Genomic DNA, 72089 nt, shown 5'->3' with positions numbered 1-72089 from the left:
TACCTTAACTATTCCCTCACTGATTAGCATATAGGGTGGAATGGGAAAAGCAGAGATATGCAAAGACAGTGAGAGAAACAATGAAAGGAGGATGAGGAAGGAATAAAAAAGTACGAGAAACAAAGATGAGAAGCAGTGGTAGAGATCTGTCTGAATGCAACAATAAAATACTGAACAAATAAGAGTTTAGTTACTTACATGAAGGTCATGTTCTCCCTTTGATCTGTATGCAACTTCTCCCTTCCCCCCACTGACATCTGAGGGAGAACTGCTGTGCATTTAGGAGAGTAATGAAGTCCTGAATTTATATCCCAGCCCACTGACCATAATTAAACATAGAATCCAGCCCTCATCTCCAAGTGCATTTGAAACCTCTGATCTAGCCACTAATCTCCCCAAAGTCAATCAAATGTGATGTAGTCATCACTTTATTTTGCATTCCAGGCAATGTGGGGAAATTGCTTTAGGTATCGACCATCTGTCTGATTTGAAATTACCGTATATGCTCATTCATAAGCTGTTTTTTTTTTTTTAGTAAAAGGAAGCACCAGAGAAGGAGGTCGGCTTATGAACGGGTATAGAGAGGGAGAGGTGGGACACAGTCCCTCTCCCCAACAGAGGGGGCAAGGAGAGGCAGCACAGCCAGCAGAGACAGAAGGGAAGAGGCGGGGCCAGAGTCTCATCTCTTCTGGCCACGCTGCTTTCCCCCCAGCCTCCAAAGCAGCTGCAGCTCCGGGGCTGGCAGGATGCAGCTGTGCCGCTTGGTCCTGCCCCCCCGAGCAGGTTGTGGCCATGCCACCGGAGCACACTGTGGCCATGCCGGCTGGCCCAGCCCACTGGAAAATGCTGGAAAATGCTGCGGCCACGCCATCCTGTCTGACATCCTCCCCTGGCCCTCCCCAAATAAGGTGGGAAGGGATGGGATGAGGAGAGTGTGGGGGCCCCGGGGTAGGGGTAGGGTCATGTGGAGGGTCATCACAGAGATTACTCCCCTGACTCCCAGCTTCTCCCCCCCTAAAAATTTCCTCACCAGTTGCTGTCCCGGCCTGTCAGGTTAAGCAGCTGGCGAGCCCAGACACTTTTGTTTACTTAGGTTTACCTCCGTGTCTGTGGATGATCGAGGTAAACAAACCATCTTGGCCCGCCAGCGGCTTATCTTGATGGCCCAGGAGCCAAAGTTTGCTGAATTATAAGGTCGACTAATGAGCGGGTTATAAAAATTTTCCATTTTTACCTATCCATCTTGGGGTGAGGGGTTAGCTTATAAACGAACCGGCTTATGATCGAGTATATATGGTACTTTTTACATACATACAGCATCATAACATTTCTTTAAGACTCATGCCAACTGTTGACTCCAATGCAAAGAATATTTCGATTAAGTTTAGCATTTTGGATAGGAAGTGATAATTATCTGGTGTTGACAGAGCATTCAATTTTCTAGGTCTGAAGTTTACAAACAAACCCCATATCATTGTGAGGCACATTAGCAATTGAAATACCCTCCTAAATCACTGTCTCTGTAATGGTATGTCTCTGCAATCAATCTTCCTTTTCTCTAAAAATAAATTTAGGGAGAATTTGCATAATTGGCCGTGTTTGATAAAAGTCTGATGTATAATGTTGTCTTTTAAACACACTGCTACCTGGAATCATGATGAAATGTCAACATGTGGAATGTAAATATAAAACAAACATTCATTAAAGGATGCAGCTGACAAGAGGTGAGAAATGGCATCTAGTTTTAAGGAGAGTTACAGTTTGATCTAAATTATCTTTGTCATGCCAACATAAAGCAAGGAAATTCTGAATATTATACAGTAGCTGGGTGTGTGTACCTGGTTCTACTGAACCGCATTGTACTGTTATGCCTGACAGGTGCCTGACAATAACTTGGTTTTATGTTTTGCAGTTGTTGGCAGATTAATGCTCCCTTGTTCTTTAAAATGAAAGGAAAATTTGCAGCCATTTCTTCCTTGTCTCATGAGACAATAGGCGTAATCTCAATGTGTTATGACATATGTGATCTTATCCTGTTAATAACTCACTTAATCTTGTACCTGTAGTCTTATTCTGACAGATCAACAGTGAACAGTTGAAGAGCTCTGCTGCTAATACATTATCCTTTTTCATGTATGTGACCTCAGTGGGAACTGGATCAGGTCCATACAGAGCACTTAGCAAGAGAGAAGATCCTCTGTCACTAACTTGATAGGTGGGAAAACAGCTAGTGGTGCACTGATTTAGCTCAGTGGGTCTAAAAGGGTAAAGAGCTATTTTATTCCACCCATCCCATTACTCCAGGAGCCAAAATACAATGGAAAACCAACCATGCTCTTTGTTTTTGCCCTTGAAGCATGGGTAATTTGCAGTTTTATTTTTTCAGTGTATGCAGGGTTCATAGCACGTGGTATAGCGGTTAAAGCAAGGGACTGGACATCAGGATTCCTGGGTTCTATTTCCAACACTTAATTGTGCACTTAAAATTGGAAGGTGATCACTTGGAAGGAGAGAGATCACTTGATCATTACCTGTTAGGTTCAATCCCTCTGGGGCACCTGGCATTGGCCACTGTTGGTAGACAGGATGCTGGGCTAGATGGACCTTTAGTCTGACTCAGTACAGCTGTTCTTACGTAAGGTGGGTCGCAGCCTTTTTAAATGTGCGCACCAATGTACTCTATTTTAATGAGAGAATGGTCTTCATATACTACATTATCTATACCCCTTTAAGCACAGTATTTCCCTACCGCTGTTACTGCTACTAAGAGCCTGCAACTGACCCCTTTGTTGAAAAACATCCTGCACTTGATTTCAGCAATCTACTTTGTAACCTTTGTTCGTAAAGGTAAATTGCCATATTGTCAACTGTTAACATGACACTCAGAGACGAAGAGCTCCAACTGAGTTGACAATTTGCTAAGCTGTGCACCACAGGCAATTACATTTTCCTCACACATCTCCAAAACCCCTGGTCTGAAATGCATTGCGTTATTATTACAGCAGTAGTTTAAGGTCTTTGGTCCATTTAATCTGATTAGGTAGCAGGAGTCAATCCAGAATGGGCGTGGCCAGTTGAACACGAGTCCCTTTCCCCTCTAAACCTCTTGGATCTTCTTTCCTAGAACTTCAAGATTTAAGATGGAGAAGGCCTGAGCATTTGCCACTTCCATTGATTTCACTTCTGAAAACTAGATTCATATAGTAGAGTCTTTTGTAAAATCTGGAGTCCACTCAGTCAGTGCTTAAAACATTTTTTAAAAGCAATAGAAAATGGGAATCTAATTTTAGGCTTTGGCGCATGAAACATCAGGGATGTAATATTTAGGGTGTTAAAAATTTCACTGTACCCCCATGCACTGTTGAATGGTTTTTACAGGCTGTGATACTGATATGCTAATTATACCTCCAGTCCACCACATTTATATAAAAGACGGGACAATATGTTTTGCTCTGTTTTTAAATGTAAACCTCATTGACCATTGCATTTTGCCAGCCTGAAAGTAGGACAAACTCCTCTGTGTTACCATCAGCGCCTAGTAATGTCTCAGCTGGAGTGAGGTAAATGAGAAAACAGGTCACTTTTTTACTCTTCTGTGATGATACAAACAGCTTAAATTTCGTAGTCTGCTGACAGCTGTGTCATAACAAAAAACTATGCACTGTCTCACCCTGGGGCGGTATGAAACACCGCGCCCTTACCCACGCACACAGAAAAGATGGGGCAGTTCTATCAGCTTATGATCTGGAAATGATCGGCTCTGACCCCCTAAAAGTGTCTTTCATAATCCTTAGAACATGCTACTTTGGTGCTTGCCGTTCCTATAACTGAATCTGAAAATAGGTATAGAGGAATCTTGTGCACTTAGTGGCCACTGACTTATGACCCTGATTTTCCAGGTGCTAAGAGAAAGTAAATGTGACGGGTTGGATCACAGAAACCCCCTTGGGGCTGCCCCCAACCAATGTGCCAGGACTACTGCCCCTGCTTTCCCTGCCAGCCTGGGACATCAGCACCCTGTTTTGTTGAGCCAGACATGCCAGTCTGCTCCAATACAGACCCAGGGTCTGAACCACATGCTCCAAAACTGCAGTCTTAACTGAGAGCAACTTACGTAAGTGTTCCTGTCTTTAACACTCAGATGCCCAGTTCCCAATGGGGTCTAAACCCCAAATAAATCCATTTTACCCTGTATAAAGCTTATACAGAGAGAGAGAGAGATGCAGAGCTGTTTATTATTATTAATTATGTCTGTTGTGCTATATGCTCTGTAGGTTCCTGAAGTCCCTTTGGGGAGAGGGATTGGGGGGTAGAGTAACTTCCAGTCCCATGATCCTCTCCTAACCCACAACTCATGGGCCCTAAGAGCATGACCAATGTAATTCAAGCAATGATATATAACATCCTTAGCTGTCAGTGATTTACAAGGGAAGTTCAAATACGGTTCCCAATGCCATGGCAATGTTAAAATTAAAACAAAAATAGAACTGCTACACATGATATCTTCAGTGTGATGATCTTACATTGCAGAAGAAACATAAGACACCTAATTTCCATTTCTCTATAGATATGTTAGGAAATCTGTGAATGCTTCTCAATGGCATTTACACTGAGGACAGGGAGTTAATGAGCAATAAAACAAGATTGTGTGGTGGAATGAAGAAATTATCATACAGTATTATACAGAGCCATACTTTGTTTCATTTTTTGTTTTTGAACCATGACAGCGTCATTAAAGAAAAACTTAATTCATCCTCTCTTTCTAGCTGAATGAAATAGTCATGCCTGTTTTGTATTCTAATTCCAATTCTTTATTTATTTTTAAATCATCGGATACTTTTTTCCAAGTGCTCAACGCATCTAAGAATCAAGGTTGATGGGATTCCCTTCCTAATGCAACACATTGTAAGAAGTAACTTAATCTGCTTCTGCATTGCATACAATATGTTGCAAAATGTTATAGTCATCCTATCATAGTAAATGATGACATTTCCCATCATTAGTATGTGTATTAACCTGACTGTACACATAAGGGGGCTAGGAAAGCTTATTTGGAATGAGAAGATAGACAAAACCTTCTAGCATGGGAAGAAGCTGCTATCCTACATTTGCACTATGGACCAGAAGGGTATCTTACACGATCTCACTGGAAATGCTTGTGGAGTAAATTACTAGTCAGTGGGAGTGAGGTTATCACAATCTGGCCCTATATATTCATAGGTCACTGAGGGGATTGGATTATTTTCTGATTCGTCTTCTTGGCTAAAGATCTTTTAACCTTCTGTGTGACCTGTACACCAGAACAAAAGTTCCAAGGACATGAGCTAACAGAGGCAGCCGGATATTAATTTTAGAACACTACATGTGAAATCCTGCCTCTCTTGAAGTCAATGGTAAAACTCCCACTCAATGGAGCTGGGGGTTTGCACTAGTTTCCCCCCTTTTTTCCCAGTTGCAACAGCAGAATAGACCAGTGACCTCATCTGGGCTAACAGGAGTGGTATGTGCAAATCCATCTTGTGGGAGACTGTGGGAATGAGTGTCTCATATTACTTAATATGTAATCCCTCTGACTGATTGGGCTCTGTTAGTGCCAATCTCTAATGTGAATCCAGCTAGTCCTCCTGGGCCAATAACCCAATGGGTTCATAGGAAGGGTGCATGGAAATATGTAAATAAGGAAAAAGTAGTGGTTTTGGCATGGATACAGATACAGACGTGTAGGACTTTTTAATTCAAAACCTCCCATCTGTTGTCTATGGATTCCTATTCTGGCTACCTCTTGATGAGTCCATTCTTTCCGTCCTGGCTACATTACTGTTTCATTTGATACACTGTGGGAAGCTGTCTTCTTCTGCAGTGTGTACTAAAGAAGCTACATGAATATTTGTGGGTCACAAACAGTGTTCTTCTAAACCCATGTTTAAAATGCGTGTGACGGATTACATGATTTTATCCCTGAAGTGTATTTTCTTCATCATCCTTGAGGATGTACGTGTGCAGACAAGGGAATCTACATCTTAGTGAAAACACCTGCTCATAAAGAAAACACTGATGGTGAAAGTCCTGTTTGGTTTTTTACTGGTCTCTTCTCTTCTTTGTTTGTAGCATAAAAGCACAAATCCAGTCACTGTTTGTGCCTGGGAAGCCGGAACTGCAAGTTAAGACACATCTGTTGTAAATAAGAAAGGAAAATGTTTAGAACATGGCTGTCTAATAACAGGAGAAGTGTCCCAGAGGAACCTAAGATTTTTGTTTTGTGCCCTTCGCATACTCTTGCTATTACAAAAAAGTTACTCATATAGGAGCAGATCCTCAGCTGCTGTAAATGGGCATAGCTCATTTGACTGCAATGGAGCTATGCTGATTTCCACCAGTTGAGGTTCTGGTCCTTATTTTCCTTTCTACAAGGAGTCTTGAGTACGTAAAGTGATCTGGTTCTGATAACAGTTGTCTCTGAATCTAGCAAGTAGCTAGAAGAAATATGTTACCATAAGCCTGGCTTATATCTCAAAAAATGACTTGTTGAACCATGTTATTGGTTGGAGGCCAAAGCTTCTGTCATTACCTCAGGGCAGGATTACAATTTGTTGAATGAAGTTTCTTGAAGCTTGTTTAGGCAGCTCCAAAAGCCTTTTTCTGTTATTTCCTGACTCACTCCATGGGTTACTGTGCTTATAATGGTATCTTTACACATTAAAAGTGGGAGTTTTTTGGTTATGTTTTGTCTCCCTCCCCCTTCTCTTCTGTGTGCCGCACTCTGGAGGTTCCATGATTTGATTTGCCACTTGTCGAATTTTCAGATACATCAGTGATCAGTGTGGCATAAAAGTGAGAAGGGAATTGTCATATCCTGCAAAAGCAGTGAACCCAATAAATGAAGGGAGGGAGTTCTCAGGGGCATGGCCCAACACAGTTGTATTCCTTACTCTTTGTGTGCACACGCATGCACGTAAGGGGTGTGTGTGTGTGTGTTTATTACACCATTAATACTAGTCCTGGTCCTACAGTTAGATGAGCCTGAACACCTACTTGCATATAGCCCCATTTGAGCAACTGATTTCAGAGTCTTTATTTTGAAGTGGAAGTCTGAAAAAAGATGTATTGTAAAATCTAAAGAAGGAAAGATCTGATCTGAGCACAAGAAACCTGAAGAAGAAAAACCTGGTTAGGTGGTTAAGATTTGTGAGCTATCAGGTCAAGTCCCTGTTCTGTCAGTGTGATGTAGAGCAAAGTTCTAGAGCAAAGGCCTGAGCCTTTGTCAATCTGGGACCCAGGGTTCAAGCCCTATTGCTTTGCAGTATAGACGCAGCCCCCCTGGACTCGTGTTCTGGGAGGCCACCAAAAGTATTTCACAATCCCACAGGCTAACTACTTTTGACCTCTGACCAGTCAAGTATGAGGGACAGTCAAATTTTCCCATAGTGCACCAAGTACAAAGAGCTAAAGTGGCTACATTTTGGGAGGGCGCTAGGAAGTCTGGGGTATGCGCAGTTGGACTCGGGCTCACATAATGCAGTGTCAATCTGGAGTCCCAAGTCAGGAACTAGAGATCAACAATTCCTAACCTGAGGTTATGCATGAGTGTAGATGCTCAAGTCATATGTTAACAAACCCAGGATCTGCTAACTTGAGTTCTACCAACTCTGGGCTTACATTGCAGTGTAGACATGCCCTTAGTTTCCCTATGCTTTAGTTCCCCATCTGTAAAATGGGGATAATGGAACCTGGTAAGACATGTAACATTTCTGTCTCATTTTTCCTGCTTGTAAATTTGGGGTTATAATGTTTAATTTCCTGCCTGAGAGTGATATTGTGAATATTATTATTTATGAGCTGCTCTGGAGATGAAAAGCACTAGACAAAGCCTCAGTCCTGCAAATAGGGGCAGTCTTTCACATCCACAGGAAGTGCCAATTCAGTGAGGGTATTATGTGAGTGAAGGGATCCATGTGGGTTGGTGAGTTTGCAGGATTGGGGCCCAAGTTCTTAGTAGAATATTGTTGAAGAACAAGATTTTATTTCCCGTTTGATACTCTGAGGAGATGGATAAAGAAAGAAAATACCATATGGACCAGATCCTCAGCCAGGGTTATGCCAGTTCATACCAGCTGAGGATATGGCCCTGTCTTTGAGGTATCCTCCATTTTTTAAAAATGAACTAGCTGTTTACATTTTTCTAATAGGTGAAAGAACAGCAAGTCAGAAAGGTATCTTAATGCCATTATGCATAATAGCTGAGGCTGAGTCCATAACAACAGCTTTGCTTCTGCTATTACAGAGCAGAGCCAAGAAGACCAATCTCAAGATAAAATTGTCCGACATTTATAATCAACTCTTAACATGTTTAGACATATTCCTTATTTCACAAGATAAATCAGTGCTTTGTGTAATGTAGGAATTTACTATTTTGAGATGATTAGTTTTAGGCAAATTGACTCTAGATTTATTTTTCTCCTGCTATTAAAAAAAAAAATCCTGTTGTAATGAATCTACCAGCTTCAATATTTTGCACAAGGCAATACCCTAAACATGTACACTGCTAATCAGGACAGCAAGAGATTGGGGACCTTTCAGTGTCTTCTCTATGTGGCTATAGGGATTAAAGAGAAGGGTCTTAGAAAGAGACTTATTCCCAATTGTTTTGCTTTGCCTGATGAACCTCAGTAGATAATATATTATACACTCTCTTGAGTAATTACAGATTGAAACCAAGATACCTCGACAGGCCTATAAATAAGAGACAGACAAGAAAGGAACAACCTTCTTAATGACCTCTATTCAGTGTAAAAGCACTATCAGATCAATGTATGTCTAAAGTTGGTATAGGAATACAGCTGCATTGATTCTGAATTATAACTAAACTCTAAATATTTAGCCTAATTTCGATGTTGACTATTTTTTGCCATTTCATTAGCAAATTGTTTTCTAAGGATATGTGTTTTCTGAACAGTTGATGGACCTTAAACACAGCACAATCTTTTTTTCTTCTCTCTTTTTACCTGTAAAAAACCCCCCATAAAGAGCTGAACACTGGGACTTAAAGGCAGGAATGATGACTTAAAGTTATATTAATTGTGGATGATCTGTGTGAATCACAAAATGCCTGACATCTTCCTGTTTAGAAACTGCTACACCCAAATATTTTTGTATGCTTCTCTCTGCTTTCAGTAGATTTTAGTAGATAACAGGTGTATCAGTCCTGGTCAGAGTTTAACGTTAAAAGGGTTAAAATTAGCTCCTTAAGCAGGGGTTGGGACCAGAGAACACAGTGGGACTCAATTACGGGGCAATCTAAGGGTTGACCAATACCTCTTAAAATGGGGGGGGGATAAAGAGGGATATGTGTTTTGGAAGCTGCTGTTTTCGTTAAGGAGTCATCCTGCTGCAAGCACTTGTTTGTCATCAAGACTAGGAAAGCCAAGCAGACTCTGAGCCAGATCCCATGTTACATCCCTGCCCTTTTGTGCCCCACTTTGGTTATGGCTTTCTAAAGGGGAATTCATAGCTAGCATAAAATTGGTGGAGCTGAATGCTGCACCACTGGGCTCTAGAGGGCATACTGAGGGCATGGCAGAGTTCTCCCCTGCTGAACCTCCACTGATGTAAAGGCCTTTAAACATCATATATCAGTGGCATAAATTAGATCAGCCCTTAGGCTGCTGTAGCTCACCTCAGGTTGGACCATTCTCTCCTATACCAAGCTGAGCTGTGATGCCAAAGCAAATTAAATCTTGTGGCTGTAAAGCCTTAACAAGAAATGTAAGTCTTACGTAGCCAGAGGCAAGGACTCTTCAATTCTTTTAAACACTGGCTGAAGAAAACCTTCTTCCTCTCCCCCCCACCTCACCCAGGTTGTGTTGGAATGCAGGCTGTGCAAAGCAATTTACTTTGTATTTGACCTTGGCCCTTGGCATCTGTGGGAACTGGTCCTGAATGTGTTGTGAAAAATCCAGTTAACCAGCATTGACGTCCTTTTAGTCAATGACCTACCAACCTGTTCTTCTAAAACAGCCTATCCAGGGAAGGGGTCACTTGGAAAATGCCCTTTCGTCACTAGCTTGTTAGCTGAATGGAGGTACCAGTTTGTTCTGGTGAGGCTGTGGTTGCTATGTTACTCACAGATCTGTGGGAAAAGGAGATCTTGTAAATATGGACACCTTCACCAACAACCAAAATGCCACTTTCCCTGATTAAGATTCATGTTATTTTGACACAAACCAAACTGGAATGGCAAATGCATTCCTGCTGTAGGTAGGTGCCAAGCTATGAAATGAGTGCCTTGGGGCCTGCTTGCACCCAGGCTGTTCATGACCTGAAGTTTCAAAGTGGATCATGGGAAATGATATAGAGTGCTGCTCAGCTCTTCTTTCCACAGAATGGTGCCCAGCTCCTGTCCTGCAGCATTGCATGTGTGGCAGCTACTCTTCATGAAATGAACTATTGTTTAGGCTTGAATTCGATCCTGGTCAGGATTTCACACAGCAGACTCTGTGACCAAAACATTTCAATGCATGAACATAGCATGGTTTCCTCATCTCCTCCCTCACCATTGAGGTATCAGTCTTACCCCCGTTTTCTCTGAAAGAGAATTGGACGTTGAAATGACTGGAACAAGCTGGAACCACAAAATATGGATCCAAATCTGAGCTTTAACAACATTTGGGCACATTCAGATTTGGTGTTTTGGTTTCATCCCATAGGCTCTATCTGCGAAGTTTTGATCCAGATCTGCTCTGGTGTTCCAGTTCAGGACACTCTCACTGGGAGACATGGAAAACAAGGTTTTGCTCATTGCCATGTGGCTTAGTAAGGCACAGTCTGGATTCTTCAGAAGTTCTCCAGGTGCTCAGGACAGAGCTGTGAACTAGCGGAGTGAGTAGTTAAGAGGCAGATACGCTGCGGGTAGTGATCGATCTGTCAGGGATTAATTTATTGCATCTTGTCTAGACACGATAAATCGATTCCCGCTGTGCTCCCCGTCGACTCCAGAACTCCACCAGGGTGAGTGGTGGTAGTGGAGTCGACGGTGGAGCCGCGGCCGTCGATCCCACGCTGTGAGGACAAGAGGCAAGTCGAAATAAGATATGTCAACTTCAGCTATGCTGTTCTCATAGCTATTCTCATAGCTGAAGTTGCGTATCTTATTTTGATCCCCCCCACAGTGTAGACCAGTCCTTAGGTTCACACAGAATTCAAAATGAATGATCGCTGAACTGCTGTGTGGATATTGTAGTGTGCTCTAATGGAGCATTACATCAGTAAGCTCAAAAGCAGTAGTACAAGGTGTTTAGCAGGAGTCTCAAACTTTAAGGCTAACTGAAGTCACAGAGAAAGATTTCTTGCCATTGTTAAACCCCTCACATTTTCACCCAAACAGATCAGGGTTGAGTTAGGGCAAATGAGTAGGGAATGCCTCTGTAGTCTGTGCAGTCTGGCTCCTACCACTCAAGCACCTACCCCTCAGGGAAGACCAGCCTTGGACTATACGGCATTGCCTTAGTCAATTCTGCATTGGCGTTGGCTCCTCTAGAGATGCAGTGATCAAGTGGGGCTACATCACTGGCCCCAATACCTGTGACTGCACTGGATGCCTCAACAGATGAGGCATCTCCTGTGACACCAGCTACTTGAGCACCAATGTTCTTCCTTTGGCCTGGCAGAGTGAAATGATCCGGCATACTGGCTGCACAGGGATGTGGCAGGAAGCAATAGGAAAACAGGACAACAGGAAGAAATGAGCTCACGATAGATTCCAAAGAGGCTGGAATGGGGGCCTCACAGTTATGTGATACACTCAGCAGTAGTGTCAAACCACCAGCAGCAGCAGAGATAAAAGTAGGAGACCATTCATTAAACTGATAATGCCGATTATCTGACAGCTGTAAAAGGGTAATTTTTCATGTGGGTGTAGTTTTGATTAAGTAAGAGGGTCTCCCAAGATTGGGACATTTTATTTTAACTAGAATAATGAGTTCCACTGTAGTTAAAATGAACATAATTGCAAGCAGTGACATTTAATGCCAACCAGCAGATCCCTCTTCAAGGGAATTCAGAAGCAGAGAGGAAAATGTCTCTTGATATTTTTCTAGGTGCAAAGGGCACACATTTAATTTTGCTCTTGATGGCCACACCTAGTGATTACCCTGCAGAGCCTTGTCTGACCAAAACATGCCACTCATCACTGCACTCATTTAGGCTTTATTAAAGCATCCGATCCAGAGTCTTTCAATTCAGCTATGCAGATGCAGTGCCCTATGTATTTAATTAGAGAGCTTAAAAGCCACCAATATATTTCCCCGGTTAATACTATAGCTATGTACATTATAGGGAAATCTGAGTGATAAGAAAGCAAAGGGGCCAGACTGCAGCTGTCCCTAAATGCATGCCCCAGTTGGGAGGTTAGGGAGCAAGGGTCCGGTAAATTATATATGACTGTCCCTTCACCTAGTAGTGCAGCCTCCTGCTGGAATGCAACGTGGCAGCTATTTAACAGTGCCCTGGAACAAGAATACTTTTAAATGTAAAAGAAAAGAGGATGAATTTAGGTAAGGTTCCTTGTTTGCTTGCACCCAGCCCTGGAGTCCCTTCTCAATCACTGCCCAAGAAACAGATGATTTAAAATAAAAGCTTAAATTGTGTAATCTTGCATGCACCAGGCACTTCTAGAGAGTTAAAGCCTGCTGCTTTGGCCAGTAGCTAGTAGTAGTTGTCATGGCATGACAAAAATGGAAATGAGTATTCTTTTTTTCCCAGTTGCCAACAGAAATAACCACTTTGTCACAGAGAAGTTCCTTGGGATTGAGGACCAGATTGTGCTTTTTGGGCTATAAATTCCTACCGGCCACTCAGTAACCACAGAATCGCAGATATTGAGTTGAAGAGAGACTTCTTTGATCACCCAATACATTCTTGGCCACTGAAAAATTGTTCCCTTCAGTGTATTTACTGAGGCTTTTCTCAGTCCAGTTTTAAATGATCCAGCCAATGAGTTTCCAGGGAATGCTGAATGCCTAAAGTATTGTTAAGTACTAGATTTGCCTTTGCATTCCAGGCCAAGCACCAGAATTTGATCGTGATATTCAATAACCAAATTCATAGATTTAAAATTACAGTCAGAAATTTCCTTGCAGCTTGAGAATCCCAGTGCAATTTCTGGATTAACTTCTTATTTTAAATGGAAGGATTGGAGTTGGGAGGTTTTGCGGCTTTTCGTTTATCGTGCCAAGCCACAAAATTATTACCTGTGACCCTGGCCAGCGGTGATTCTAGGCACCAGTGGTCCAAGTGTGTACCTGGGGTGGCAAGCCGTGGGGCATGCCCTTCTGGTCCCTGCGAGGGTGGCAGTCAGGCAGCCTTCGACGGCTTGCCTGTGGGAGGTCCGCCAGTCCCGCGGATTCAGTGGCAATTCAGTGGCGGGTACACTGAAGCCGTGGGACCGGCGGACCTCCCACAGGCAAGCCGCCGAATCTACGTTACTGGCAGACCTCCCGCAGGCGCTCCGGCAAAGGCGGCCTGAGTGCTGTGCTTGGGGCGGCAAAACAGCTAGAGCCGCCCCGACCCTGGCTGTGACTAGTTAAATTACAGGTGACGATTGGGGCTAGACTCTGTGTAGTGGATCTTGGTGTCGGTAGCAGCAGAGAACTTGAAGGCTTGAAGTGGCTCGCTTGCTGGAGTTCAGATCTGATGAACAGCTTGCACAGTTTTTCTTCTGAATGTAAAGGTGTCTGAAAAGCATTTCTTTCTATCTAGCATCGCCTCCTCTGGGAGCTATGGAGTTATGAGTAAAAGTATATGCCTATGCAGCTGTGCAGCTTCATAGAACAGAAGAATCAGTCCTTTAGCTCTTGCTGAGATGCGAGGAAAAGCTTTCCTTTTTCTTTCCTGATTTCTCTCTGTAGAGCAGATCATGATGCTTGTATTAAGTGTGCTATTGGGGGTGGGGAACTGCATGAGGTGACGAATGTTTGAATAGGGCAAGCAAACCCTCCCCAAAAATGATTGAATAAACTCCAGTCATGCCAAGTATCAAAAGATCTCCTTTCCCTCTTTCTTAAAGCCTAAGACAACAAAGAGGCTCCTCTCAGCAGTAAAATAATAGTCCTGTCTCCCTAGATATAGCGTTATGACAGCTAAAATGAGCACAGTTGCCATCACATGATGTGACTGATGCTCCTGAGGAGCAGCAAATCTCTACCGCAGATGACTGGAGAGTGATGAAACCCCTGACCAAAGCCAGTGCATCTTCCTGCCCGTCCATTAGGTGACCCATGATGGCAATGCTGAGATAATAAAAAAAACCAGTAAGTTCCCATGCAGTAGGCCAGGATGTGCTCAAACCTTCCTGCATCATGCGGGAGTGAAATCTTCTTGTGTTCTCTAGATGGTGTGTTATTGTGCTGAACTTCATAATGGATTCTGGGCCTGATCCAAAGCTCATTCAAGTTATAGAATCCTTTCCATTGACTCAGTGGACATTAGATCAGGGCCTCTGGTTGCTGGCTTTTGTAGTAAAATAGATATTAGATCAGCAGAGCTGTACAAAAACTGATGCTTTAAGTTTTCTGTGAATTTCTTTGGTTCCTTCCAGACCCTTTGTGTGTGTTTGTATGTGTGTGTGTGAATTGTATATTTAGTTTTTTCATGAAATTTACATGGGAGTCATTTTTCACAAGCAAGGATATGATAGCAATTTTAGATATTTGTTGATGCAAATAGATTTTGGTCTGACTGAACTTTGCAATTCTTTTGGCTTTTTTCTTCTGTGAAAATATGTTCCTTTTGACACAGAACCAGGTCTTTTTAAAACCTAAAACTTGCTGTATTTCCAAGGTTGTACACACAATTGGATACATCTTGAAAGATCACTATAAAAGGCCAAAGCATGGATGATGGTACTTTGTTTTCAGACTTTTCCCACAACTCTGCTAATCTGTGGAGACAGCACTGTTTTCCCTTGCTTGGAATGTAGTATGGCTATACCTCATATAGACTGTCCGTTAGCGTCAATGGTAGGGTCATACGATTTTGGACCAGTAGGATCTGTGACGTAGATGGCCAGTGTGCATGATATAGTGTTAATTATGAAGTCCTGGATGACCATGAATCTGATACAATAGAATACATGGCCCTTCTAAATCATCCCCACAGATCTCTCCAAGATTGGAGGTGGGGAAGGCTTGCAGAAAGCTACCTGTGCTGGCCTCTGAACAACGATGCACTTTAAGTGGTATCTTTTTTAGAATTCCTTTGGGGTTCTCTTTGCAAAAAAGTAAAGCCTATTAATAACTACCTGTCCCTCCCTGTGGAGTCTTGCTCTTGGTTAAATGGATTCAAAATCCAGGAAATTGCAAATGCAGATATTTATTGACAGAAAACAAGCAAACAGTGCAAATCGTTTAATCAAACAACAGGGGACACAGCTGAACTGCAGTAGTCATGGGGCTTCACAGTTTAAACACTGTAGCATTCAGCTGAGGAAACTGATGCTCCAGAGATCAGCTGGGTGTCATCCTTAACGTTCCATCCAACCAGAGCCAGGCTTGCTTTGCCAACTGGAGCACGTTCCCTCATCAGGACGAACACCAGGTCACACCCTCCTTTCCTGGGGTGAATTTCCCCTCAGAAGCAGAGTTCACAAAATAACCTTTTAAATGCAAGCCCACTCAGAGGAGCTTCATTTATCAGGGATTCTGAAACTGGGGTGCAAAGCCAGCAGCGTCCCAACTCTCCTCCTCAAACTAGCCTCCACTTAGAGCTTGTCCCTTTCTCCTTGAGTGATTCTTAAACTCGTCCTTCCTGTACTGCACAGGACCCTGTCCCACTCCCTCTGCGTCTTCTCCCATCCTAGCCAAAGAGGATGTTGGGGATTCTCCTGGCTCCTTAACAGCCATTATATGCTTACCATGTCATTAAGAGATACTTCGCATTCAAACTGAATAGTTCACCATATTTTGTACTTCCCTCCATACCCAGGAGGAAGAGAGAGTCCTGGGAATTCCAAGGAAGGCTGTGAGCTAGGCTGGGTTCCCCCTGCTCATGGTATAGCATCATCTTATATTCATCCCTAGGAAGAAGAGCTGACACTATATGTCTCATAACTCAATGTAAGGCATGATAGTCTGGTGTTCAGTATGGGAAGGACACAAGCAAAAACGTATATACACTGAGGATGCTTGGAACTGCTCTGCAGTGTGCTCAGAGGAGGCAATAGGAGATATAAGCAGTACTCATTGGTGGCCAAGCTGAAATGCAGGAATATGAGGTTTTTGCATTGACATGGGAAAAGACACACTACCACCTGTCCTCTTATGTCTGCTGAGGCACTTTATGGGGCTCACCTCGCTGGTGTATCTGAGCTGTCAAATCTGGAAAGATTGTTAACCTAAATGCAAATTAATGAAAGGAATTGGAGGTGTTGGATCCTCCTCAGTTTGTTTTGGAATATCATGTACTTCCTCCCCCGGCACCCAAGGAGAAGAAGTAAGACCATTTGTTGAATAACAGCTCTGCCCTCAGCTGCTGCACCTACTGAGCCTCTGCTGTTCAAAGGCCTGAACAACTACAGTGAGTGAAAGAGCAAGGATCAAATAGCTTGTTAAATTTTCTTTCTAGTGTTTCATCAATTATTGCGCTGAGGATCCTGGCTTAAGAAAGAGATTGTTCCAGACCTGGACCTTCCTGAAGGTCAAGGTTGTTTGGGTGGATCTGGGATTAGATACTTAGGGGCCAGTTGAGATCTCTTACATATAAGATATTGAAGTGAACAGATTTGCTCTGGTGTAAGTGAGGTTGGAATTGGGCCCAGATGTTTCTCCTAGTGGTAGTTCATACTTCATGTACATGCCAAGCCCATTATCCTATCCAATAACATAAAAATGCCGATACTCAGAGCAATTTGACTTTGAAAACCATGTCGAACAAAGGAAAATGTTCCAGAAACCAAAAGCTCATGCTGCATAATGCCATCATTCCTTCTCACTTTTATTGCTTTTCTTCTACTGCAGCTTCAGAAAACTCATTTAAACTATGAAACTTCTTTGGCGTGGATGCTTTATATTGATGAAACAGAGCTGACTTTCTCTGGAGAGCCAGAATGTTATTAAAGCACTTAACCTACCATTGCTGTGGCTATCAATTATACCCTTCATTTACACTATACAAGACTGACGGCTTATTTGAAGTTCAAGAGGTTTTTATAATGAGATGTTAATTGAGTACACCTGCAGTTGGCTAAAATTTTTATGGACAATTAAGTGTAATCATTTCATTTCCCAAATCTTTTCTGGGTTGCTAGATTCCTACACTACATTTCTGGGGGCGGGGGTGAGGGATGAATGTGCAGTGCAAATGTAATCAGTGCCCACAACTTATGTTCTATGCTATAAGTTTGGCATTAATTCTGCTTCCTCCATATGAATGGACTTGATGTAAGCTGGAGACTTATGACTTAGTAGTCTAAGCAGTTGCACTGAAACAGCTACACACTGTGCAACCAAAGGTTCAAACTCAGGCAGGACCAACTCAGCCCTTCTTCTAAGGCAGATACATTGAGTACTTTGCAGTTTGCTCTGTCTCTCTTTCCAAAGAGACCTTAAAAGCCCAAGTCCTGTCTTTATTACATAGAAGTTTGAGAATAGGGTGGTACTGTGAGAAGATTAGAGATTTTTCCCTGCTGCCCTTGATCAAATGTCTCCCCACAACTGCAGAGCATGCTGCGGGTCATCCCGACTCATTTGGCTGCTTTGCAGTGGATCTGAACTGGTACCTCTCTATTTTGTGTAGTCTTTGGGATCGAAGGTGCTGTGAAAAGGCAACATTTTATTGCTCCAAATATTGAACTGCCACTTCTGACTGTACTGAACTTATCAAAACAGGAGGTAAAAATAGAATCTGCTGTGCAGTGGTTTATATCATGGGTTTAAGGCATAAGCCATTTGGCTCCATCTTTCCTGGATAAACTTTATGAAAACGCTACGGCCTTGAGTCTAAGCAAACAGTAGCATTATTCTTGTGCAAGTCAAAAAAAAAATCTGCCCTTTAATGCAGATGAAATTTTATTTCTGGATCTCCTGAGCAATTCTGCAATTCTTCACATCTGAACTAGCTTGCCATGAACTAAAAGGCGGGTGAGGAGAATCAACTCACCAGAGCAGAAAGAAAATCAAAACACCACTTTAGTCTGTAAAATGCCAGCTTCACACAAACAGAAACATTAACGAGTTAGCTAAAGCAAACATAATTTCTTTAAGCATCTAAGAGCTTCATTTAAGGAATTTCAGAGAGACTAAGATTAAAAAAAAAATAGCCTCCATTGGCAGGGAATAGTCAAACCTTCCATCTGTCCACCCCTTCATTACCAGCTCAGATGGTTAAAGTTCAAAAACATTAGTGACTCCAACACTTGCTGCCTGGAAGAATCTCTTAATTTCAGGAGTCCAGCTCTGAAAATTAATAACATCTATTTTATACTTACCTGTATCTAATACAAAAGGACAGTTATTGGGTTGCTGGGTTTTTTTAATCTCCTGTAACAATTGGCCAAAAGTGGTTTCTTTTAGCTGTATTGGCTAATTAGCCTGAGAAGGACTGTAATGGGTGGCAACCGACAGAACGCAAAGATTCCTTAATTACTTGTCTTGTGAGACTCCATAGAAGCAAGTGCCAAAGTCTTTGTTTATTTGGTTAATGAGCACTTAGTCTCCCAGACTGGAGTATACAGTATATTTTGCTGCTGGGAGAAGCCAGCTGCATTGCTAACAAACAAGTGCTTTGATGCTGATAAAAGTCATTACTATTCTTTAACTTCACCCACTCCATAATACTGCACACCATGTAGAGCACTTCAGAAAACACTGCTCCTTCTTAGGGAATGTCCAACAAAATGGAACAGGAAGCAACATCCAGTTTAGGAAGGCCAAGAAGAGTGCAGGTCATGGGTGTGATGCTCTGCACCTCGTGGGAACACCCTACCCCCCAATGTTCGTCTTTATAAAATGATTGTGTGATGTCCCATGCAAAGTTTGTCATGTTGGGTGTCTTTGGAAGGCTCATAATGCACTGAGCATGGTTGTTATAGTGATGTTATAGTGATTGTTACACTAATGTTATAGTAAGGTTATAGGTTGTAACTTCATGTATATAGTTATGAGGCTGAAAATATATCCTCGTGGCTTAAAGCAAACCCATGCAAAAACTCTCCAAGAACAGAGAGGCAGTTCACACCTTGTCAGGACATGGATGGGACAAACCGAGCCCAGCCTCACCAGATCACTGGTCCAGATAACACCAGAGGGGAAAGTCACAATGGGGGAGCTCGGATTAGGAATTAAGGAATGGATGTTGAATGAAACTAGAGAAATACCAGCTGGAAAGAAGACCCAGGATCACAGTGAGGGTAATTAACCATTGGAACAGATTACTAGGGGAAGTGACTCATCATCACTTGAAGTCTTGAAATTGAGATTGGATGTTTTTCTGAAAGATATGATCTAGTGAAACTACAACTTAACTTTAAGCAAGTGCTTAAGAACCATTAATTTCAAAGTTTAAAGTTGAGTGTTTTCATGAATAAAGATACTTTCCTGAATCAGGTCATTGTGTCAGGAGAAAGAATAAATCCCTCTGCTGGGGGGCTTATTGAGTGAAATACTACAGACTGTGTTATACAGAAGGTTAGCGTAGGTCATCACAGCAGTCCATTCTAACCTTAACATCTATGAATTCATGAAGTTTGGAAGACTACTGGCACCTAATATTTCGTCTGTGGCAGTATTCATGGGACAAGAGCATTTGTTGAATGCAAAGGTCAGGCCAGCTAGAGTGGAGAAAAGGATATGTAAAAAAGAGACTCTATTAAACACCTGTTATTGTATAAAATAATAATGCTTTGCACTTGCATAGCATCTTTCATTGAAGAATCTCAAACCACTTGATGAACAGAACCGACAAGATGCAATTAGCCTGTGGCACTCATTGCCACCCTATATCACTAAGGTTAAGAGTTTATCCTGGATGTTTATATGAGAACATCCAGCATTACATTAGTTTGGAAGGGATGTAAACTTTCATGCTTCAGGGTTTAACACACCCTCCAAGAGAAGGAGTTAGTGAGAAATTTCCTTTTGGGTAATTTATTCTGTAATTGCCCAGCAGATGATATCTTGCCTCTTATTCTGAAATGCCAGGTAGTAGCCACTGTTGGAAATAGGAAACTGGATTAGATGAGTCACTGATCTGATCTAGAATGGCCATACTTATGTTCCTACATCTTTAGAGTCCCACGGAGCCTTTGGTTATGTCATTTCAAGCAAAGAGAAGTATTAAATCACTCCCAAATAGCTACTTATTATGGGGCAGCTTTTGATAGCCTCAGACATTTTGAGAAGCACCTTAGTTCTTGAGTAGTTACATTGCAGTCACATTCTCAATACGAGCAAGGGAGGCAGAATCTGGCTCTACGTAACTTACTTTCTTATAGAAAAATAGTTTGCATTTTACATTTAGAGAATGCTTTAGACATACTAAGCATACAGTAATTTTCCTCAAGAAAAGACCAAAATAATTTGTTACAATGCAAACAAACTCATTTTAGTATCAAATTCACTGGTATATTCACTCCCAAAGTAGCAAGTTGACAAAGTGAAAATTTACATACATCCTCAAAGTGGAGTTTGCTAATTTATAGTCACATGCTTCTAAAACCACAGTGCATAACTTGATCAGTCTTCGCTCTGTGTTGCATCTTACCGGTTTACAGGCCAGAAAGAGCATTTCAAGCTCTAGCAAGAATTATACTCCAAGAAAATTGAAGGAAGACTTTGAAAATTGTCCAAAGAGACAGGTGTTCAAATTAATCCAGTGCAACATTTTAAGTGTTTCCACCTGAAAATTGCTTAACTTCAACACTTCTCTATCTGTAAACATAGGGCTGAATTCTGCTCTTAGCACAAAGATGTAAATCTGGAATAATGACATTGATTTCTACAGAGTTGACATGAATACCAAGTACAGCAGAATTTGATCTGTCATCTCCATATGGAACTACCTACCTAACTGTATAAATATGAAATATGTATAACATGTAGAAATTACCAAAGAATGTTCAATAAAGTCCACCAAGTCATATGGCATTTCAAAAACCATGAAACAGAACAACTTCCCACCTCCCCAAAAAAGCAACCCCTTGCATTTTTTCATGGGAGCAAGGATTTTGTCTGTGTACAAAAACATTTATACAAAATTAAACATTTTATTTACTTTGATTGCATAGTGTGTTTGCTAAATGCATATTGGTACAACCTGTAGGATCAGTTCCAAGTGAAATGATCTGTATCAAGTAGCTCCTTTCTGATTGTTTTTAGAAAAGAGAAGATGATAATGGGTTCCCTTAGGGACCTGGGCCAAAGACCATTAAAGTCGATGGGAGGTCTTCCATTGATGTCAATGGGCTCTGGATCAGGCTTTTTAAGCTCAGTGATTGATTGAGCACTTCAACAAGCATGAAATTCTACTAGCCAATTCCATTAAATTCCATGGTCAAAGGCACTGAAGGTGAAATCCTGACCTTGCTGAAATCAGTGGTAAAACTCCCATTGACTTCAGTAGTGCCAGTACATCACCCTTAGGATATGTCTATATTGCACGCTAAGTTTGGGCTCTGACTCAGGTTTGAGCCCAAGTCCCCTTTCTGTCCACATACAAATCAGTCTGACTTGAGACAGCAAGCACTCAGGTCCCAGGTTCTAGGACCCTGCTAGAGGGATGGGTCAGCACCTGAGTCCTACTGTAACTTGAGCCCGCACCTTGTCCATCTGTTGTGTGGACATACCTCAAGATGCAGACCTGAGTGAGATGGTCATCATAGTGCAGCATGGACATGTTCGCACGGCTGTGAGCCCCAGGTCCAGCAATTATAAACCCAGGTTTATAGTGCAGTGTGGATGCTCAAGCATGGGCTTGGAAACCCAGAGTCCATACTCCTGGGTCATACAGACTTGGGTTTACGATGCTGTGTAGACATGTCTTTAGACTCTAGCAAATATCTTTTTCAGGCTACAGCCACTGTGAAGATGAGTCAGTTGAAGTTTTTTCAATTTTATTTTTACGTCCTCCCCTTTCTCTTCCCTTTGTGGTTGTTTCCCCCCACACTTTTTTCATTTTTCTTTTTGCCATTCTGTGTAACGTCCTGAATTTTAAAAAAGCAACAGAGTGGCCAAAGGAAAAAAAAATGAAACTAACTTTGCCAAAGGTGAATGAGTTTTAAAAAGTGACAGAATAGCAAAATTGAAAAAAGGAAAAGGGAAAACCATAAACATTTGATATTTTGGAATTCTGACAACCAAAAAGCCCAGCATTTTTTTGAGGGGGGGGAGTTCTGTTTCGACCCCTGCCAAATAGAAACAACTTCAAAATTTCAATTATTTTTTCCTCAATATTCTTTTTCCATCTTTCAACCAGCTCTTCTAGGTAGGTACTGCTGCTACTAATGCAGTTCTTCCTCCTCCTTCTGCCCCCAAATAGTCTCCTCTTTGCTATCTTGAAGGGGCAGCTTTAGGAGGCGTAGGGAGGCAGAGCCAGAGGAAGTTGGGGGAGATTTTACTTTGGTCATGGGTGAGAGTTTGAATGTGTGTGTGGAAGCCTGTGGAGAAGCCTTTATTGCAACCCCAACATGTGTGGACTGAGGTGGGGTGACCAGGTGGATTAACAGATTCAGAGGAGCCTGCATAGGTTTGTGTATTTGCTTGGTTCTAAGGATGGGGCAGGAAGAAAGGAGGCAGGAGTGTGTATATGAGAGGGATTGGTGAGGTTAGTGGTTTCTGGTGTGCCCAGAAACTTTTCACCAAATGATCCCCTGCATTCTCACCAATCATATTGGAAGCCACCCCTGTGTGAGAGACAGGGCACTCTTTCTGCCTCTTAATGAAGAATCCAAGTAATATTCTCTATTTTAAAATGAAATTTGCCCTATCCAGAGATCCAGCACAAGATGAATTTCAGCGTACACAGGATCAATATTGAAGGAAGGATGGTCCAGTTTGGGCACCAGTTTGGGGCTTAGGAGACCTCAGTTGAAGCCCCTGCTCTGTCACAGTCTTCCTTTGTGACCTTGGAGCAGCCACTTAGCCTAATCAGTGTCTCCCTTCTCCATCTCTAAAATGGGGATAACAGCACAGGGGTAATATAAGAATCCATATGTTAAAGACTGAGAAGTGCCCAGATACCACAGAAATTGGAAACAAAGAAAGAAGCAGATAGATTTTTAGCAATGGGTTTTGGCTAACCTGAGATGATGATCTGTGTAAAACTAGGCAGTTGGTGTATCATGTCAGCAACCCTTCTGCTAAAGCAACACAGTCATTTTAATATAGCCATTCTTCTCAACTAACTTTAAATGGAGATGGTATGAGAAACATTATGTATTAATAAGAAATCATTTAGTCCCTTGAATATTTCCATAATTGTCAAAGTTTGCCCCAGTGGTAGTTATTTCTAGTTTCAATAAATAACCCTCAATAGTACAGACCACTTTTGAATGTAACACAAGAAATCAGGGAAGAATTGTATCTTTCTAGTCTCCTTTATTATAATCAATATCACTTTGTGTTGAAAGCTACCTGGTTTTTCATGCCGTGTTGATTTCATATCCCGTGTGGTTTTGGTTCATCATGCAGACTCTAAGGGTATGTCTACACAGCAAAGAAAAACCCATGGCTGGACTGTACCAGCCAACTTGGGCTTGCTGGGCTTGGGCTGCTGGGCTGTTTCATTATTGTGTAGATTTCTGGGCTTGGGTTGGAGCCTGGGATCTAGCTGTGGGGTTTTCTTTGCTGTGTAGACATACCCTAAGTAATATACAAGCACCAGCACTGAAAAGAGTCACTATTTTTGATTAGCTAAATGCTTCCAAACAAAATTTTTGGTGCACTGAAGACAAAAACATGCCAAAATGACTTAGGTTTAAGACTATTTGGATTCAGTTCTAGACAAACATCCACGCCTTCAATGATTTATTGATGCCATAAAAGCAAAGAGGAAGATTTGCAATATGTCCAGTATTTTCATAAATATTACTACCTGTGTTAGACATCTGGAAAATGTTAAGAGCTGACCATTCTGGGCCTGATCCAAATCCAGCTGAAGACAAAAATAAAAATCCCATTGACTTTAATGGGCTTTGATTCTGGCCCAATAAGAGGCTGCGAAGGCTTCATTCTCCTCCAGTCCCTAGGCAGGCAAAATTCACATTAAATTTAAAGGAAGACACATGCATATATAAGGGATGCGGGCTAAGGTCTAAAGTTTAGAGAAACATTGCTCTCACTTGTTTGCTGCATAGTTCCACGACACACGGTAAATGACACCCAATGTCAGAACTTTTAGCCAAGGTTCTTATAAGCATGTGAAATTCCCCCAAATGATTCTGCTAGAGCCTTGAAAATGGTCATATTTAGGGTCTTGAAAGGCAGTTCTATTTTTATTTTCATCCTCTAGCCTTCCCCCTCTTACCCAGTAACACATGCACACTTGTGGAGAGGAGTTATTAAAGTTAAGTGCCCATGTGGACATGAGAACGAATGGATATAACCTGGCCATTAACAAGTTTAGGCTCAAAATTAGGTGAAGATTTCTAACCATCAGAGGAGTGAAGCTCTGGAACAGCCTTCCAAGGGGGGAGCAGTGGAGGCAAAAAATCTAACTGGCTTCAAGACTGAGTTTGGTAAGTTTATGGAGGGGATGGTATGACAGGACTGCCTATGATGGCATGTGGCCCACTGGCGACTGCTAGTAAAAATCCCTAGGGGCCGGAGATGAGACAATAGATAGAGAGGACTCTGAGTTACTACAGAGAATTCTCTCCCAGGTAACTGCCTTGTGGGTCTTGCTCATATGCTCATGGTCTAACTGATCACCTATTTGGCGCTAGGAAGGAATTTTCCCTCAGGTCAGATTGGCAGAGACTCTGGGCATTTTTCGCTTTCCTCTGCAGCATGAGGCATGAGTCACTTGCAGGTTCAGACTAGAATAAATGCTAAATTCTCTGTAACTTAGAATCATAGAATATCAGGGTTGGAAGAGACCTCAGGAGGTCATCTAGTCCAACCCCTTGTTCAAAGCAGGACCAATCCCCAAGTAAATCATCACAGTCAGGGCTTTGTCAAGCCTGACCTTAAAAACCTCTGAGAAAGGAGATTTGACCACCTCCCTAGGTAACCCATTCCAGTGCTTTATCACCCTCCTAGTGAAAAAGTGTTTCCTAATATCCAAGTCTATAAACCTTGAGTTGAGGACTTCAGTAACTCAGGCAGAGGTTAGGAGTCTATTACAGGAGTGGGTGGATGAGGTTCTATGACCTGCAATGTGCAGGAGGTGAGACTAGATGATCATGATGGTCCCGTCTGACCTTAGAATCTACGAGTCTATATTCGTTTAGGGCCAAATCCTAATCCCATCAAAGTTAATGGAAAAACTCCTTTTGACTTTGATGGAATGTGGATTTGGCCCTTATAGGTAATATACAGTAGCGAACCAATAATGTGAAGTCTCATTTCGTAGTCATGAAGGGGACAAATCATTATGTTTATCCAAACAATCCAAATTTTCTGAGTCAGCATAATTTAACTGAAAGTCTCATGACAACAGGCTTTGTCATTCAGTTCCCAGCACTTTTTACTTTCAGCCCTATCTGGAGCCTATTTCCATAAATGTGATTCAAGATCAGTTCACTACAGCTGGGTTAAGATTCAAAAGGCCTGTTTTTTAAGCTGTTTGGCTATTAATGCATGTACATGTAAGCTGAGTTTTTCAAAGGCGTTTAGGGGATTTGGCTGTCTATTAATTGTAAACATTTTCATTAATTGTGAGTCCAAATCCTTTAGGTGGCTTTGAAAGTCCCCAGCCATAAACTACATGTTCTAAAATAACTCTTCCTCACAGAATTGGAATGCTTCCATTCATGTAAATTGGTATTGCCCTATTGGCTTCAATGGAGTTATGCTGATTTATACCTGCTGTGTCTGTTGTATTTAAGATTGGGCCTGGTATCTATCTATTTACACAAACACAGTCCATCTGAATTTTTTTTTATGAGATTAAATCAAATTAATTTTTAAAAGAAAACAAATGTATATAGTTCTGCCTCACCGTTTATCCTGTTCCTGACACTTTGTGTCCTCTTTAGGCATATTAAAATAGAGGCAATATATGTGATAGGCTGGTTACCTTATTTTGAGACCTCCTGGACTGTCCTTTTCTGCCCTATACCCTGTCAGTCACACTGACTTTTAAAGGTCAGATTTTCAACAATACGGAAAGAAACGGGCAAAACAAACACGGCGAGGTCAAGGAAGAGAAAATACTGTCTATTTGTGTAACAGGCAAGAAGAACGATTCTTTAAATCTACTGGGAGTACTTGCTGAAAGCAGTGCTCAGTCCAGCCAAGCTGAGCATTTTCAAGAAAAGTTTCTGCCCTGTTGTTGAAAAGTGGTTCAACTTCCCTTAAAGCATTAACACTTTCTCACTCTGACATTTCTGAGTCTGCACAGCAGTTGCATTCCTCAGCCAGAGCTGTTAAAAATGTATCATTTTTATTGGTTGCAAAGCAACAGGAAATCCCTCTGTTCTGTTTTGATGAACAGATGCTGAGAATTCTTCCTGTCATTATAACTAAAAGCACTGCCCTTGGGCTCCTTTAAAAAAACGGAGTGAGAACGTCTGATGTTTCTTTAATATTGTTATACAAGTAAAACTTTTGGCTGTAGCAAGTGGCAGATCTTCCTTAACCTCCAGATGTGGCTGAGCATACTTTAACACTTTCACCTAATTGTTTTAGGCAGGCTCCTTTGGAAGGGTTCCTCTCCCAGAATGTGACTGGGGTTTGCAAGCTAAGAAGACTGAGATCCTTGGACCAGAATAGATGAATGGTTCTGCTGAGGGCTGGTATCCTGAGATTGTGGCTTTACTAGAAATCCAAAGCATTTTTCATAAGTTTTAATGGGTTGTAATCTCAGTCATGTGATATTTTTTGTGTTTGTTGATAAGAATAAAGTATGATTGGCACAAGAAGGCTCTGGGCCTGATTCTTATCTCTTTTTATGCAGGTATAAGTCCATTAACTCAAATGGAGTTACTCCTCATTTACACCAGCACAAGTGAGATAAGGATCAGGTCCTAGGAACTGAGCAGCCAGCCAGTGTGAATGCCAATATTAGGTGCCATAAAATGGATATAAGTGTCACTGGTTCATGGATATTTTTCTCTGACAAATGTGAGCAGGGAGCAGCCCTTGAGACAAAAGAATGAGACCTGAAGTATATCTGTCACAATAGGACTGTTGTAAACATTTTAAAAGTTCACCATGCCATCTTCTAACATTACCACCAGCAATAAAGCTCTGTGTTATTAAGAAAGCCCAACAGTCATATGCAGCAGCACAGTGCCCAGGCCATCTAAAGAAGACAAATGGACCCATATCGAATTGTTCGTGTTTTGTCAGTGCTGTGTGTTACAGAACAGGATGGCAATTACAGTCAAATTAGGCACAGACCTGAATCAGAACTTTAAGTCAGTCGACCCCTCCCTCCCACCACCTGCATTGGGACTTACATTTTTAAGCTGAAATGTAGGCTCCATTGAAGTTAATGGGGTCCAGATTTCGGCCCTATCTTTGAATCCAGTTCTGAGAGGGGTCTGGTTTTTGGTTTGGGTTTGGGTACCGATCTGGTAGGAAGAGCTTGTGTCACACGTGTGGGCACCGAAATGTCACCTTTCCTGGGATTGTCCTGGAGTGGTTTTTTGCAGAATGCGGAGGACATGGGGCTGACTAATGAAGAAGCTGGTGCAGCTCCCTGATTTTGCTGCCCAGCCCTGGTACAGATTTAGAGCAGCATGGGCAGCTTCTCTAACTTGCACCAGGTGGCAGTGGCCCCTAAGGGGCTGCCTGACAGCTGGGAATAACCCACTGCATGTCCCTCCCTGCCCTGACACGCTGCTGCAGGGAGGGATGCATAGAAGCCAGCTTCTCCTCCTCCCTCATAGGGTGTTATAGGTTGTCTCTGCTGCCCTTACACCAGCCAAGCAGTGCAAAGGGAGTGGAGTGGGACAAAACTCAAAGGATTGTTTTAATTCAATGGCAGCTTTGCACTGATTCACTGTATTTTGGGCAGCAGGCAATTCACTTTGTATATGAAGTTTTGAAAAAAGAGATTACAGTAGCCGAGTCATAACTAGTTCCTTTGGCGTTTCAGGGATTCAGAAATGAAATGCATTTGCCTTCCAAGATGAGGTGGGTAGGTTAAAGTACTAAGATTACCCTTTGCAATTGCTTAAAAAGTTATAACATATACAGCTCTAGTGATACTAGCACCAAATTGACTTTCAGACATCTCCTTCCTTTTGCACGTTCACTCCTTAGCATTAGAAAACAATGACATTGCTTCTCTTTACTTGTAAATGAAAAGAAATCCTGCTGTTACTCATTACCAGCTATCGTAATGCTTAGGCCTAAACAGTAACCTCCTGTCTGTTGTAACGTTTCCATTTTAATAGACTACATGGACTGAATGGCTGTCATAAACAGATAGCTAAGGGTTAATGTTTTTTACCTGTAAAGGGTTAACAAAGGGAACCACACACCTGACCAGAGGACCAATCAGGAAACCGGATTTTTCAAAGCTCAGGGACAGAATTTTTGGGTGTGTGTCTTTTGTCTGTGACTCTGTGCTCTCTCGGCTATGAGAGTGATCTCTATCTTCAGGCTTTTCTAACCTTCTGTTTCCAAGTGTAAGTACAAAGGTAGAAAGACAATAGGCTTATATGTTTTTTTGTATTTACATGTGTGTAGTTTGCTGGAATGGTTTAAATTGTATTTCTTTTTGGGTAAGGCTGTTTATTCATTTTTTCTGTTAAGCAAATTAGCCTGTATATTGTCAACTTGATAGGAGAGATCATTTTTATGTCTTTTTTTCTTTTTATTATAAGCTTTCTTTTTAAGACCTGTTGGATTTTTTCCTAGTTAGAACTCACCAGGGATTGGTGGGAGGAAGGAAACAGGGGGAAGGGGAAATCTCTTTGTGTCAGAGTGCCAAAGCTTCCTTTGCAGGGACTCTGACTGAGAGTGGAGAACTTGATCTCTCTGTGTTTGCATTTCAAGACTTGAAACGGTGATCGTCCAGGGCCATCCAGGAGGGAAAGCCTGGAGGAAATTAAGGGAGACAAGGGGGTTATTCCCTTGTTGTAGACTCAGGGCATCTGAGTCTTGGGGCCCCAGGGAAGTTTTTGGGGAGACCAGAGTGCGCCAGACACTGGAATCTGGCTGGTGGCAGCGCTATCAGATCTAAGCTGGTAATTAAGCTTGGAGGTTTCATGCAGGCACCCACATTTTGGACGCTAAGGTTCAGAATTGGGACTTATAACAATGGCATCGAACGCAGATTTGCTTAGGGTCAGAAGGGGCATAAATAGCCCGCTTGGGTTTTTTGCTGGAGCTCAAATTTCAGGAGGTGTATTGTGAAATGCTCTAACTAGACAAATAATTGAATTAATCTAAAGGAAACTGTGTACTTACTCTGTCTATTGCAGGGGTCGGCAGCGAGAAGTGGTGTGCCAAGTCTTCATTTTATTTACTGTAATTTAAGGTTTTACGTGCCAGTAATACATTTTACATTTACAGGGGCTGGCGGATAGAACCCCAGACCGGCAGTGAGGATGGCAGACGGAAACACAGACTGGCTGTGGGCTGAGTGGGTCATCCCTCTGCCGGTCTGGGGTTCCGTCCGCCATCCCCTGCCAGCTGGGATCCCAGCTGCCAGCCCCGCTCAGCCTGGTGCCGGCCCGGGGTTCTGTCTATCCAGGTCAGCGGCGGGCTGAGCAGGGCCAGCGGCCAGGACCCCGGATGGCAGCAGAGTGCCACTAAAAATCAGCTCGTCTGCCGCCTTTGGCATGCGTGCTTCAGGTTGCCGACCCCTGTTCCATTGTATCAGCTTTTTCAGCTGGATTTTAAAATGAGAGCTTGAGTAGCAAATCTCACGATTTGTTTTTCTGTGGCAAATTTCTGAGGGCTTGTCTTCATATACAGTGCTACAGTGTCATTGGAGTTACTCTGGTTTTACACTGATGTCAGTGAGATCATAATCTGGCCCACTAGGTGCATATCAGTGGAGAATCAGGCCCTTCCTTTTTGGGGAAGGCTCATAGCATGAATAAAAAAAAAAAGATTTTTGCCCTAATTTCTACCCTGTGCCAACTCCATTGACTTCAGGGGAATTTGTAACAGAGGTAGGTCAGGGCAGAAACTGGAGCTTTATCCAGTTCTTTTAAACATACATTTAAAAGCATACACAGGTTTATTGTCCGTTTTATTAAAAGAGTTCAGGTAATTTTTTTTTCCCCAGAGAGGTGAGTTATATCTCAGTCTGGGCACTTTTCTTTGTTGGGTCCCAGTGTTGTTATGTAGTCTTCAGCTGTTTCCAAAGGTTTTATTATCTTGCTCTGTTGTGTGACAGTTTCAATAGGTTGTTCCCTATTGTCTTTTCATATGGGCCATATTTAAGAAAGTTGTCTCGAAAGCCTCCATACATTCAGTCTTGCTCAAGTGACACCCACAACTCTTTTTCTTTCCCATGGAAATAGTCTGTCTGTCAGTTCAGTACTGAGTGCTGTCATTCCTGGTACCTACCTGTTTCTTTCTTCATCAGAAAGATTGAGTTGCAGTTGCTGAAGTTATCTGAGAACGTCATGGTAAATAAAGAGGCACTAATTCGTATGGATGGGAAGACATTGTTAATTAAGTGGTATACAGAAGTGAATGCTGAGCAAAGGATGGTATCTGACATCTGTAATTGTTCAGTTGATGCCTCCGCATCTTAATCAAACGAAAATCTATCCTGACAGGTGGTATTTAGAAGTGAAAGAAAAACAGTGGTGCTTTTATTCAGTTAGTGGTGAGATATTTCACCAAGATCAGATGTCTCCTTATTCAACTTCAGCTGAAAAAAGGAAGTAGCACCATCTGAACACAATTTTGTATGAGTTTATTTCAGATGATGAGTTGTGAGTTGATGCAGCCCAGTATATTACAAACCTGATCCTCAGCTGTAATAAACTGGTGTAATAAATAGGTCATCTCAATGGACCTATTCCCCAGCTTACATCAGCAGAGATTCTGGTCCTATATCTTCCTGCATCTGCTTTGTTTTGTGGCCATTCCTCAGAAGCACCCAGCAACCTGCTATACTCTGACATAAGATTTTTCTGTCCATGTAATTTTATTTCTGGAAGTGTTACCTTCTGAAGTTAAGATTTCAGGGAATGATGTTACGAACTGGCATTTGCAGATCAGTTTTACTCATGGTGCGGCAGGCTGCAGGATGCGTGTTAATATTTACCTCTACATGTGACTTCTCCAGTTAATGATAAAACAAAGTTGGCCCCTTCACTTACCATACTGAAATGCATAGAAAGCATGAACAGTGGCTGAGGAATGGCACTGATCTGTCATGGTGCACACTAGTATAGCAGGATTCCATCTGATGTAAGACGTTAATGTAAAAAGGCTGAGTGCACAAAAAAGGCTGCTTAACCACACTAATATCTCAGGCAAACTCAATTGCTGGCACGAGCAGATCACACCTCATTGACTATAGTGGAGTTGCACCCTCTTAAAGTAGGGAATTCAGCCCATGATTTACAAAACAAAAGTGAACCTCACCCGGTCTTAATTGCAAAACATCTCTTTGAACAAATATTATGAGTAAATAAGACTAGGCCCATGCTAGGATCAATTTGGCTCATAACTTTAGAACTCATCCATCCTGTTACATCTGTCTATCACTCTGTCCTTTAGATTATGATAAAATACAGTTATATAGAATGTATATCATGGTTGGGATTATTTATCACCTCATAATCAAATTCAAGTCACTAGAGAAATATCATTCTGCATTGTAAAAGGGCCTGACTTGCATAACTTCCTGATGACAAAACAGTCCATCCTCCCATGGGGGCCTAATCTTGGTCTGCTGGAAATCAATGCTCAGACTCCCAGTGACTTGCATGGAACCAGATTTTGATCTTTACTGTATAAGTGAGAGCAAGTTGTGCTGGAAACTGCCCACCTTATAAAGTGGTGGAGGTTAAAAAGCAGTAACAGCAGTTACTTAAACAGCTCTAAGGAAAGCTAATGACAGAATGAACCAACTGTACACATACTTTGTGTCAAAGTAAGAGAAGTGAATTAATAAATATTACCTTAGTTGTCATAAGAAATATTATTCCTTCATCCTACTTCCTAAACAATATTAAGACTTTAAAAGAAAGGCACCATGCATTTAAATCTTGAGATGCAACTGTAAAGAAATGGGCATAATAAATATGGTTGCAGGTTACAGAGCAATCACTGATAATAGATCACATCACCCATGCAGATACACATGTGAATTATATATGCAGGTAGGACAAAGGGCCATGTGCTATTAGCCATTCAATTACTATCGTTCAGTCCCCACTGTGCTCAGGATTGTAGGGTGTTGTATGACCGGCATAGGGAAGTTGTTAGTTGTACCTGTGCGCACATTATACATGAATTATGTATGAATTGGAGCTGCATGAGCCTGGAAAGTGCATTATTCACTTCAGCTTCAAAGTCACCATTAGACTGCAGTGTTTATTGTGCTTTTCTCCAGAGCCCTTAGGAGGGAAAGTACCATTTTTAAAATTAGTCCTTTAGCAATCAGCCTGAAAGAAAAATGAACATTTTGTGCTAATGCTTTGTGTACGCTGAGTATGGAAGGAATTCTAGAAAGCTTCTAGCAGTGACTAGCAAAAGAGGCTGGGAACATTAAGTCCTGTTGGAAACTCCTATTAGACACAGAAACAGAATAGATTAGAGATCTTGACAAAGCAGATTTTTTCTTTTTTGTACAGTTGTACTCCCTGCATATTATTAGCCCTACCTAACTGTACATGCAGGACTTGCACTAGTATTTTTAGCACCCTAGGTGCACAGCCATTTCCCCGCCCTGCGCGCTGGTCCCGCGGCTCCGGTGGACCTGCCGCAGTCGTGCCTGCGGAGGGTCCACTGGTCCGCGGCTCCGGTGGAGCTGCCGCAGTCGTGCCTGCAGGAGGTCCACTGGAGCCGCGGGAGCAGTGGACTGTCTGCAGAAATGCCTGTGGCAGCTCCACTGGAGCCGCGGGACCAGCGGACCCTCCACAGGCACGACTACGGCAGGTCAACCGGAGCTGCCTGCCGCCCCCACCCAGCAAAATGCCGCCCCCCAATAATCCTGGTGCCCTAGGCGATTGCCTAGGCCGCCTAAATGGAAGCGTCGGCCCTGTATACATGCAAACTCATGGTAGTGTCTGGGAGGTAACACGCACACTCCTTTGCATTACCTTCAATATTCAGTTTCTGTAGGAATAGAAATCTGCTGATCACCTGGGGAATTTCGTAAGTCACATGAAAAGGCTGGTATTTCTGGCCAGACAGAATTAAGGAGTACTAGACATCTCTTGAGAGATTTTTCTTTTCTGTGACTGCCAGCCAGATACTACACACTATGTTTTGAAGAGCAAGTCTGTTCCTGCTTCTACCCAAACCACAACTGGGAAATAGCTGTTTACTGGTTTTTAATCCAACCCAGGGCCGAAAATATAGGGAGGGAGGATTTTTGAATCTGGACTCCTCCCAAATTTAAAAGTGGTTGTATTTGATATTATGGCTTCACAAAAATGAAACAAATGGATTTTTTCACCTATTAGATGAAGACACTTAATTGGGTTTAGGATGATTAGGGCAATATTATAGTTCCTACAAAATAAACATGTTGAGCAGAAACACACTGAATTACTAGGGAGACCTAGATACCTAACACGATGGCAGCAGTTGTATCTTTTTAGAAAGAATCAGATCAACTCATTGGTTCCACTAAATTTTGTAATCTAATGTCTGGTAATTTATCATCTCCTATGTTCAACTTTCTGCTTTAAGAACAAGCATAGGTAGGACTGGTGTTAACACACGATAGTGAAAAATTGTTAGTCATTATTTCAGTCTGTATTCTTTCTCCTGTTATCATTTTTGAGATATATAACTTTTTTCACCTTTCTCATCTTTTGCAGGTTTAGGGAGTGTCTTCTTTAGGAAAAAGGTGAGGTATTTTTATGTGTGTAAAGCTAATCTGTGTTAACGACTCCATGTTACAATCCTATTGAAGACAAGACCGTTGAAGTTTTAACCTGTTAGCTGATAGAGGGAAACCGTGTGGTCATATATCTTCATAATTCTATATTTGAAAACCATAACATTTACCTTGTGAACACACAACTACAATTGCCATGTCTTTTCTAGGATAGCAACATTGGACAGTTTAAAAGTACAGTAACTCCCCACTTAAAGTTGTAGTTATGTTCCTGAAAAATGTAACTCCAAGTGAAACGATCTTAAACCAATCCAATTTTCCCATAAGATTTAATATAAATGTGGGGGGTTAGGTTCCAAGGAAATTTTTTTGGGGGGCAGACAAAAGGCATTATGTACTGTACTGTACCGTGCTGTGGTTGGGAAGTGCCCCGGCTTACCCCACACAGGCACAGCTCGCTGCAGGCAAGGGCGCTAGGAAGCACCTTTGCAGCAGCAGCAGCAGCAGCTTCCCTAGAGAAGAACAGGCGCCGACTTTGCCACTTCTTTCCGTCCCCACTCCACTCCAGGTCCACCTCTTCCCACCCCCACTCCACCTCCTCTCTGGAGCACGCCGCCTCCCCGCTCCTCCTTCTCCCTCCAAGAAAGTCCTAAGTGCCGCCAAACAGCTGTTTGGCCATGGGGGAAGCACTGAGAGGGAGGGGAAGGAGGCATAGAAGAGGAACTTGTGCAATGCTCCCTTTTAAATCTTACAAGCAGTGGACAGAGCAGGCAGCCAAAATATTTTATAAGGGAGCTTTGCACAACTTTAAACGAGCATGTTCACTAATTGAGCAGCGATGTAACTTTGAAACAATATTAAGCGGGAGGACGTGAAGTGAGGAGTTACTGTAAACCATTTTTCCTAGTGAAGACAAGACCTTATTTAGGTTTTCCCTTTGTTTCAATCTTTGCTTCTCTAGAAGTTTTGAGTTATGTAACCTCCTGACCTTTTCAACTCCTTTTACCCTTTTTTCTTTTCCCATCTCTGAAGCTTCTTCCCTTCTTCCCTATCTCTCTTTGAATCTTTTCTTCCTTCTTTTTTATTCAGGCTTTTTTTTTTTTAAAGTGATCATACCATCATCCACCAAAAGTATTAAACTGATTTCCAGAAGTGAGCGGGGAGAAACCTTGATCTATTTATTAGGCAATAAAATATGTTGGACCAAACACCTGCTGGATAAACTCATTCATGTCTACATGTCTCTTCAACTGTAAATGTGAAATCTCTTTTGGTTTCATAATGTGTAACTAATGGATTAAGGGGTATTTCAACACTGGGCCTAAAGCAAGGAGAAAATGTCCCTTGGAGGTTCAATTTTCTTGCTATAAATATGTCAAAGGAACCTTCCCCCAGTAATGGAAATTTTCAAAGAGAACCTTTTTTCAACAATGACAGATACCTCCAGGGCCCCGATGGTTGCCTGTGACTCTTAACGTTCACAAATCAAAGCAGAAAGGTTTCAGTCATTCTCAGGAATGAATTTAATTAGTGAACGAACTGGAGGGGAACATTTTTGTTTTCACTTGTGATCTACTGTACAGTATCTGGCATTGAGTTTGATTATAGTCATACAAATCAATTGAGAAAAGTGTTTGCCCTTATGAAGTTTTTCCTTAGAACATGCTGTGTTGTGAATGACAGGATTGCACCTGCTGTTGAAATAAATCATCCTAAATAAGAGTTTGATCCTTATCATCTGCTAGATTTAATGTGGGCAATGAATTTAGGGTTACATATGCCTACTTTATACAGGAAGAAGCGAACATTTCATTTCAAAATCCCTTATCCCAATATTAGAAGCTTTTTATAGCAAAAAAACAAATAGCATTGAGTTTGTGGTCTATTGAAATTTTTGAGGGTTTAAATACACCATCTCTATTTCTCCTGGGAGCTGTAACTTCTATGTAAGACTTGAACTAATGTGTCCTGTATTACTTAGTGCAGTATAGGAGGGTCAATGGGAACATTCCTATCCTTACAAAATATAGAAAATTCTCATAAAAAGAGCATATATAACTATGGATATGCATGTATATCTTCCATTAATGTTACTGATAGTAGCTATAGCCTGTAGCTGTGTGCATTAAACAGGAAAACTTAACCTTAAGGAAGGAAGCAATCTGATTTGCCATGTCTTAAGGTCTTTATGGCTGTCTTGTTTGGACCTACATTAATGTAGGTGGTTTCATCTTCCTCTTGTCAAAATGCCCGCTCAGTAAGAAGGTTATTAAATGATGTTTAAATGGGTCCCCTGGAGTTTCTTTCTTCTATACAAATTTAAAATATAAAATAGAGGCCTAGGTAGCCTAAAAGATCTTCATTTAAAGCCTGCTTATAGGCCATCCTTTTCAACCTACCCTATATATCCCTAGATGAGCCCTGAAACTGGCACCAAAGTTGAAAGCAAAGTAAAAAGTATTCCTGTCAGAAGAGTAATATAGCCTTTTCAGCTCATTTCTGAAGAGCCTCCTATAACTCTATATAAGCACCAGAGGTAGATTCTTTATTTGTTAATTTAATAATATTTTAAATAGAATACTTCTACTGCAGATCAGCGACAACCTCCTCTGTTATTTTATTACAGAACCCTCAGGTATGATATAGCTGAGATGAGCTCATAATTTTTTAAGGGAAACTGTCCAGGTGGACAGAACTACTTGTTCTATGCAAAGCTACAAAAATGTTAAGATAGAACATCAGTCAAAGCAGGAACTATAATTTTATCAGCAGTGCAGGCTAATTCCATTAAGGGAAAAACAAATAGTAGAACAGTCTTATAAGGTAGGGGTTCTCAAACGTAATTGCATTGCGATCTTCTTCTGACCCCTGGATGGGAGACCGAAGCCTGAGCTCCCTGTGGGGGAGGATGCAAAGCTGAAGTCCAAGGGCTTCAGCCCTGGGTGGAGGGCCTGTAACCTGAACTCCGCTGCCCAGGGCCGATGGCAAAGCCTGACCCCTGCCACCCAGGGCTGAAGCCTTCCTGAAGCTCTGGTGGTGGGGCTGGGGCTTGGGCTTGGGCTTGGGCTTGGGCTTTGACCCTGGGCCCAGCAAGTCTAATGCCACTCCTAACTGTCCCAACCTACAGTCTGAGAACTGTGGCTATAAGGTGTAACCTTTTATGTGTTAAAAAAGTGTTGGGTATCTGGGCCATATAAGGTAAACGTGGACCAGAGGTGTGTACAGTTGTGTGTAACTAAATAATGAATGTGCAAATGCAGCCCAACATTCACACATGCACCTGGTCAGTTAGCTGCATACAAAACCGCCATGCATAGACAAAGAATATTTCTACATATAGCTTAGGCTGTATGCATGCAAATGTATGCACCTTTGTTTAAACATCTGACCGAATAAAATGTTTCTTGCACGTATGGGAAGGACAGAAGAGAGAATCCTTTGTATAGGTGGCACTCCATTTACTACTGTAGCAGAGAGGTTGGTGATATGTTTCCACTTTTCTGGGAAGCAAGGATTATCTGTGACAGCCCCAACATGCCTATTTTCCTTCTATCTCTGGGGATGGGCATTGGTGGACCTTAGTTCTTCCTGTCTACTATCATAATGGTATTAAGAATAGTTAACAACTGTTTTTTCTTCCAGGGCTATTATAGTACATAAAATGCTAGTTTGTGGCTTATATCCACAAGACATAGCCTAGATTTATTTGGGTAGCAGAATGGCCATTTTGGATGAGCCCTTTTTGGTAGAGAATGGTGAAAAAGCAGTGTACCATAGGCTGGTGTAATGTTTAAAGGAAGATACGAGGAGTATCTTTGTGAGCATCGTTCTTGAGTTATGACCCTTGTCATAAATAGATAGTTAAGGGTTAATGTCACTTTTACCTGTAAAGGGTTAAGAAGCTCAGTAAACCTGGCTGACACCTGACCAGAGGACCAATAGGGGGACAAGATACTTTCAAATCTTGGTGGAGGGAAGTCTTTTGTTTGTGCTCTTTCTTTTGGGATTGTTCACTCTTGGACTCAGAGGGACCAGACGTCAATCCAGGCTCTCCAAATCTTTCTGAATCAGTCTCTCATGGTTTCAAACTTGTAAGTGATAGCCAGGCAAGGCGTGTTAGTCTTATTTTTGTTTTCTCAACTTGTAAATGTTCCTTTTTTGCTGAGAGGATTTTATCTCTGTTTGCTGTACCTTTGAACCTAAGGCTAGAGGGGTTCCTCTGGGCTATTATGAATCTGATTACCCTGTAAAGTATTTTCCATCCTGATTTTACAGAGATGATTTATTTTTATTCTTTAATTAAGCTTTCTTTTTAAGAACCTATTGATTTTTCCTTGTTTTAAGATCCAAGGGGATTGGATCTGGACTTACTAGGGATTGGTGGGGAAGTGAGGAGGGATGGTTAATTCTGCTTGTTTTAAGATCCAAGGATTTGGATCTGTGTTACCAGGAACTGGTGAAGTCCCTCAAGGCAACCCAGGGAGGGGAAAGTTTTGGGGGGACAGAAAGTGCTCCAGACACTGGAATTCTGGATGGTGGCAGTGTACCAGATCTAAGCTAGTAATTAAGCTTAGAAGTGTCCATACAGGTCCTCACATCTGTACCCTAAAGTTCAGAGTAGGGAAGGAACCTTGACAACCCTAAATCATTAATTTATTATGTGACTTTGGACAGTTCAGATATAGACTCACGGGCCAGATTCTCAGCCTGTGTAATGCTGTTCAAAGGAGCTACACTAATTTACATGAGCTGAGATCCGGACTTCAGTTTGCCCATCTGTGAAACTGGTAGAAAAAGATCACTCTGTGTCCAACGCTGTATTATTAAAAAAATGAGTTAAAGACATTATAGGGGTGGGGAGTTCACTGATGTAGCAAAGATGTAGAAGCATCTGAGGGTCTTCATTAGAGATATTCCCTGTGACACTTTGATCATTTTCCAGCTTTATATATTATTTTGAATCAAGCTGTAACTGTCTTGAATAAATGCTGCACTCCTATTACATTTACTGAATTTTAGCAAAAATTAGTTGTGGTTTAAGGAAGGAATATTTATTGTCTCATACCTGTCTGAAAGTTAAATCCAGCTGGATATGAGCTGAAGGCCAGGCAGCAAAAAATAGTAATTCTTCAGTAAAAACAAGATAAAAACAAAATACAAACTAACACACACATTGAATTGAAAAAAATATCTGTCATTCTCTACACTACTGTCTTCTCTGGAAAATACTGAAGGGGAACTGTACCACATATGAAGCACCATCTGATTTCCAGCAGCCAGAACTGGATTTGCTTGCTCACATCAGTTGGCACCTTACTCCATGAGTAGTCCCGTTGAAATAATTGGGGAAGGTATCAGAATCTGGCTCCTAGAACCAAATTCTACTCTGGAATGCGGTGAGGGAATGAAATTTTTCAAAGGTCTCAGCCCAAAGTAAAAAGTTGTTTCTCTCCCCTGATTGTTCCACCTAATAGCAGAAAAATCAAGCACTTACAAGAATGTTTTGGGCACAGTGGGACAAATTTTGCTTCCTAATCAATGGGAATGCAAGTCAGGAAGGAATTTGTGCCAGTGTCTCACTATCAGAGACCATCCATTAGGACATAACAAAACACACAACAGCCAAATCAACACAAAGAAAGAATCTTGTTTTTCCCCTCTTTTGACAAGGATGTAACAATTACTGCTGCCCCAGGCTTTGACCCATGGTTTAGACATCATGACTTCAGTGTATACGTCTCCCTTTAACACCAGGTATTACTGAAATCCTTGGGAGCTGCAGGTGCACATCTGATTCAGAATTTGGCTCTCAGTTTAGAGCAGAGGTAGGCAAGCTATGGCATGCGTGCCACAGGTGACCCATGAGCTGATTTTCAGTGGCACTCACACTGCCTGGGGCCTTGCCACGGGTCCGGGAGGCTCTGCATTTTAATTTAATTTTAAATTAAGCTTCTTAAACATTTTAAAAACCTTATTTACTTTACATACATACCATAGTTTGTTTATATATTATAGACTTATAGAAAGAGACCTTCTAAAAACATTAAAATGTATTACTGGCACGCAAAACCTTAAATTAGAGTGAATAAATGGAGACTCAGCCTACCACTTCTGAAAGGTTGCCGACCCCTAGTTTAGAGACTCTCAGATGAATTATTTGCTTCTATTCATCAAACAATTTTCTATATCTAGAATGCCAACTCAGTCATTGCTTCTCCAGTGTTTGTACCATTAATTTGCTGAGCAGAGCTACGGTATGCTTTGAAATATATTATGCTATTATTTATGATTTAGACAGATTTACGAATGTGTCCTAAAGCAACTTTGAATTTTCCTGGAAAGTTTCTGTATAAAGATATATATTTTTAATTTATGGGGCAATGAGTTTATGGCCTAGGAATACAGTACTTAGGAAAGTTTTAAACGTTTATTGCTCCATTAAGAAACCTTATGTGGCAGCGTACTCAGAAATGCATGACTTTATTACTCAATTGAGAGGTTGCTGAGTTCACAATTCATTCAATGAGAGCTCAAAACACAAGTTATATTGGCCCTAATTCAGGGAATCATCCCTTTGCAGGATAGCACTTAAGCACATGCTTAAATCCAATTGAAATCAACAGGACTTAAGTGCCTGTTTAAGTGTTTTCCTGAATTGAGGTCTGTATCTTTTTCTGCTGGTGTATTTATCGGGCACAATTCCATAGACTTGCCCAGAGAATGAAAGCTGGAGACCATGGATCTGATCTTATAAGGTGCTGAGCAATGGCACCTCTCAGGTGGGGTTAAGCACCTTATGGCATGGACCCTATAAGAGAACAGGCATGTATAGCAGACATCCAATCATGACGGCTTTAATTTTAGAGACCCTTATCATTCAGATTCAAATCTAAGTTCAATGGCAAATGACATCCCTGAGTATAACTAAAATTAGCCACAATCCCCATCAGCCTGGGCAATGTGAAGGCTAAAGGGTGCAGGTAGTATCACTTTTAGGAAAAGCAAGAGAAATTCCGCTTTGAGATTCTTCTGCAGCTGTTAAAAGTAGAAAGTCAATGAATGGAGTAACATGGTGTTTACTTACACGGTGCTATTGCTAGGTAATACATTTCACCTGTGACAGTCATAGTCAACTCCCTGACTGGAAAATCCTGCCTACTCCAAATTGGTTTCACATCCAGTCTTGACAGCGCTAATGGAATGAACTGTTATAGAATTTACTGAAGAAATAATGGGAAAAAATATCTCCTTAGTATCGCTGGACACTGATAGTCACCTTTAGGTTGCTATGTGCATTTCCCGTGAAAAAATTAAAAAGCTTATCAAGAAAAATAAAATGCAGATAATCTTGATTACTGCTTATTATGTGAATTACATACTGGATTGTTATCAGCTATTAATTTGTGCTTAACAAATAACAAACTATGTGGATGGGCAAGATTTATGCAAATGTATTTTGGAAAAAATATTATCCACTGAAATTATTTTCATATTCATAAGATTAAGATGCAGATACAATTATTATGTGCATATTATCTGTCAGGAAAAATTAGCATGCCACACTTATGATTCCATTGCTAAATAGTTTATAAAGGGTTATTAAATTATTAATAGAGATTTTAATAAGTGATTAATTAACTATTATAGGCAGGGAAATAATTTCAGAAACATTCTGGTGGGGAGGGCAAAGTTGTGTCAGCATATAGAACATATGTGATTATATTATTTCCTGCAAAGTCAGGGACTGGGGCAAAAAGTGGAAGACATAATGGAGCATATAGACTGTGAAAAAGTTTGGAGGTCCTGGGTCGACATCTCCTCTTGTCAAATAGGAAATGACGCCCCTTACCAAAGGTTGTTATACAATCCAATATTACAGCAGTTTATTTATAACTGTAGTTTCTACCCATCCATTACATCTTTTATAGAAGTGCTTATAACAGTGCTACTCATGTCTGCACCGTGCATATGACATATATAAATGACTTGTTAGTCCTTTATAAACAATTATATTAAGGTTCCCCTTATAAAAGTGTGACCTTACTATGGATCAGACCTGTGGGTGAGATGTCCAAAGTCAGGTAAGGATCTCTAATGGGAATTGGATATCCAAATATCCTTTGTATCTTTGACAACCTCACCCTAAATATACACACTTGTACATATACAAAGATTATCTATGTGTGAGAAAGGACTACACAGCATTCATTACACAGGCTGGACCACAGCAAGACTGCAAATATGCAATAAATATCGAAGTCCTGAATAATTTTTTGAGGCACTAGTTTAATTAAAAGTGAAGTTAAATTCTGGAACCAAGTTGCTTTTTCTTTTCATATCTTCCTAGAAAAGTGTTTGCTTTTCAGAGGGTTCTCTGCATCTGAGACTGGAAAGCAGGAGATTGTCTGCCTGGATTGCATTGGGAGTATTAACTAAAGGTAAAACTTCTCCAAAAATGAACATATTCAAGGGCTACATGTTAAATCTTGGGAAATGCTAATCTTTACAAATCTATGTGATCCGCCTATGAATCTGTGATCTTAGTGGCCAAAATCCCATTGAAAATCAATGGGATTTGTGCTCCCAAGTCAGCTGAACACTTTTTAACATCCTACCATCTATGTGCTAGTTTGCACATCTCTAATACTGTATCGATGCTGTATTTTCTAGTGTGCAAGGGTGTAATTCTGACAACATGGCAGACACCAAAACGGGAGTCATTGTGTGTGGAACTGCCCAGTTAGACATATAACTGATCATTTGTGTGCAGACTTTCTTGCATCATTGATGTAATGTAACTGCACAAAGTAGGCACACAAAAGAAGACTAATTCTGGAGCATGAATTTTTCTGATAATTTAGGCCTCTTTGAACTGTGTGAAATGCACCGCTTCGCTTCTATCTGTTGATAAATAGTTAAGACATATTCAAGGAAGAAGATTAAAACATCTGAGTACACAGTATAATTGAGATCTGCCTGTGACAATTGTAAAGTGAGCTCCAGACATCTACTGGAATTATTGTTATGGATGGCTCTTTTAGGATGCATTAAAGAGGAGCAATTATTACAAGCACCCAGAGATATATGATGCAGTGCACACATGTTCACCTCTGAGAGCACAGAACACACCCCACAGTTAAACTGTTTAATAAAAAGCACCTCATAATAAAATTACAAAAGAGATTTATGAGAAACTAAAAAACATTAGCTAAAGAATATGCATCTGGCTGTGGGCAAAGAAGGCCTAGAATTAGCATCAGGGTTTGTGTTCTTAAATGTTAGCTACTTCATATGATCTTAGGAACAGGGCTGCCCAGAGGGAGGTGGCAAGAGGGGCAATTTGAGCCAGGCCCCGGGCCCTGCAGGAGCCCCCTTGAGAGTTTTTCAGGGCCCCTGGAGCAGAGTCCTTCACTCGCTCTGGGGGCCCCAGAAACTCTCACTGGGCCTGGGCCCCTGCAGCGTCTTCTGCTCCAGGTTGTCATTGGCAATTTGGCAGCGGGGAGTTCTTCCTCTCCGGGACCCGCCGCCGAAGTGCCCTGAAGACCTGTGGTGAAGAAGCACTTCGGTGGCGGGTCCCGGGATGGGTCTTTGGCGGCAATTCAGCGGCAGGGGGTCCTTCCACCCTGGGACCCGCCAGCAAAGACCCCAGGTCCCCTGAATCATCTGGGCGACCCTGCTTAGGAACTCTGTATTTGTAGTATTATCCAAGTATTTTTTCTTGGAAAATAATTTAGCACTCCCCCTTGGGTCACCTTACTGAATAAATACTCTTTTTTGATTGTATTAACTTCTTATTTTATTTGTTAAATGTATGTTTATATATGGTTAACTTTAAAAAAAATAGCTAAATACAAATAATTGAGAAATATTTCTCTCTCTCCTGTCCCCTTGACAGAGAAATATATGCATTGAAGCATTGGTAGGAAGTGGTACTATCATAGCATAGCCCCTCCCAATAGGCCCTCATTGGCTCATATCTCCAGGTCCCTGCACAGTTTTGTTCACTCATCATTCAGACAAGATTCCCGTGCATTCTGAATAAGGACAACCTGGTATGGGCGATGGATGAAAGGAATAATGCTTCTGCTTTTTTATTTCTTTGTTTCTCTTCTCACCCAAGATGCACAAGCAGAGATAATCAGATAGCAAATAAAATGTTTCTTCACACATTTCATCTTAAAACTGTCTTCATTTGACAACTATTTAGGATACACCTGGGGTGGAGACATATCCCTCCACAGTCTAAGTCAAATAAGTGATAGACTGTTCAATGGAAAATAAATGAAACAGCAGTAGTTAATGATATGACTCAATTCTCCACCAATTAAAATAACTATTTGGGATAATTTGCTTTTGCAAAATGCTATGCACATGCACCGTCATCTCAGCATCTTTCAGGATGAAACCCTACGTGAATTTTAGTGGTTCTGATAGTTACCAGCTTGAAATCTTGTAAACATAAATCCTCTATTCATTCCTTGCCATCTTTATCCCTTTTGTGGCATTTCCTCATGCTCACAATTTATTCAGACTGGCTCCCCCTAAAGCAGTAACACAAATAATGCTGCTCATAATTTCCACATTTTAAAATAATTGTAAATGAAATCTAAGTTCCAGCTATTCCTTGAAATCTAATTACAGGAATTCACTTGAGACATGTGAGTGTCTTTGAATTTGTAAAGGATGGAAAGGGAATGGAAAAATGATAAATAACAAAGACCTGAGTTTGCTGGAAAGAGAGATGTGGTATTTGCCCTTTGCCATGTCTCCCATATCCCAACATGAAAGTGACACGATTAGATCTGGGATAACAACTATAGCAGTAGAAATTGTATTAGTGTTTCATCACTATTTTGTTACATACATATAAATGGGGAAAAATTATTTTTATGTGACAGTTAACTTTTCAGTTTCTGCTACTGGAAAAATTTCTGGTTTTTGCAGACACTAATACTGAGATGTTCATGCCACTGAAGCCAATGGTAAAACTCCCATTGATTTCTGTGGGAGAAATTAGGCCAACACGGGGCACTGCTGAAAATCCTGCCTATGTAGTACAGTTACCCACTGGCATAAAAATGAAGATCGAATGGAATTTACTTTTTAAAGCACCTTTCAGAGAGAAGTCAGTGGCTTACATGTTCATTAACTAAACATTGACAGTGCATTTGCTTGCAGGACAATGCTGGGTGAGATCCTTAGCCCTATCAGACTCCTTTGTACTGATCATTAAATCTGGCATCAGTGACTGGTGAGTGTTCAAACGTAGGAAGACAGAGGGCCAAGACAGTACAGGCTTTATTCCTTCCTCCACCTAGAGTCCTCTCTTATCAAGTTCTTCCTGAAATTAGAGTTCTCTCTCTTCCTAGACATTACCCTGTAAATAAACACATTATCATATTATAATGCCCTCACTTGAGAAACTATCTAATGAACTATTTAGAGATTCTCTTCATATAGGTGGCTCTGTGCCATGCCCCGACAGTCTCTATCTTGCAGTGCATGTCAGGGCATGTTTGGGGGGATAGATGGTGTGGTTGGAGCGCACTGTACTCTGGCAATATCTAGCTGCTGCATGCCCCTGCAGGAGCTGTTACAGGTGTCTGTAAATCCGAGTAGCCCTAAGCCTTCTGTAAATTATGGCAGGAGCCAAACTGATCTCTGCTAGCAGTCTTCCGGGTTGGGCAAGCACAGAGGTGATGTATGGCCGTCTTCTCCCTTTCCCTCAAAACCTGTGCACGGTGCAGCTTACCTGGACCTGTGGATCAGGGCTGCTAGAAGTACTTTATTCGCAACATATGACTTGCGCCCATGTATCTTTATTTGCCGTGCGATTGTATTAAGCAGCAGGACAAATGCAGGACCAGTTTGGTTTTGACCAAAAATAATGTGACATCCAGCCAACAAAATACGAAGAGACATTTCAAGTACAAGAAGCAAGTGCTGTAGGAGGCCACTTAAAACTGCTGCTTGATGGGATCTTGGAGACAAATCCTAGGAAATGAAAAAAGACAAGCACACAAGGTTGCTGTCCATTAAAACGCTGCAGGAAGGTGAGTGAAGCATAAACCTAATGTTGCAGTGTTCCTTTTGTTGTCCACATATCTGTTTGTTTGAGAGCTGTGAAGAAAAATGAGGTTTGCAACATTCCTGAACCACGGTGGAATGGGTGCCTGTTTATGCATCAGGCTATAAATCAGTGTGACAGTTCAAAAATATTTCAGCCTGTGTCTTTGGGGGCTACGCTGTAGGACCAGAGCTGATTGTATATATCGGAGTACCTGTGTGTATTCAGCTATTTCAGGAATGCTTTAACTGATGCATTTATGACCCAGCAAAAGTTGCAGTACTGGGCATGAATGTTCTTTTTCCTGATCTGCCTCTAATTTCGATATGGTAGCCAGGGGTGGCTTTATGTATTTTGCCGCCCCAAGTACGGCAGTCAGGCGGCTTTCGGTGACATGCCTGTGGGAGGTCCGCTGGTAACGTGGATTTGACGGCGGTTCTGTGGGTGATCTCCCAGTCCCGTGCCTTCCTCTTACCGCTGCGGCATTGCCGCTGCAGTCGCGGGACAGAGGGACCTCCCGCAGGCATGCCACTGAAAGCAGCCTGACTGCCACCCTCACAGTGACCAGCAGGCCGCCCCCTGCAGCTTGCCACCCCAGGCACGCGGTTGGTGTGCTGGTGCCTGGAGCCGCCCCTGATGGTAGCATATGCTGTACACTAAAAAGTTAGGGTTTACCCAGCTACGTCACTCAGGGATCTGAAAAATCCACACCACCGAGTGACACAGTGAAGCCAACCCATCTCCCGGTGTAGACAGTGGCTAGACAGATGGAAGAATTCTTCTGTCAACCTAGCTACTGCCTCCTGGGGAGGTGGATTACCTATGCCAATGGGAGAATCCCTCCCGTCAGCATTGGTAGTGTCTATGCTGAAGCACTGGTGCAGTGCTGCAGCCGTGCCACTGTAGTGTTTCAAGTGTAGACAAGCCCTGAGTCTACTCTTCCTCTGCCAGTAGACTATACTGCTAAACATCAGGATTGTGCACAATAGAGTTGCTTTTATATGACTTAGCCAGGCATTTTGGACACATAGGGCACTGTCAGGGGATAGTGTTTGTTACCCGCACTCTTCAATTTTCATCCGTGGCTCAACTCTAAGAGCGAAGCAGATCTGACTATCTTAACTTGCCCAAGATGAAGTCTCTAGTGAGGGATATGATTTCCATAAGACCCTCAAACTGAAATAAAATATTTGCAGCTAATGTGATCTCAGAGACTCATTCTCAATCAAAATACTTAGACTTTTCTTGGCCATGAAAAGGGATTGTACACGTAGCTGTCAGTGAATGTAATTGAGCTGTTACAATGTGCTCTTTATATGGTATCTACCCTTGAAAGATGAAATTTGTGCATATTTTATACCAAAGAAGAGAATGAAAATGATACTGCAGTTAGTCTGTTTAGGATACACTAGTTGATTATCGGTGAAACCTAAATGGAATCTAAGCTTGAACTATAATTGCTTTAAGTCTTCTGAATAGAAATTGCTTTTAAAATGTTGATGTGACTTATTAGATGGAAAGATCTGTGATGTTTAGCAAGAAATCTCTTGCATTTATTGTCCATTACCCAGTATTATAAATGTGTATGGTACGTGATCTTCCAAATTACAGCAGAGTATAGATGTACATCACTGGTGAAAGAAAACACCCGCCAACTCAGAACACATGTTTGTATTGGAAAGAAAAGAGAATGTTAAGTGAATTAACAACTTGGAGGTAGCTGCTGCTGCTGACTTATTTGTAGCATAATAGCACTTCCAGACCCACCCAACATTGTGGCCCCGTTGTGTTACGTACACATACAGTGTATGTAACACAACATGCAGTACAAACACATGCTGAGAGACAAGAAGCTCAAAGAGCTTAAGTAGACAAGGCAGACCAAGAACTAATATCCCCATTTTACAGATGGGGAACTGAGGCACACAGAAGTGAAGTGATTTGCCAAAGATCCCACAGAAAATCTTTGGCAGAGCTGGGAACTGAACCCAAGTTTCTTGAGTCTCAGTTCAGTGCTTGAATCCTTCCTCACTCAAATATATTCAGTTAATTGATTTTAGTCACCTTCCAATGTATACAGTGTTTAACTGGTAAAAGATACCATACAATCCCAGTGGAGAATAATGGAATTGTATATTTGTGTGTATATACATAGTGTTAGGATGTATGTATATGTGTGTGCATGTCTATACAGAAATCCTAGCCCTCAAGATACATCTATCAGCAACTGCATAGTCTCACTGTGATGCAGTGCTTCCTAGCACATAGTGCCCTGGACTGGGCACTGTCACTGGCCTGCTGCGTGACCTTAAACAAGTTATGTCAGGCCCAATTTTTATAGGTATTTAGGGGCCTAAAGATGCAGATACATGCCTGATGGGATTTTCAAAAGCACTTAGGTGCCAATTTGCATCTTGCTCTAACCCTTGATCATTGCCTTCTAGAGCACCAATGTGTGTCACCATCCTTGGTGATATCATCTCTTAACTGAACTTTGAAGATCAGATGAGATGATTTCAGTGGTCCCTCCTGGCCATACCCTGGTTCTGTAAAGTCCTGAGAGTCTCCAGCTCCTATTGTACTCTCTGGGTACCACTTTGATGGGAGCTGAAGATGATACCTTCAGAACTTTAGGGTGAAACGATCCATGTCCTGTTACCACTCCCCTGAGCCTTAGGAGGAGAGGAACCGTCTTCCTTATTTAAATGCCAACTGTGTAGCTTTGAAATATTATTTTTATTTTTGTTACCTAAGGTTCTCAATTGTTATGGGGAGCAAAATCCCCTCTTTGGCAACAGGTTCCCACTGTTTGCTGCCACCTTGCTTTTATCTGGTGGTGTGGCTCTCAAATGTGCTCCATGGTGGTTTTCATAGCCTCCCTTGATGAAACACTGACTATACAGTTTGTTCCTTAAAAGCACCAGCTCATTTTTCAAAGCAGCAATTTCTCTAGAAGGGAACTTTCTGCCATGTACAGCATTTATTTTTTAATTAGTTGAGCTAATATGCAATTAATGTTTATAATGCAATTCTGTCTGAGGATCTCTAGTAGCTTATTGAGTGAAGTTTTAGAAGTTGCATTTCCTTTAGCATTTTATCAATGTGAACAAAATATTGTCTGGTTGGCAGAATACAGGTGTCTTGGTTGTACATATAAGTGATGTGTAGGACAGGGAATATAAGACAACTTGACTGTACATTAATGAGAATTCTGAATTGTAACCAAGTTACTCCTGCTTAGTAGGAAGGGATACTAAAGGCTTCCTGGGTGCGATAAGCTAATCTTTTAAACCCATGTCTCCAGGGGTGGCTCCAGGCCCCAGCACGCCAAGCGCGAGCTTGGGGCGGAAAGTCACTGGGGGTATTCTGCTGGTCGCCGCGAGGGCAGCAGGCAGGCTGTCTTCGGCGGCTTGCCTGCGGAGGGTCCGCTGGTCCTGGGGCTTCGGTGGACCCTCTGCAGGCATGCCGCCGAAGGCAACCTGCCTGCCATGCTTGGGGCGGCAAAATGCCTAGAGCCGCCCCTGCATGTCTCCTCTGCCCCTTTCTTACTTGTGTATAAGGGAATGGGTGCACAAGGAATGTGGGACTTGCTACTGATCTCTGCTTTGGACTACACGTGAGACCACAAGCAGTCTCTACTTCTGCACCATTGCTGGTGAAGCTTCTGCTCTAACAGGACTGACTAGATCAAGGCTTTTGTGAATGTGTAGTACTTCCATATGTGTTAAATGAGGGCAATCAAACACAACAGCTTTTTGATTGTATAACTGAGATGAACATTCTGAAGACTGAAGTGGTGCAGTGTTCACAGAAACATTCCACTATGGCAGCTAGAGTAAAATCTAGACTGATGTAGGTCACCAGGGAAGTGAATTGTGTAGCCCTTGATTTAGTCCACAATGAAACAAACATACAGCTTAGTAAGTGCCAGGGTTCTTTTTTCATAGTTAAATAAGGGGGTTCCCAAATAGTTAAGTGAAAGCATTATTCAGAACATCTAGTGTTTCTGGGAGGGGTGAGCAGGCCATGACAAGGCAAGCACATTTGAAGGACCATTGTGTAGGGTATTCATGATCAACGTACAATACTCAGACAGTCCTCTGAAAGGAGAATAGTTTAAAAAAAATCCCACGCACTGACCCAGCCCTAAATTAAATTATTTTCAAATCTGAGTAGCAATTTTTCTGAATACACCAATAAGAACTCAGCTAAGGGCACTTATTTAAGTGATTGATTATGGGCTTGAAGACTTCAGATGTGTGTGTGGAAAGAAAGCCTCCTTTTCATGTAATTCTACAAGACATGGCATGTACTCAGTTCTCAAGATAAAGTTTACATGCTCTGTTCATGTAAAGACTGACTGGACTTCTGCATCAGAGAGAAATTTTTGGGATGAGCAGGTAGATGATTCAGTAAAGATGGTTTAGTCAGAGACAAGAAAAAGCTTATTTTAAAAATAAAAGAGACTGGCGATCTGCAGTGTTCCTTTCCGGAAGGGCATCCAAAATGACTTACAACTTGCCACGCTTCAGAAAGAAGAGTAAAAACAAATAAGGTACGTTACATTCCAAACGAAGGCTGTAGAACATCAGAGACATGTTGCCATAGCAATGCAGCATGTAGGGCATGAAAAAGTGGAACAGTAAGAAGCCAGCAGGGTCATTAACATCATCAGCAGGCTCAGTGGAGCACAGCTCTGTGGTAGATAAAATGGCTTCATACTTTTCTTCATACAGCATCCGTGGGAATAAAGCATAAAAACAGAGAAGATGGTGAGAGTACAACGATGGGAAGGAAAAGAGACAAATGATACTGATTCTGGCCCCTAATACTGACTGCTCCTTTGTATCTCTCTGATGCTGTGAAGTGTCTGTAAAGCTCCTGTAAAGTACAGCCAAGGATTCCCCCTCCATGGGGGAATCCCTGCTTGGCAGAGAGCTACCTCTCCAAGGCAGTGTCAAGTGTTGCCTAAGGGTGCGGGCATAGCCAGAGGCTGCTCTTATTCTGCAGATGAAACAATGCCCCGCAGTCCTGGTCGCCTCTTGCCACCATCATGGCAAGTGCAGAGGGGCTTTGTCCTCAAGATTCAACCCAATTTTTGTGTGTGTGTGTGTGTGAGGGGGAGGGGGAGTGTTTCCTGGGGTTGTAAATAAAGGTGCAGTGCTGGGTTCTAAATTAGAAATAACAGCAGGAAATGACAATAAACAATGGGAGTTGGAGACAATAAAGAGAGAACAGCTGATACAAACAGAGACAATTTCACACATTAGAGGAATGAGGAGACTAATTTTTAATATTACATATTATAGGTGCTCAGCAAAATATGTCATGGACAGATTTTGATCCAGCTATATGACTGTAATTCTGCAATAACTCCAGTGAAGTAAAATCCATGTCACCGTTGTCTTCCCTGAATCAGTGGACATTCATGTTTTATTTCTGATTTTGTTCACACTAGTGCCTTTTCCTGGGTGACCAGAACACAACTGTGTTATGAGAACCTGATTTCATTTTAGTCAGTGCTGCAGTCATCCCTGGTGCAACTCCAGTGAAGTCATGGCTTTACAGCACTGTAACTAAGATCAGACTATAGGCCAAAGAGTGTTTAAATGAATCAGGCAAATAATTATCAATACAGACAAGTCCAGAGTTTCAGCTAGTGGAAGTCCATTGAATTCAATATTCCTATGCTAATGCACACTAGCTCATGGAGAATATTTCACATGGAACAAGTTTAAGTTATGCATGTTTTAGTGATTGAAAAATTTCAGTCAGTTTGTGAGGAGATGAGTCCTTTTTTTAAAGTATCATATGGTTTTAGCAATGGTGACCTTAAGATTCCTTGTAATGAGGTAGTGAATAATTTTTTACAAGGTTACTCTGGTATTTTTAATTAAAAAGACAAGGTTTGGAGCTGTAAGTAACTTGCTGATAAAATTAGATGTAGCTGGTTTGAATAGGAGTTGTAATGAAATAAATCAGAAATCATTAACAGTTGAATCCAAGAGATGAAGCCGATAAAGGGTTTTTTGGACAATCTGGGTCTTGGACAACTATTACAAAGCAACCAGCTTCTTTAAGAAAACAATGAAGGGTTTACAATGATATGCCAGGAAAACATACACAAGCATGAGACATTGTCATATGTATTCTTCCTTCTGTAAGTTCCAACATAGGCAAGATGTTGCTCCAGGTGCTAGTTTCCCATGTTTATTTGGCATTACTTGATGACACAACTCAGCTACGAGAAGAGTTAGGGCCTACAAGGTGGAGAAAGAATCCCAGCCATGACCCCATGTTTTTAGGAGGTCTGTTTCTTTCTACAACTCTTGTGTGTTACTGAAGAAGTTCAGTATGTTGAACTTTAAATGCTTTTTACTGACAATGCTGCTATACAATTTCAGATCAGTTACTTATTAGTTATTGATATGAACGAAAATCAACGTCTCCTACAATATTAGTTAGTTTACATTTGGCATGAAGACTTTACAAAGGGTCATCGGTGATAACGGAAGCTAGTGATCCAAAACGTACAGATGAAGAACAGGTGAATGCCTGGGGCCAGAACCTCAGCTCACCTAAAGAATAAGCATACACTTACTTCACTGACACCATTAAATGTAACATCCCTTGAGCTGATCCAGGATTTAGTAATGACGTAGTATGTCTATACATCCAGGTTCAGATTTTCGAAGCTACCTAAGGGAAATGAATATTAATTTTTTAATGGGAATGGGAAATACAAAGCCTTTAAGCAACTTCCAAAACCTCAGCCCCATTGCTTGGGAAAGAATGCAGCCATTGTATAGGAGCATTTGTGTTCTCTGCTATTTGTATATTTCTGAAGACTAGCCTTTCACACAGAATTCTGTGTGTGTGTCTGTCTGTCTGTCTGTGTGTGTCTCTCTCTCTATGTATATGTATAAAAATAATGATATGCTGGTGATCTATAGCAAGAGCAACATAATATCATTTCCACTGAGTAAAATGAATTTACGCCTATGAGTTCATATTTCATTACTTATTAATGCTACAGTGTATTGCCCCATATTACTTTTTGAAGCAGCTGGAATACTATGCTCAGATTAAAGGATCTCATTCTGTCTTTCAGAAGAGGTTTTGCCTCTACAGCTGAGGCAGAGTCTGTAAACACACAACTATAACTAGCAGTTTTTAAACCAGCTTTATTTATTAAATTAGATGTTATAAAATAAAATAAAAGCAAATAACATTGCATTTTACTATTCATCGTTAAAACCCAAACCTAATTTCTGAGCACTTAGATGGAGATTCTTGCTGCTTCTAGCTGGATGGATCTTGAGAGAATTTTTGATTAAAATGCAAATAGTGTAGCAACAACACTGTTCACTGATTAAATGGAAGAAGCATTACTTAGTACTTATCGACATCAAATGTAATCAAGATAGAATTGATTTTATATTCAATTCATGTAAACACTGCTCACTCTAATTCTTAAAAATCCATAAAGTAGCGAAAAAATACGAGCTTAATTTTTCAAAAGGATGTATGGTAAAGAACAAAACAGCTAATGTAGTTTCTATGATGGAAGAAATGCCAAAGTGTAAGTGCAGGAAACATATGGCTCCGCTACTGAGGCTATGAATGCAGGGTTTGAATGGCAAATATTTTTTGAGGTTGCTTCGCATTTCTGTCCTTTGCTAATATTTATTAAACTTGTTAGTATAACAGAGGGGAAAGCAGCTCCATCTTAATCTCATTTTTTTCCTTCTGTGACTATAGCTGTACTGTTGCTTCCTAGAAATAGAGCTTTGGGCCTGGATCTAGGAAATTACTTAAACACATGTGTAAACCTTAATCATGTGAGTAGTCCTGTTAACATCTCACGTGCTTAAATTTACATACATACAACAGTGCTGTGCTGGATCATACTCCAGGGGCCTAAATTTTCGCCAGAAAGATCTGTTTATTTTTCAGCATTTTGGGCTCAGTGAATTGAATCTGCAGTTGCACCCATTAATAACTGTAACAGTGCACTGGCAAATTAGGTAGTTAATGTATTCAAGTGTAGGTGCAACTAAGTGCTCCTGCAAGCATTGGACATGCTGTTGGAGGCCAGGTTAAAAACCAGGACCTCTGAATGCAGATGAAAACATCTGTAAAGCCTGATTCTTCAAACCTTACTCATGTTGAATAGTATTGGCTCATGTGAGTTGCCCCATCAGAATCAAGCACCTAATGTGAGTCACATTGGCAGAAATGGGCCCATAATAATTTGTCCAGGTTAATCCCCCACCACCAAAATTCTTGGCTAGTCTCCCTGCCTGCAAAAAAAAAAGTTTAGGATTGCAAAAGGAAGATATAGGTGAACTTAAAGTCTGCACTAGCCCTTTCTGTCTCCTCTGCTTATGGGTTTTTAGGAGTAACTTTGCAATAATAATTAATAATAATGATAATGCTTTTGTTGAACAATGGGCTTCTAAATCATAGCCACACTTAATGTGATGAACTGTTAAGTGGGAAACAAGAAACTTACATTAACATAGCATCAGTGCAAAATTAGGCAGATTTTTCTGAAGTTTTTGAGATTCTTTCAAAGTGTCATGGCCATATTGTTCCCTACACAAAACCTAGGGCTTATCTAGGAGGCTCCACAATCTCTTTCAGTTTATTCCATTGCCTGGTTGGGGTTTCAGTCCCACTAATCACTGGGGCATTTCATGATCTTCAAGAAGATCCCATGGATTGCACGACACCCCCCAAGGGCCCATGAACTTGAGAACTTATTTCTCTGATCCACATCATGTGTACTTCCATGCTGCACCCAAATGTATCCACATGGGAGGTAGGCATCACTATATGGAGAAGGAACCCGCTGAAGGGGACGTTGAACATGTCAGTATGACTTCCCACAGGGAAGTCCTTTCTTTTGAGGAGGGGTGATGCTATGGAGAGTACCCTGACCCCACATCCTTAGACCGGTGGAACCACAAGGCGGAGGGACCCTTGTGACATGAGTTTGTAGGGGAAACATGTTGCAGAATTATATCTCCTTGCTTCTACATCCCCACTGGGTTTCTACTAGATTTTGCTCTCATCCATTCATTTTACTGGAGGAGAGCAACTGAGCTTTAAATGGCAAGTCTGAGATGGCTGAGAACAGTGGGGTTGATTCTATGTAATAAAAATGTTAGAATTAATGCTCAGAGGGTCTTTTATGGACTAAAATTAGATTCTCCAAAAGGAAAACTATGTTAAATTCTATACCTACTCCTGGTTTTGTGTATTTATTATTTTTTTGCCTCACTGAGGACTCTAATAAGAACAGTCATTATACACATTTCACAAACATTACCCTGAGTGAGTTAAATTAAACTTTATGAAGATTCCCCTTTACAAGCCAATCTTCATAAAGGAAGTTAAGGCTGCAATAAATTTTAACATAAATGGTAAACTGCAAATGAAAATTAATTCAGCTTGCAAAATACATTTCAGAGTATGCATAAGCAAGCGAAAATCAACAAATCAAAGGTCATTCTTGGAGAGAAGATGCTGAAATATGGAGTGGGTGCTTTAAAGCGTATCTCCTAATTAAATCCTTGTGGAGCAAAACACATAGAAAGACTAAAACCACTGCATCTAAGACAGGTCAGAATATCAACAGTTGATATGCCTATGAATATGTTACTGATAATTACAATAGCAGATCCTAAGTTTCTGCACTTGGGACCCAAAGGGCAGGATAGATTCACAATTTATCCATGCCTTAAACAGCTGCATCAGTTTAAATTCCATGTAATGTGGCTCCCAATTTACAAAGGTCATACTTCTGTGCACTGAAGCCAGTTGTAGCTTTGCCACTGAGGCCCCTTGGTGCATTCAGTTGCATGCCTACATTTGTGCCCACAAATTGGGTTGCCTAAATAGCCATTTCTTTGCTCAAATACAAATATCAGTTTTCTAGTACTATAAATACAACATCTGCTGACAATCTAATCTGGTCTATGAAAATCACTCATTCTGGATAGTCACCTTTGCCCATCTCTCTTCACATTAATGCCTCAATTCAGGATAGCATCCCTTTCCGGAACAACCCTTCAACACTATACCAAATACAGATGGATTTAAAGCAGGATGTTGACTGCGTCAGCATGATCTCCCACAGGGAAGTCCCCTCACTATGAAGCAGAGATGATCCTATGGAGACAGGCTTGTGTCACCCCCATATCTAAATGAGCTTTTCTGAACTGGGACTTTAAACAGTATCTTAAAGCATTTCCCTTCCACAAATGTTTTATTTTAAGCACCAATCACTAGTTAAATCTGACATCTGAGATTTTCAAATCAGCTTAGGGGATTTGGACACTCATTTCCCACTAATTTTAATGGGAACTGAGCATTCAGATCCCCTAGCTGGCTCTGTAATACTACTGTTCTCTGAAACTCTTAAGTATTGTACTTGAGTCTTGTTTTCTGTCTGGTACATTTAATGGTGATTCATTGCTGTTCACTCTATGTTTAATGCCTTGTGTGACATTTTGGGCAGTTTGCACTTTAGAAATAAAATTGTTACAGTCAAAAAGACAAAAGAAGGGACTATTCTGAAAGTTTTAGTTCATCCATCTCTGTGTTTTGGATGATGGCTAACGCAGAAAGAATATTCTTCTAAGTGCTTGTAGTGCACACGATAGAATTGTGTTTCTTTTATGGTCTGCGATGGTCTGCGATCTGTTGGTTTTTAGGGGTTTTTTAAAGCACGTTATTCTTTTAGTCTTTGCGCAGCAGAATGATGTCCCCCAAGATCCTCATTACCAACCTCCATCTTGATCTTAAATTGTACAATTTTGTGTTTAAATTAAACTACCTCCTTGATTGAATTGGTTGAATACTGGTTGGACTGAAAAGCCCCTGAAAGACAAATCATGTACCTACACTCCAGTACATAATAACCAAATTGCTTTGGATTTGAAACAGTGCCCTCAGGGATGAGTGAACCTCTACTGTGTTTTTAAAAATCTCTATAGGCCAAGGATGAGATACAAAAATATCTTACCAGAGTGGGCTTCAGTTTGGATTCTTATTGCAAATAGGTCAGTATTACAGGTCATTCATTAGCTCCACTCAAGGATTGAAAATTGCAGAAGAATGCTAACTTTTATAGGCTGAACAGAGAAAGAAAGGTACAATGAAATTGCTTCAGAGGTGGAGGGGGAATATGGTTTCCATGCTGCTGTATAATTTGAAGATGTTTACACAGTCAGAGAGTTATGCTGCATATTAAGCAGTGAAAGGAAGGCAAAGCGTCTTCTGAGACTACTTCAGAAACTCTACAGATGTTGCTGCATTTGAGGAAGGTGGCAAAATAGAGCCATTTATATCCCCAATCCTCTGAGTCTACTATCAGTTCTACACTAGCTCAGTTCCCTGTGTCATTACAGAAGGCTCAAAGATGCTGTCAGCTATGCCCTGGTGACTCTCTTTTTCCCAGCCACACCTCCTATGCCAGGGGTCAGGAGACAGGTGGCATGGAACTATAGCAGCTTAAGATTCAGGTCAGTTGAGGTGAAGTGAGAATAGGACATTTTGAAAATACTTCTGGTCTGGAAATAAAAACAAAACAAAAAAGAAGGGATGTTCAAAGAAGGCAAGAGTTAAACATTGAACAAAGGTTTATTTTTAACAGTACAATGAGAAAATATCACTAAAAATAATGTCTCAAGGCTGGTCTACACTGGTGGGGGATCGATCTAAGAGACGCAACAAAGTATCTTAGTTCAACTTACCTGGCCATCCTCATGGCGGCAAGTTGACTTCCGCGGCTCCCCTGTCGACTCCGCTTACTCCTCCTGCCGAGGTGGAGTACGGGCATCGATTTGGGGATCGATTTATCGTGTCTAGACGAGATGCGATAAATTGATCCCCGATAGATCGATTACTACCCGCCAATCCGGCAGGTAGTGTAGACATGGCCTCAGAGACAAAGCTTCCTGAAGGATATGGGCAAATCTGCAGTTGGTGTAAATCAGTGTAGTTCCGTTAAAGCCTAGATGTGATAAATCGATCCCCGAACATGCTCCCTGTTGACTCTGGAACTTCACCAGGGCAAGAGGTGGAAGTGGAGTCAACGGGGGAGCCGCGGCCATTGATCCCGTGCTGTGAGGATGGGAGGTAAGTCGATCTAAGAGACGTCGACTTCATTTACTCTATTCTCGTAGCTGAAGTTGCGTATCTTAGATTGATTTCTCCCCCCACCCCAAGGGAAGACCGGGGTAAGGCAATGGTCTGTGATATGTTGGTTTTTAGGGGTTTTTTAAAGCAATTAGTCCAAATAGTTCGAATCAGTTCTCAAAAGTGAAGAACAGATCCTGTGTTATCATCGAGTCAGTGATTATTGAAGACAGATGTATTCCCTTGGGAAGGTTGTTATCCTGGAACAACCAACAGGATGCTTAACAAAGCTTCAGTCAACTTTTTCCACCATCACATTTTTCATGAAGCATTTTAATTGTGCTTGTGGCTGCTGCTGCTGTTATTCTCTGTGTCAGTTGGCTTCACCTTCAGTGGTTGATGTAAGAAAATCTTTTTTCGGATGCCATATGCTTTATATTAAATAAAATATTCTTTTACCATCTGTTTGACTGGTGTCCATGAATTGTAATGTGGCAAAATACAGGCCTGCTGTAAATGCTACCACATGAATGAAATAGTTTTGAGAAATATATCCCTTACCCTATGAGGTAGAAAGAGCAGTTTAAACATAAAAGTAGGGTAGAAATGGATAATTTCTAATCACGAAGACAATAAAGAGGCTACTTTTCAATGTCACAGCAAAAGAGATAATGGAAATAGGATTAACAATGAGGAGTCCTTGTGAAGTCCTAGAATGAAGTGGGTTCTAGCCCATGAAAGCTTATGCCCAAATAAATTTCTTAGTCTCTAAGGTGCCACAAGGACTCCTCGTTGTTTTTGCTGATACAGACTAACACGGCTACCACTCTGGAAATAGGATTGGGTAAATAGTTCAGAGTTGCCAAATCTACTAGAAATCACATAGCTCAACTGATATTAGTAGAACTATGCTGATATGCACAAGTTGAGGATTTGGCCCGGAATGTCCAAGCTCAAAAAAAGATATGGTACCTAAAGCCCCAGTTCAGTAAGGTGCTTAAGCATGTGCTTAAATTTAAGCACACGAGTAGTCCCAGTGACTTATGTGCTTAAATTTACGTATATACTTAAGTATCTTAAGTGTCAAAAGGATAGAGAAAACTCTTTGTCCTTTGCAGTGCAGCGTGGCAGGTGTTTAGCTGAGTACAATACTCTCTAACACTTTAGGATAGGATGCAAGAAATACCTCATCTTGTTGCAAATGGAAGGGGGATTTAGGCAGAGCAAATTAACTAGCCTGTTTGCAATATGATTGAGATATTAGGGTTAACATTCTTATGCCTATGAAAATTGCTATGGGAGATTGAGATTTGTGTTTTAATTTGAATAAACATTCACAGAAAAGTTTCTTCACTTCCCATGTTCTTAATCCGTTTACCTCTTACGCAAGTGCAGTTTCTATTCACATCTATAATTGATGCTAATTCAAGCCAAGATGATATTTTTGATTTGCCAAAAGAAGAAAATTGAATTTGGGTTTAAGACTTGCCATACAAAATTATTTGCCTCCTCCAATAGCTATAGTTCTATCGGATGCTTTAAAAGATCTATAGAAAAGGTCATATATGCAATGTAATTCTATAGGTTTTAGAGTAATTTTTATAACCCTATTACATTTCATTAGTGTCATCCATATTCAGTTCTACTGAACTTTTCCAAAGAGATTAGAGCTTTGTTTTTAGGTCCCAATTCAGCAAAATGCATGCATAAGACTTCTTGACTTCTTTGCTGAATTGGTTCAGTAATAATATCTGGTTCAGTAGCTCTCGAAGCACTTTACAAAGGAACTTAGTATTATTCCCATTTTACAAATGGGGAAACTGAGGCTTAGGGCAGTTGAGTGACTTGCCCAAGATCACTGAGCAGGTCAGTGACCAGGTTGGAAAGATCAACCAAGGTCCTCTGAGTCCTAGTCTTGTGCTCTATCCACTAGGCAACACTGCCTCCTTTTCTCTTCAGATACATCTCCAAGCACAAATGGATGAGAAGGTAAGTGATGAGAACCCTGGGAATTCATAGATTCTAGGGCTTAAAGGGACCCATGTGATCATCTAGTCTGTCCTCCTACTTTACCCAAGACAAAGATTTCATTTCATTTCACCCAGTGCATCTTGCCTGACAACTTTTGTGTCCCCAGATCCCTAGATGTAGGTGTAGCCAGAGACCTCGGTTTATTACAGAGGTTGGTTTGAGCAGTAAAATTCAGATCCACACTGTTGAAAACTTCTCAACCATCCTAGAACTCACTCTCTCAGACTTCTGTGCATGCTCAGATCTAGGGTTTGGTTCAGTTGATTATAGACCCAGAGACCCAGTATAAAATATGGGTCTGTCTCTGAGTTCAGATTCCAATACTACCCCTGCTCCAAAGTTCCAGAATTTTGGTTCAGTCCAACCTATAATTTTTGTTAGTAACATTCCGTGGCTGCAAAGGTGTGATACTGGATAATCCCTTGTCCACAGACTGACACAGCAAGAAACAAAAGCATTCCCTACCTTCATTCCTTAGGGTGTATTTCACTGAACAGCCACCAGATAATTTTTCCTCCTTTCTGCTCTTAGAGAAATAGACAGTTTGAACTATTCCAGCTATTTGTCGTTGTTATAAATGTAGATCTTTCTTCACACTGGTTGTGTTGCTAGGGAATGTGTGCAGCGTTTGTTTCTTTTGAATTATAGCTGCTAGCACTTATCTTTTCTCCCAGCAAATAGCATTTGTAGCAAGTTCTTTGAAAGCAATGGAGTCATTTATACTTAAGACAGAATTATGGCAGACACAGACACAATTATAAGGAAGTCAAGCCCAATGTTTTTTCTATAGGCATAGAACTCTGCTTACTTGTGTTCATTATTCATTTTTATAAGCACTCTTTTCATATATTTCTGGATGAGAAAGGAACATATATTAATAGCCAGTTATTTTAGCTGCGTATGTACCCCGTCCCCTGTTTCACAGATATTTTATTGCATATTCAAGCCACATGTGTTGGGTTTTTATTTCAATGGCCAACCTAACAGTGGCATCAATAGTGAGTGGGGGAATATCTTTGTTTTAAACTAGAGATGATAGGCTGTTGCTGGGCAGGTAAGGGGAAGGAATCATCATTGTCTTCGTCAGCTTATTCTGAATGGGGCAGAGAGAATGTGTGTTCGTCTGAGAAATTTACTTGAGCCCCAGTTTTTGCCCTTGGAAAAGCGCTTTTCTAGACAGGGAGAAACAGAGAATACTTGTTTCCGTACATTATAACAGACACCAGTCACTGAAAGGAAAAAACTTTGTGACAATACAACCAAATTAAAACTGAAGTGCGTTAAGTGGAGGTTTTGCTGGTTTTGTTTTTACTTTCTCGGAGCTTTAGTTGGTTTGAAATCACTGGAAGCTTCTGCTTCTCAAAGCCAAACTGTTTTCAGCATATCTTGTTGGATGCCATCCCTGTACCCTTGTGTTCCGTATGTTCTATAGTCAGTATTGTTTGGCCCCTTTCCATGCGAAAAGGAGAGCCATTGAGGTATGGCATGGCCTTAGATCCAGTATTATAGTAGTTGGTCCATCTTGTGGAAATCAGACAATATTATGCAGGAGTTTTTTCCCCCTTCAACTGATAATGAACGCTAGAAGCCTCACTGTGCTAGCTTGAGTAGAGCTGGCGTGAGTCTGTCTGCCTGGGCTGGGAGGTTTACTCCCAGCTGCAGTGTAGACATACTCTTAGGGTACATCTATACTGCACACTCCCTATGGTGGTGTGTAGAGTTCACACACTGCGTGCCTCCCAGCACGGGTATAAATAGCAGTATGAATGGTGAGGCTCTGCTTAGGTGAGTAGAGTAAAGACATGACAGCGCTTTAGGGTAAGTACTTGACATGGTTCTACTTGCCCAAGCAATGCCTCCCTTGGCTGCATTGCTGTTTTCAGCAGTGTGATGTCCCATTGGTAGAGCCTTTCCCCATCACAAGGAAAAGCTCCAGCAGCAGGGAAAGGGCAGGGGGGAGGGCAGCAGGGTAGGCAGGCCTCTCATCTGATTTTAAACCAGACAATCCTGCTTTTTCAAGTTTGTCCCCTGTCCAGTACGGAGACAAAACTGGACATTGCTTTGTACGCTATCAGATGGGGAACGTCATTATGGAAAGCGTACCACTTCCTCCCCTCTGGAATGACCTCCGTGTGTGCAAGATCACGCTGGCAGGGGCTGGACGGCACACTCTTCAAAATGGTGCCCTCCATGTTGTGTGACCTTGCATGCACCATCAGTGAGAGGGCCTGTCAGCGAGGGAAGGGTCATGCCATTCCCAGAAAAAAACAGAATGTCTGGTATTCTCGGAATGTGCGAGTAGCTGCCCTCTGCTGAGGTCTTTCCTCACAGCCTGCCCCCACCAGAGTCTTTCACTGATGTGTGTAGCTACAAGCCACCACATGGACACACACAGTGTGGCGTGTAGCTACACTTACCCTACATGCTGACCCTAGTGGTGTGTAATGTAGACATAGCCTTAGAGTCCTATAGTCGATAAAACTAGTTCCTTGACCTTACTGCCAGCAGCTATTCCCCCCACATCCGATTCCTTCCTTCCCCACCATTTAGTGAGATATTTTTGCTGTTCTAGAACCATATCTTTATGCAGATTGCAATTCCCACTCCAGCAAGAATCGCTCCAGTATAATTTTATATCATTTTATGTCTTGCTCCTACTATATAATGGCATTTGAAAATGAAACTCGCTTGAAGCCAATGTATAATTCTCTGTGAGTGAGTGAAAGAAGCCTTATAATTAAAGGTGTTCATGGCTACAAAAAAGCACCAACTCTTAGTTTCTTCTGTATGAAATAAACTTACCAGTACTGAGGGAGATTTTTGCCGAGCATCTGTTGTGTTTGTCACACATGGCATTGCTTAGAATATGTTGAAAAACTGATTAGAACTATAGGCCAGATCCTCAGCTACTGTAAACTGGTGAAGGCAGTGGAGCTACACTGATTTATCCCAGCTGAGGATCATTTCCACAGTGCTTTTGAGACGAATATGAGCACCAGGAGCAGTTTGAGCTCCCCAGGGATGGGTCCACTTTCACGCAGAAGTCCTCTTTTGCTTTGAGGTTTTGGCTCGGGGAAATATCTGGGATTGCAACAAGGGCCCTAGTGTTAAAAAGGATTTTTGGTTTTGTGTTTTTGCAGGCTGGGTGAAGCCTCAAACCAAGGCAATATCTTCCATCTGCTTCTCAGTAGGGTACCATGTAGGAGGCATCTCTTCTTTGATGGTACTGGCTTCCCCTGTCCCATTAGCATTCTGTAAGTCTAAAGCTCATCGAAGGACTGTTTCCTAAAGCTTTTTAGAGATGGCCATGAACCAAAGCACCAGATCCAAATACAACCAAACCATGAATTAGGGATTAGGTGTCTTTTTTTATTTTTTTTAATTTTTTTTTTACTTATTCTGAAATATTAATTCTTTGACGTTACTGGAAGCACTCGTCCACTGCCAATTAATGTGGTTCTTTGCAAATGCTGACAAAAGCAGCTTTATCACTGGTAGTTAGGAGAAACTCAAATAAATTATAATGTATGAATCCTGAACATCACAGAGGTTGTGAACTATGTAACGTGCCCAAAAAATTAAAAACAAAGAGGGAAGATTAGTAATGGTCAAAGTGGATGAAAGGAGAGCAATAAACTCCGAGAGAGAAAAAAAACCTTAATACCAAGAGACTTACAATGTCTGAAGACTAATAGATGACAAAGGCAATTTAGTACAGATAAATGATGAATAATGGACACATCAATGACTTCATCACACAAGTCTGTGTGGCATTTGAATGCGAGAAATAAAAAGAGCAAAAGAGTCAACAAGACAAGTCAGTGATTTTCATTACTGAGCCATATGGAATAGAAAAACAAAAGACAGACATCCAGCCCCAGAATAATGACAATTTTGATTAGTTTCAAACAGATACAGCTTTAGGTGCTTCATGAAGTATGAAGAATGCAAGAGTCAAAAGGCAACTAATCTTAACAAGGGGAGGCAGGGGAAAGGGGAGGGAAACCTACAGCAAAGACGTGAAATGTGAGGGATGTGAATATTAATGTACATAAATCTAGATGAAATATACTCCTCACATGTTTACTAAAATAAAACAAGCAAGATCAATATAAATAAATAGCCATGGTTAAAATAGATTGAGGTGTAGCCTCGATATAAAATCTTCTTGCTTCTTCATGAAGATAATGCTGATCATGAATAAACTTAATGTTTTTCACTCACTTAAATCAATGCAATTAAATGCCACACTGGGAGAATGTGAGAGTAGAATTTGGCAAGAGTCTATTAAAATTAGATCAGGTAATTCCAAACAGAGTGTTGATATGCATTTATTTTTTCCAGGGCCATCATCTCTAATGAAATCTGCCATTCAAACACTTGCCTACAAGCAACGGAATCTTCCAAAGCACTGACTGTGCTTCTAATAACTGACTTCAATAGAAGCAGTTAGGTCAAAGCAGAATTCTTTTGAAAATCCCACCCTGAATGTCAGTGATTTAGCCATGTATATCCATGTTCTGTATCATGTTGAACCATTGACAATCCACGCTCAGAGGCACCGGATGGATAGGCATCTTAACGTAAGGACCCTGTAACTGACACATACTTTATCTTCTCAGATAACTCTTTCAAATTTACTCCATGAATTTTATCTTCTCACTTCCTTGATTCCAGTTGTCATGGGCTCACTCACCACACTGGCGCCTCCTGCTGGTCGTTTCGGGAATTAGCTCTTTTCAGCGGGTGTGCCCTCTGGTGACTCTTACATCCTCTTCTCTGCCTTCAGACCCACTGCAGTTCCAGTCTCACTGCCCTCTGGCTGTGTCACAGTCCGGGTTCCACCGTTCTGGGGGTCTCCTTCTGCAACAGTCATGCCGCTTCTCACAGCGGCTTGGAAGTCCATAGCCTGGCTGCTTCTTCAGCGGTGAGTGGAGGACCCAGCCCCGCCCACTGCTCTGGGCCCCAGCCTAGGGACCCTATTAACAAAGCTTCCTGCTGCCTCTTCTTTCTTTCTCCACCAGTTTGTCTCAATTCCCTTGGCCACTTCCCCACAGCCCCAGCACCTTCAGCTCCTGCCTCTGGCTCCTTCACCCTCTTCCCAGGGCCTTGGCCTGCAAGTCCCAGCAGCCCAGTTCACAATGCTAGTCCTGCAGCCCTCTAGGAAGCCAGTCCTCTCCCTTGGGCTTCCTGCAGCAGACCATATGCTTTGGCCTGCAGCTACCTTTTATATGGGCCGGCTGGGCCCTGATTGGCTGGTCCAGCCACGGCCCTAGTTGGCTGTTTCCTTGCAGCCCTCCAGGCTGGGTTTTAACCCTATCAGGGCCAGTGCAGGGCAGATGCCCGCCACACCAGTTCTTTATGATATTTGCATCTCTCAGCTCCATATGAAGACAAATGGTCATCTGCACAGTACAGCCAGTTGAATATTTCCCCATCAATTTTTTTCAATAAAAAATGGCTTTTTTGATTAAATAAGAATTTGCAATAACATTCTCCTTGAAAAATGTGCGCTTTTTTGTAAAAAAAAACTGAAGATAGAAAATGTTTTGGTTTTTGGCCAACATTTTTCTAGTTTTTGACTGAAAATGTTTGGGTTGGGAGTTTTTGTTTTTTTTAATTAAAAGTTAAAATTTCCCATTAAGGTTTGACAAAAATGAAAAAAAAAAACCAGCAGAAAAGACAAAAACAGTTTTACTAGATAGCATGTCTACAGATTAGTACCATTATTTATTACTTGTCTTACAGTAGTCCCATCAGGGATCGTAGCCCCATTGTTCCAGGCTTTGTACAGACATAAAATGAAAAGATGGTTCCGGCCTAATTTAAGCAGACAAAATGGGGAGGATACAAGAACCAGATGGAAGGCACACTGGGTAGCAATGAGATGGTTAAGATTAGTATAGTAAGCAGCAGTCACAGAAGTATCCAATCTTTCCATTGCTCTCCAAATTGGCCAGAACAGTATGAGCGTCGCTACTATGACTAAACTGTCTTTTCCCCTTTTTCATGGACTTGAGGCAAGGCTGCTTCACCTATTTGACTATATTCAAAGCTGCAAAACCCCCCAACCCTCTAAGTACATACAGAGCGCCCCCTATGGCATGCTGCCGTGCTTGGGGTAGTGAAATGTCTAGAGCCGCCCCGTCAGTCTACTACAAGTAAATTAATCTAGAATGATGATTGAGGCTAAAATTTAATCACGGGTATTTTTAGCAGAAGTCATTGACAGGTCATGGGCAAGAAACAAAAAATCACTGCCCATGACCTGTCCATGACTTATAAATAACCCTGATTGAATCTTAGGGGGGAAGCCCTGGGGGGGCTGCAGCACCAGCAGCGGGTTGGGGGGGAAGCTCAGGGTGCCCACAACACCAGCTACGGGGGCCCTGCCTACTGCCACTCCGGCCATCACGCTGCCACTCTGGCTGCTGCTGAGGGGTGCGGGGAAGCCCCTGGGGCCCAGCCACTACTCTGGTTGCCCCAGGACCATGGCCGGGAGCCACCAAGCTGCAGCTGTTGTGCCGCTCCTGGGACTGCTTCTCAGGCGGTCTCCAGGGCCATGCACACCGGTCGCTACTTGGGAGTTTCCTGGGGCTGCTAGAGCAGCAGCTGGTGTGGCTGGCTGTGGGGCCGCTCCAACAGTGGCCAGTGTGGCTGTCTCCAGCTGCTTGGGTGACTCTGGGATCAGCCACACTGGCCACTGCAGAAGTCACGGAAGTCTCAGGAGGTCACAGAATCCGTGACTTCTGCAACCTTCGTGACAAACACAGAGCCTGAATGCTGATGAAAAAGAAACTCTAAACCCTAAAATATTCCCACCTCTTAATAATTTCCTGGTGTATCTGGTCTTCTCTGTGTCTTTTTGTATGGCTCTGAGAACATTGTTAGTGCTAAACAAATACTATAATAATAGAGCAACACAAGAAAATATGTACTGGTCCAGTCTCTTGCTTATTTAACTCCCATTATAACCAACAGGAGTTTTGTATGCAGGTTTGAAGGACAGCAAGACTGGGTGAGCTTAGAGGTCATAAAACAATGTACATTTATTTAGTATAGTGTAGTTCCAAAGATACCTGAGCTACTGCACTGTGAAAATTAACTGTTAAATAATCCTCAGGCAATCTGGTGAGTGCATGCTAGATTGCAGTACAAAGCTTTAGGTTAGCATTTAAAGACTTTCATAACATTACATAGCACTTATATGAAGCACAAGCATATTATGATCTCACAAAGTGCTTTAATAATATGAATTAAGTCTCATAACTCCTACATAAGGCAGAGAAATATTACAGATAGGAGAATGCAGTCTCAGAGAGCTGGATTCTGGTCTCATGTCACAGGTAGAGATCAAGAGTAATATCTAGTGTGAGGGAGTGGGGTCAGAATTAGGCTTTCCCAAGATTACACAGCAATTCTGTAGAAGAGCCAGGGTTATAAGAGAGATTTCTGAGAAACTGTTGGCTGCTCCAACCACAAAACATACCTCCTTTTTTATGATGTATTATGTAAAGCATATTTCTCTACAGTGCTATGCGTATTCCACCCATATATAGAAAATGTAAATTATTTTAGTCTGTACATCTGATGAGGGCAAAAGTCAGTTTTAGACATGGCAGTGATATCAGAACATGTTAAATTGGGTCGGCAACCTGTGGCACTCGGCTCACCAGGATAAGCACCCTGGCAGGCCGGCCCAGTTTGTTTACCTGCCACATCCGCAGGCTTGGCCCATCACGGCTCCCACTGGCCGCAGTTTGCTGCTCCAAGCCAAGGGGGGTGGGAAGCCATGGCCAACACATCCCTTGGCCTGCGCTGCTGCCCATTGGCCTGGAGCAGCAAACTGCTGCATTATCATTATTGGAAGTGGGCAGCATTATCTCCCATAAATATAGAGAAACTTGTTTCTCTTAGCGATTGGCTGAACAAGAAGTAAGACTGAGTGGACTTGTAGCCTCTAAAGTTTTACATTGTTTTATTTTGGAATACAGTTATGTAACAAGAGAAGCTGCATTTGTAAGTTGCACTTTCATGATAAAGAGATTGCACTACAGTACTCGTATTAAGTGAATTGAAAAATACTATTTCTTTATCATGTTTACGGTGCAGATATTTGTAATAAAAATAATATAAAGTGAGCACTGTACACTTTGTATTCTGTGTTGTAATTGAAATTGATATGTTGTAGAAAAACATCCAAAAATATTTAATAAATTTCAATTGGTATTCTATTGTTTTACCATGCGATTAATCACGATTAATTTTTTAACCGCAATTAATTTTTTTTAATTAACCACATGAGTTAACTGCAGTTAATTGACATCCGTAAAGCAAATGCAAGGTCATACATCTGCGACCAAAAAATTTTGGTTATACCTACAGAATGTGGGACTGTATTCTGGAAAGCAGTGACTCTGAAAAAAAATGTAGGGGTCAATGTCGATTCATATTGAGTTGCTTGTCCACTCAATGCAGTTGCAAAAAAGGCAAATATCTTTCTGAGAAGTATTAACGGAAGTGTTATATGTGAGACTTGGTAGGTAATTGTACTGCTCTGTTCAGCACTGATGAGGCATCAGCTGGAGTGCTGTGTTTAGTTTTGGCACCACACTTTAAGAAAGATGTGTACAAAGTGGAGAGAGTCCAGAGAAGGGCATCAAAAGTTGTAATAGTTTTGGGAAACCTGATTTACGAGGAAAGGTGAAAAAAACTAGTCATGTTTAATCTTGAGAAAAGAAAACTGAGGAGAGACCTAATAGGTCTTCAAATATGTTAAGTGCTGTTATAAAGAGGAATGAGAGTAATAGTTCTTCGTGTTCACTGATAGAAGGACAAGAAGTAATAGGCTTAATCTGCAGCAAGAGAGATTTAGATTAGATATTAGGAAAATCTTTCTAACTATAAGGATAGTTAAGTACTGGGACAGGTTACCAAGGGAGGTTGTAGAATACCCATCACTGGTGGTTTTTAAGAGCAGCGTAGACAAACACCTGTCAGGGATGGTCAAAATATAGTTGGTCGTACTTCAGTGCAGAGGGATGGACTAAAATGACTTCTCAGGGTCCCTTCCAGCTCTACATTTCTATGGCTATCTGAATTCCCAGTGCTACACTGTGGCAAAAGAGCTGATGTGATCCTTGGATTGTAAACAGGGAAGTCATGAGTAGGAATAGGGAGGTGATTTTACCTGTGTATCTAATAATGGAGAAACCTGTACTGGAATGCCACATACAGTTCTGGTGTCCACATTTTAAAAAGGATATTGAAAAATTGGAGAGGCAGAAAAGAGCCACAAAAATGATTGGAGCACCGTAGAAAATGCTTTACAGTGAGAAACTTAAAGAGCTCAAACTATTGCATTTATCAAAAAGAAGATTGAGAAGTGACTTGATTATGGTGTATAAGTACCTTCACAGGGAGAAAGCACCAGGCACTAAGGGGCTTGTTAATCTAGCAGAGAAAGACCAAAAAAAAGAACAAATAACTGGAAGCTAAAGCCAGACAACTTCAAATTGGAAATAGGATGCACATTTTAAACATTGAATGTGCTTTACCATTGGGACAATCTACCAAAAGAAGTGATGGATTCTTCAGCTCTTGATGTCTGTAACTTTGAGATGGATACCTTTCTGGATGGTATGGCTTAGCCAAACCTCATCACCAGAAGCTGAATGAGACACTAGGCCTGAATCTCCCCTTCTCAGCACCTCATGGAATTTATATTGGTGCAAAGTTGGGCAAAAATGGTATTGTTCTGAGCTGATAATGTTTTACACCCACATTGCGTCGGTGTAAATGGCTTCACAAGATGCAAGAAGGTTGAGATGAGGCCCATTGTTCGCTAATCCTAATTTAAATAGGTGCAGTGCAGCCGCTAAGTGTTGGCAACCATGTGCTTGTGTTGCAAAATATACAAAGTATTCAAGAAATTGGGAAATTAAAGGCTGCTTTTTAGGCATTACTTACAATACACTTACATACACTTACAAGCATTAATATAAATTGACAAGACCTGATATCCACTGCACCAAGAAAACCAATTCAGCCCTTGCATAAGTGGATGCAATTCTCATTGACTTTCAAGAGAGAAAGGAATCTTACCTAAGAAATAAAAAAGACAGCCAACAGTGATGTTTCTGGAGCTGGATTTTGTTTCCTCAGTTGTTGGTCTCTCCTCTCGCATCCTTTGGTTGTTTCTCTTTTCCCACACTTCTCTGCTGTTACTCCTGTCTCCCCTCTCCCTCCTGGTTATTTTTCCTGGTCTCAACTCTGGTAATCAGCATTTTTCAAATTGGGTACTGATTTTTTTTCTCTCACACTATCTGCCGAGGAGCAAAAGTATCACATCACAGGTGAGAAGCAGAAAGACTGCAAATCTTTCCTCACTGTAAGTGGAGTCTTGCAATGCCCTTGGCAAGAGATGCCAGGGGTTGAGTTTACAAGATAGTTCAGCAAAATTGGTGTGGGGACCATATGTATCCCATATCTTATTAGCATGATGCCTCATAGCAAATGATACATGCTGCTGGCTGAATGGCATTTCAGATGGTATGGAGTTGTTAATTTGATAGAAGTGCTGCTTAATTAAAGAAAAACATTCTTTCAGACATTTTCAGGGGAAAACCTAATTTTTTACAAGCATTAATTCATTAAGAAAAACTTGGTCAACTAAGTAGCCAGATAATCATAGTTTTAGCTCTAAATATGAATAGCACATGTGTATGTGTCCATCTGACTGTTTAACAGCTGCAGTCCACTAGGGAAAATGGGAAGGGAAAACAGAGCAGTGATTTTGTTTGTCTGAACAGATGAGAATAATTTATGTGCACATGCTATTTATAGAAAGGCTTCAGCAAACTAATTAATTGTTTATAAGAAGAATTTTAAAGTGCATAACCTGAGACTTGACATTTTATATAATAATTATAATTAGAGATGAGCTGGAATCAAAATGCAGGGTCTGAACACTGATACATTTGGGAAAAGTTTGGATCCTGATCCAGATCTCAGCTTTTCAGCTTTCTCCAATCTTTAGGATAGGCTGAAAGGAAATCCTGGCTTGGAACTCATCCTCCTGTACTTTGGGAAAGTGGAGATCTTGGTTCAAACTTTGTGACTTGGGCCCATTTCTAATGATCTCTTTGCATACTGTAGGTAGCATGATCAACTAATATTATTTTGCCTTTATTGGTGCACACACATTTGTTTTTTGGACAAAATGGCTCAAAGACCAACATGGTCCACTCCTGAATTAAAATGGTTTAAAGCCAGCACTGAAGTTCAGAAGGTAACTGTAGGAGTTTGTTTTATTTAATAAGAAAGAATTGACAATATCTCCCCATTTCGTGGCACCTGAAAACTAACTCCCAAAATACATGGGTGCCAAACTACTAATTATTCCAAAACTAGCCCAGTCTGGGTGAAGTTTTTCTGAGAATTATATTACCACCATCAATATATTCTGAGAACAACAAATATTTGCTATTTTAGAAAATCTACAGTAGTAATCTAATGACAACCAAAAAACCCCTCCAGAAACTAAAATTCTCATTGGAAATGTTCAGTTTAGCTCAGAGGTGAAAGTAAGCCAGTCTGGTCCGGTATGGCGTATCGTCAAGAGCTGGTACGCAGCCGACCGTACTGGCAGGGGGCAGCTTCCTCAGGCCGATACTTTTAAAGACCAGAGCCCCTGGCCCTTTAAATCACC

This window comes from Chelonoidis abingdonii, chromosome 9, assembly GCF_003597395.2.
Source record: "Chelonoidis abingdonii isolate Lonesome George chromosome 9, CheloAbing_2.0, whole genome shotgun sequence".
Lineage (NCBI taxonomy): Eukaryota > Metazoa > Chordata > Testudines > Testudinidae > Chelonoidis > Chelonoidis abingdonii.
This window is presented reverse-complemented; position numbering follows the sequence as displayed.